Genomic DNA, 72,089 nt, shown 5'->3' with positions numbered 1-72,089 from the left:
ACCCCTTTTTAGAACATGCTTATTATGCATCTAGTGTAGTTTACTATCTGATTTTTTAATCAAAGATTCAAACTATTCAAGAGGGGATTTGTCCTTCCAAAGCCAAATGCAGCACATGGGTCTAAGTATTTTTATATCAGCTGGCATTAATCAAACAGACCAGAAAAAAAAGTCTGTACTGAGATCTGAAACTGAACAGCTACTGAACAGCTGTCTCCCATCTTCACTACTTCCTCATCCAGATAATCTGAAAAAATGTATAATGACAGTTTACTCATACTGTTGCTATTGGGGATTTTTGTTTTAAAAGTAGAAACAAATCGCTTACACAAGATATAATTTTCCCAGAATAATGAAGTAATTCCCACACTTCAACACTTTGTAATTCAGCTCCCAAATTTATCTGCATTTCACATTCAAAGTCCAAGGGGTCTTCCTATGTCTGCTAAGAGTGTATATTTAAGTCCCATGTTTCTGTAAATAGGTCTTGTGTGTACTTGACTTTTATTTGATAAATATACCACAGCTTAGCATCTTCTCCCAGTTGCTTAATAATTGTGTGGCTTACTTCTCATCATTTAACAGCCTTAGAGGGAGGAGTCAATAGCCTAGGGATGGACAGACAGCATAGTACAAAGTAGGAGACTTTGTACTATACTGGTTAATGAGATACCTCTCATTAACTCTCAGAAAGACTGCACTTGTATTGAATTGCTGTGGAGTAGCAAGAGGGGGCTGCAGCAGACAGTGCTATGTGGCTTCTAGAATGGCCCCCTGGAAATCACAGGTATGTGCAGTCCCTTCTGTCTCCTGTCCAGGTCTTCAACTGGAGATATTTTGGGAAAGACTCTCAGTTAGGCATGGGTTTCTCTCATAAGGATTTCCCAGCATTTACTTTGCCCTTCCCAATTCACACCTGGACATAATTTTCTTTTTCCATTTCTCTGGATTTTGCACCTGTAAAGCTGCTTATCCTGGGGTAAAACTTGGAAACTGCCATGGGACATGTAAACTCAACAATTTCATCCAAAATTCCCTCTTTCCCCTTTGTCATTTAGGATTGCTTTTCTTTCTTCCTCCTTTCCCCTATGTTGGATGTTCCCAGTTCCCTTTCAAGCACTTCCTGACATTTCTGGCTGCTGTTTTCCCATGTCTAGACAAAGAAGCTGGCATGTCTCTATGCAAAAAGTTCATGTCATTTTTTGATCATTCTTCTGTGAACACATTACAGCTGCAGTAAATTATAGAGGTTGAGGGAATGGTTGTGGGTGCAGTCCCACACCATGCAGTGAGTGATAACACTTGCTGAGTTGGTTGTCCAGCTCATGCACCAGCAGCATGTAGGCTTCTGTGTGGGTAGATACTTCTTTTGGAGGAAATCTATGATTCCAATTAATATCAGACCCAGAAAGGGTGATATGGACCAATCTCTGTGTATGTAGATGGGGTCCCAGGTGACATTTGGTACCAGTGGATGTAGGTGAACTGTGATCACCAGTTACTTTGCAGATAAACTTGACAGTGTCCTCTGGGAGTGACTGGGCTGTGTGATGGAGGCTGGCTCCGAGTAAAGGGCCCAGAACCTGAAGGGAGAGCACGGAGAATGCAGCAGTGATGAGGCTGCATTAAGAAATTCCCATTGCTGGCTTCAAGGATGCATCCTCACATAACAGGGAGCCCATCCATGAGGAAGAGAGTCTGACCTTTACTCCGTGCTTGTGCTGGTAAAGACAGAGTGCTGCACAATATAAGGAGGAAGAGAAATGCAAAAGCTTTTCTCCACCTTTTGGCTTATATTGCACACATTTCTCAGCCATCACCCAGGGTAATCAAGGTATTTGTGCACAAGTTATCTGCCAAGTGTAATTTGGACTTGAGACTTGGGTAATAGGACATTGTGGATATCAAAATGTACAAGTAGGCTGGGTGACAATGAAGTGTGATATAAACCCAAGAAGAAATATATTGTGACACCCTTAAGAATAGCTAAGAAATACCATATACTTACAAGGCCAGAGACAAGATTGGAAGATTTTAAAGAAGCCTGTAATTTTATCTTCTTCTGCTGTGGCTCTTCAGAAAAGGAAGTTCAGAGATACTGGAATCAGCATCTCTGGGTTGAACTGTGATGAGATAAAAAAACCCCCAGATATATACCTTGCCCCTTCAAAAAATCAAATTAATTGGTGAAGAGACAAGTGATTTTTTAATAATGTTAGTCTAATTTCCTGTTAAAAAATGAGGCACAGAGGCATGTTTTCGTGTGAAAACTTGATGATGCCATTCACAAGTGCTGCCTGTGCCTGGAAGACTCTAACCAGAATGCTATGCTGTTGTTTTGTCTGTTAGGCACATGCATCTTTCTCTGTTTTGCCTCTCTGTGCCAGGTTATTGCTATTTTTGAGCCCCCTCATGGCTCCTCTGGATAATAACAGAGAATTGACAAAGGGGCAATTTTTTGAGAGCTGGGAAGCACCCACAGATGTCTTACTGTGCAGATATGTGCTTTATTTTCCTGGCATCCAGCCAGCAAACCTTCCCAAACCCAAACTGGCTACATGTACCTTTGTATGAGCACATCCTCCTCCCTGTCCTCTGTCCTTTGCTTGTTGCACTGCCTGAGATTGAGTGCTCAGACATCTATGTATTTAGACAGCTAGCCTAGACATTTTCTAACTTAACATAGTTAATGCGCTTGCAGATTAGTCTGATATTGTGCGACGACGTAACAGTGGTAAGGCCTTCAGTGTACCAGGATGTGAGTAGGAGATTGTAAATAAAAATAGGAACAATGTCCTTATATCCTGGGAACAATACTTTGTGCCCAGGGTCTTCTCTTTCTCCACAATACCATTTCACTTCTTCCTATGCATACTTTCGCTCATCATGGGCAGCAAGAGAAGAGCTCCAGGTGCCTAATACTGATATCTTAAGTTTTAGCTTTCGTATTTTTCAGATTCTGATCTGCCTAGGTGTGTAGGTCTGAGCATCATATTAAGTGTTAGTAGGTTCTCTTCACAGGGTAGTTAGACAAAACAATTCTTTTCCAGCTTGAGAGCAAGGACAACTGTTACAAGCTTCAGGCCAAAAGGTATAAACAATGGGGAACTGAAGAAGAGGCAGACAAGGAGGATGGGACTTCATAACCTGAAGCTATAATTGGACAATTAACTCCAATATGCAAATAGACCAAAACTTAGAGAAGTGTGAGACCTTGTGACCGGTTGTCCATTTTGTGCCCATTTTGGATCCATCTTGGGTGTAGCCCTTCCCAGGCTCTTGTACTGACTAAGGTGTATCCTTTAAGGCCTTTCAATAAATACCTACTCCATTCCTTTAGCTCTGTCTAGTCTCTGTTCCAGGTTCAACCTCTCAAGGCATCAATACTCCTCCCATTTTTTCTTATAAAGCATAACACAATAAGCAACATGCCTTCACTCCACCCCAATAAATCTCCTGCACTACCCAGTGTCTGGGACATAATCAATGAACACATCAGTTGTGTTTTAGTGAGCAGTGATACAGTTTTGACAAATCAGGAGGTTTTTACAATTTTACAGTAAAACAATGATGGAGGATGGTCATACACACTATGCAGCTGTGGTCTCATCAGACCATGTATTGAATAGGGATATTTCTCCAGACATCTCCCTCCTCCTGAGAAAGGGCTTAATGATCTGACTCTTTCCTCCCTGCTGGCACAGGCATGTCCATGAACAACCTGGTGAAAGAGTGTGGCCGCAGCTCTCTTCACAGAGAGAAACAGGCACAACTTTCCCAGGATTTTTCCTGGGGAAGGCTGTGAGAAAGCTCAGAGAAAGAAGAAAAACAATTCTTATCTTAATCTCTGCACCTGTTGTTGTGCACATGTGGAATGTGTTATGGAGATTGTTTACCAAAAGGTGGTTTCCTAATTGGACACTGGTGGTTTTGACTGATTGACCTATTGCAACAAAGCTGTGTCGTGACTGTCTGTAAGGGTCACAGGTTTTTCTTTAGTATAGTATTAGTGTGGTATGTAGTATAGTATAGTATAGCTTAATAGAGCAATTTCTCAGCCTTCTGCAATCATGGAGTCAAGGCTTGTTATTCCCTACGTTGGAGACATCTTGCCACAATAAAAGAGCCTGGCTGGAGCCTGACCTCAATGCCCTCCCCCTCTCTGCCTACTCTGAGGTCAGTTGCAAAATCTTGGAGTTGTAGTGGTGGAGAAGGCTGCAGTGAGCTCAGCTGGGCTTGATACCCTCCCAGAAACTTCTCTGTGTTGAAGTGCCACACTTGGAAAAAAGAGTAATTCTGCACCCTCTCCCTAGTCTTCATCTGTTTGCTTATTGACTGGGAGCATAACTCCCCAGAGTTAGGGATGGTTTCACAGAGATTATTCTGAAGCACCAAACACAGCAGTGGGTCACTCACAGACAGATATAACCATGACAGCAAACACAATAACTGAATTAAGTCCCTACTAAATGTTCCTTTTATGACATGGGGGATTTTGTTTAAGATAGTTAGTTCTCTGTTTTGTTTGGAGGGCAGTGTGGTTCCTCCCTGAAGTACTACTAGTGAGATTCTATCTAGCAGCCTAATGAGAAAGGGGTCAGATTGAACATAAAGAAAACCCTATTTTCATTGAATGATACAATCAATATAAGAGCAAAGTTTGGACCTTTACAGGAGTAAAGCAAAATCTGATCTGATCAGTGCAGGCACTACTTAGTCACCTGGATGTAGGAAAAATATTATTACACCTTAAATCATATGAAAAGGTGTACCAAAAGCATATGCACATATCTCTACTCACATTCATAGTTACAGGAAAAGACATCCTGTGTTAACCTGGGCACATTAACAGCCATGAGCAATCATGACTATAGTATGACTGCCAGCTTCTCCATCAGCACTGAAAGCAAAGGTATTTAATTCTATCCTCTTCAAAGTGAGCTGCAGTCTTCAAGCATCCAAACTGGATGAAAGAAAATACTCAGTTTGGAAATCTGTCTTGTTAATAAACTATCACAGCATTTGCTAAGGTGTCACTCCCTGCATCTATCTCCAGAGTCATTGCATTTTGTGACCATTTGGTAACAGACTCAAAGCAACTGACCACAAAAATAAATCTATCAGTAGTTTCACAGGGTGTGAGGGTTTGCTCAAAAAGTCATTTTTAAAGAGTAATATCTTTGAATAGATGAAGAAAAGTTATGTAAAGCAGATGTTGTTTTCATCCGATCATTCATGATGAGGACATAATTACATTAAACTTCAAACTCATTACCCTGCCATTTCATTAGAGAGAGTTTTAAGTTTGTCAAAAAGTGGTATGAAGTTGCAAATCACTAACCCTGCTAAGCTCTTCTCAAAGTGTTTAACACTGGAAACCAAGTTACTTCATTAGTCTATTCTTTACTAAAGTGCTGATAGAACTTTCTGCCCACTGCCTACCAATATTTCTGGGGTTGATGCAGAGCAAAAGAGAGCTGCTGCCAGGCATGAGACAACCTTAAGGGAAGCCATCTGGAAATACGTTTCTAGAATTTAATCTTCTTACCAGTCTCAGCATCACTGCTTTTCTTAGCTTGGAGAGGCCAGGATGGCTGGGATAGCTGTCAGGACAGCAGCACTGAGGCTCCAGCGTGGAGGTTGTGAGCTAGGAGGAAATGGGGGTACATGGCCTGGAGCTCCCACAATGAGGTTGCTGATGATAGGATGATGATAGCCTTTGCTGAGCAGAAGACTTGCACAGGCATCCAGAGAGGCATCCCTTTGGGAACCAGCCCCTAAGGATATTTTTTGGGGGGGGTCTCTGCTGGCTTGTTTGCCCCCTCTTGATCTTTCCATCCTTTCGATAAAATGCATCCTTTGTATAAAGTGCCCTTGGGCACTTTACCATATTTTAAATATTCCTAGGACCTTCTGCAATGGCAGGGCATGTTACATAATCCTGAAAGATAACTTTTCTTGGTTGTTTTAAAATACTTTCCTGCAATTAATAATTTAGCTATTTACTTAACCACAGGTAGACTATAAAATTATTTAAAGCAGAAGTAGCATGTAAAATTGTTTTTCCTCTTAAACTAACATTGTCACTTTGAATTGAACCAGCTGAACAACTTATTATTTGGTGCAGATTTACCATGTTTGGTATACAATATATTTCAACATGTATGAAATTCAAGGATATGTTGCTCTGATGACTGGAGCTACAGCTTGATAAAGTAGTCTTCTGTCTTTGTTTGCCTGCAGATTGAAGAAGCCAGTTAGCATGAATGAAAGTGATTTTTTTTTTTTTTTTCTGGTATGGCACTGAATTTGCTGTTTGTGGCTGCAGACATTAACCAACTTCAGATAATGAAAGATATTAATGAAACAAACTCATAGTTGAAGATTGAGCCAAATGACAGTTATTTGACCAATGCAAATCCTAGCATCTACTACCCTCTGCTGGGTACAAAGGAGTAAAACTCTCAGAAGCCCTTTGTGAGCAGCTGTGCAATCCATTGGCATGGATGGATGCCAAGAATTCCTACTCTGAGATTTTTAAGCAAAACTATTTAACATCTGTCTTTTAGATTTGCATGAGTTCTTTTTAGGTGGACAATAGTGCCATATTCTTTCTCGGGCTAGGAGATACCTAAAGATCCTCAGCATTTGCACAGCCTCTCATGTGAAACATCTTACAGACTTAAAATGCAGGGTTCTGAATCCCTGCCAAAGACTATCAACAACCTCCACTTGTATCTCTATGACACCATGGGATTACAGAACCATGACAGGTCTGTCAGATTTTAGCCACTCAGAGAATTTGGCATGACCTTGTGTAGTGGAGGCTGGCTGGTACCCACCTAATCTGGTCTCACTCCCCTCCACAAACTGGACAGGGGAGAGAAAATGTAACAAAAAATATAACAAAATTTATTAAATTTATCTCATGGCTTGAGATAACGATGGGGAGGAATCACTCACTAAATAGGGCAATGGACAAAACAGACTCAACATAGAGATTTGGATTAAATTTATTACTAAATAAAATCAGACCAGGATAATGAGAAGTAAAATAAAACGTTAAAAACACCTTTCCCCTACCCTCCCTCCTTCCTTGCTCTACCTCCTTCCCCAGTAGGAAGTAGGGGCAGGAAGACAGAGAACAGGGGTTATGGTCAGTTCAGCCACTGCTCAGGGAGAGGAGTCCTTCCTGTGCTCTGCAGTGGGGTCCCTCCCACAGGAGACAGTTCTCTGAGAACTTCTCCAGCATGAATCCATGTCATGAGCAGCAACTTCCTGCGAACTGCTGTAATGTGAACCCATCCCACAGGCAACCGTCCTTGCCAAACTGCTGCAGCGTGGGTCACTCTTCCACAGGGCGCAGTTCTTGAAGGACAGGCTACTCCAGAGGGGGCTTCTCTCTCTGTGAGTCTCCCACAGGGTCACAGCCTCCTCTCAGACACCCAACTGCTCTGGCATGGGCTCCTCCATGGGCTGCACGTGGATCTCTCTATCCCCTTGGTCCTCCATGGGCTGCAGGGGCACAGCTGCTTCACCATGATCTGCACCACAGCATGCAGTAGAATCCCAGTTTTGGTGCCTGGAGCACCTCCTCCCCCTCCTTCTGCATTGACCTTGGTGTCTGCAGAGTTTTTCCTCTCCCATATTGTCAACCCACTCTTCTCTGGCCACAATTACAACTGTGTAATAACTTTTTTATTCTTTCTTCTTAAATCTGCTATTACAGAGGCATTACCACCATTTCCAACTGGCCCAGTCTTGACCAGCAGCACGTTCCTCTTTGGAGCCACCAGGAACTGGCTCTGCCAAACATGAAGGAAGCTTCCAGCAGTTTCTCACAGAAGCCTGTAGGCCCTGCTACCAAAAACCAGGCCATGTACACCTCTTCATTTGGCAATTATGTGTTAACTTGCACAATTAATTCTTCAAAATTACATGTTTTGTTTCTTTTTTCATCTGCAGACATACAGCCAAATTCTTCCTTCCATTGCAGGTCAGTATGTTTAATTTAAAAAGCTTTAATACAGAAATGTTGACTTTCTTATGAATTAAGTTCGGACATCTGGACTATCTTAACCTTCTCCTTTGCAGCATGTACCTTGGAAATATAATAATTTAAGTATATAACTACTTACCTTTCCAGTGCTTTGATGTTCTTGGTCCAATTATACCTTGTACCTCAAACAGTCTGTCTAGGTAAATATAAAGGCACTATTAGTGACTGGGGGTTTATCTGGTTCACACCAAAGCCTATGCTCTGATAGCACCAAAAGAAACCCCAGCCTCGCTTCTCCTCTGAAACCAGGCTGAGGACAAAGAGGATTTTGCATTTGTGGACTGTCTTCAGCAGATATGAGTACCATTGGCTCCTGAAGACTCAAGTTTTGGTGGCCAGACAGTACTTTGTGGTTATCTGCATTACTTTTAGTGCCTGTGGCTGGACAGAAACCCTGCATGCACACAGAGTGGCACTTCTACTACTGTCTGGGTGTTTTCTTTCATGAAGGTTTCCTTTAACTGCTATTAAGCAGTCTTCCTGTTGGTTACAGGAGAAACCATTCAGAAAGTGCTGCATTTTTCCCTGTGTGATGATTCTGTGCTGATTAAACAGGCCAGAGTGAAAAGAGGGAAAGATATAGTTGAGATGCTGGCAGAGACAAGATGCACAAAGCATCAGAGCTGAAATCACATGGATGAAGACTGTTGGGACAAAAGGGCTAAAAGTCAAAGAATGGTGAAGATGGTAGATTTGCTCAAGTGAACTTGCAGCTGGGAAAATATAGATCTTTCAAATCTGCTTTAAAAACTGACAGTAAAATATGATTTTGTACTTCAAACAGAAAACTGTGGTGGGTTTGAGGCTGCTGTGGTACTTATGCCTGCTACTTGCCTATGCTCTGCCTGTACAGAGCAGAGGCAACAACCTTGTAAACTATTCTTCAGCCAATGGTTGCTCCTTCCCAACGCCATCCATCTAAACTACCCATCACAGTGGCTTTCTTTTGATGTCTTTTTCTCTGTAGTGTTAGCAGGACACCACAAAATTTTTGTTAAGAATGAGCTTAATGAGACTTTATTTAACATCTGTCTGAAATTAGGGCATCAGTAATCAGAGTGTCCTGGAATTGAACACCATGATATTTATATATATTGAACACCCCTCAGCCTCCCCTGTGGCAGGGACAGATGCACCTAATGGAAGAAATGAAGCAAGACAGAGGAGAGAGGAGAGAAAGGACAGAAGTGTTGTTCAGCTTATGCGGTTTTCATTATTCAGGAAAGGTTGTCAACCAGATAGATGAGCTGCAAATACACAATTTATTTGTTCACTTACACAACATGTTCCATGTTCCTCTATCTTCAGTTACTTTGTCTTTCTTTTAAGACCACACCATGTGTAATCAGTTTGTGGGATCAGGAGACTGGATTCCTAAATCTTTAAAGGGTTTATTTTATGTAGAATTATAAATTACACCTGCTTAAAAAGGTTAGTAGTATATGCTCTCTTAGGCATAAATAAGCCTTTAGAGAAACCAAGAAACAATGAGTTTTACAATCACTCTGAAAGCACAAAATTCAGTAATTTGCAAAATGCAGCACTGTTTGTAAATAAAAAAAAAAAATCCAAGTAAAGGGAGAAATAATTTTGGTCTAATATAATTCCAGATGGAGTGTAACTCCAGTTCATGCCGTGTAACACCAGTGTATCATGTATGTAACAGCAGTACGTAGTGGAAAGTATTTCCCTTGCTTGTCCTAGAATAAAATTTTATAGATCACAGAGAAATACACTTACTGCACAGGACTCACCTAATGAGCTGCAAACTTAAGAGTGTATCATCCTTAAGAGATGGAATTTTGCAAACAATAATTTTCCTCATCCTTTCTGCAAGACATTTGTGGCTCTGGGTTGTGTGTGTGAGATGTGAAAACATACTCAATGTCAGAATGGTATGCCATATACACAGTAACCTGCAGCATTAAAATGACACATCATGATCAATACTACAGCTTTTGGAACATTACCAGTATATCTTGTTGCCAACAAATAATGACAGTACCATGAAAGCTCTTTGCTGTAGGCCAGAGACCTTTCCTATCTATGTACAATCTCAAGTGTACTTGAAAACCCTCTGTGAATCTGTCACATTGTGCTGTACCAAGGAGATTAGAAGAGTCAAGACCAAGAGTGTTTAACTTTGACGTCAATACTTCTAAAATCAAGAGGGCCCCTAATAATAGTAACTGCATCTGATGGACACCTGATAAAAGAATACATTTGGCTGATCACAGTAATGCTTTGGGCTGGTAATAATGACCTTAGGGTTAGGACTGTCACACATAATGATCTCACTTGATAGTAGGTCCCTTTCAAAGAGGTGGCGACATGGTGTCCACAGGCAAACTGAAGCTCCATTGTACAGTGCTGGGCTTTTCCAGTGATATGTAGAGCAGCCATTATTGAAATGCAAGTGTTGAGATGCAGTTAAGCAAGAAACTAGCCTGGAGGTTATCACGAGTATCACTGTAAACAAAGTGTAATAGGTTATTATGACCACCTCAAAATGGTGTGCTGAAGTCTGGAATTTATTGTAACAAGAAAACCAAAAGCAAGTTTTGTCGTTGGAGAGATTCTTGGCCCTAGATCAAACCTGTTGAAGGAATGAACAGAAAACCAGAGTGCTTTCCTGTAACCTTCTTAGACTCACTGGATATTTCAAATACAAAATGCCAGCTATCACAGCTGAGCCATCCAGCTTCTTCACAAAACACAGCTATCGCTGGACTTACCTTTGAAACCTACTGAGAGAGACCCTGAAAAACAGGAAAAAATTAACTCTCCTCTTCTTCAAGAGGCACAAGCCCCCTATTTCTTCAACTGAGATTTAGCAAATTAGGAATGGAGTAGAAACAGGTATTGTTTGCTTATGAGATAACAAACGTTTAATGAAAAAAACCTGAATTCCTCGGAAAATATAGATATTCCTAAATACTTGCAGCTTCCGTGCCTCGGCAAACACAATGGAGCAGATTTATAGAAAACTTACTTTCCACATGAAAAAAGTGGACAAGTGAAAAATGTCACTATAAGACACTTAACAACATGACGTGAACACATTGCTGTTCTCAAGGTAGAAAAGGGAAGTTTATTTTCTGACTCCAACATTTATAGATTTCCAAAGGTGACAGTGGATTGGAGAGTGAAAGTGCCACCTCTCCAATGACATTGGACAAACTAACAGTCCATCCAATTTCTCCTCTTTCATAAAAGAATGCAAAACAATAAGTTGTTTACAGAAAGTGCGTGAGAAAGTTTGCTACAAGAATGCAAACATCAGAAGGCTTAGAAAATCTTAAAAAAGCAAAGCAACAGAAAAATTAGTAAGAGACAGAAATCTTCAGCTGAGTGATGGTTAAATACAGAGAAGCTCCCTTTCTTACTGGACAGATATTAGCTGGTGATCAGTTGGGAACAGGAAGAGCAGCAGAGAGACATGCTGAGCTGGGGTTCAGACCTTTTGGAACTCTAGCCACAACTTAGGTTGAGAACAAGCATTTAGAGGTTGCACCTGTTATGCTATATTCCTTTGGAAAAAAATATATTAAATTAAGTTGAAATTATAAAATATAATGTACAAATTATATGAACTTCTTACAAAACTTCAAAAGCACCACAGAAGAAACAGCTTCTTTGGACCAAAGGTTTATTTTTAATGACACAGCACTGGAAAACATAAGTTACAGATGACTTTTTGATACAGGATATATATCTTACTTTAAAAGGTTCTGTGAAGGTATGCTGCATAAATACATATAGTGAAAATATATTGTGTTTATTGATTCTCAGAGATTAGTTCTGTTTCTTTTTGAAAATGTATTCAGCCAATTAAATAAAAAAGTATAGATTAGCATCATAACAACTCCCCCCTCCAGGTTATCTCATTGTAACTACTGCAGCTGGAAGAGGAAACCGAGCCATGCCTTCTCAAAGGTTAGCGGCTTTGAACATGATGTTATTCATCACTTAAGAATGAAAATATCATATTACAAACACAGATATTGTATCGTGTTTTGGCAATGGAATAGTTAATTTTGCTTTGAACAAAACTGTTTCCTGTAATGCCAGACAATGAAAAAGCAATGCATATACTGGATGATACTACACAGCCAAAGAGCTACAATGAAGTTGTGAAAATGCATATAGCCATATGCACTTATATATACACATATAAGCTCTTGTGTATATATATTATGCATGTCCAAAAATAACACTGAAAAACGTTGCAGTAGTTAACTATCTTTTTAACACACGGAACTTGTAATAGTTTGACCTTATAACTACAGGATAATTAATTAAATCTTCTGCAGTACAATGGAATACAATACACTTAGTGCAGAGAAGTTATGGTTTTGGTATTGAGGAAGCTAATTTCAGATTTCTTGGGAAAGGATCAAATACAGGATCACCATAGCTCTGACGAAGCACAAACAAACCTGTTGCCACATACCTGTGAACAAATAAGGACATTTCATTTTTGTCTGATTTTTTTTCCCCATGTACTGCTTCAGAAATTACACCTTAACTGTTTGCATTCATGCTCATTTGATATGTTTCAACTAGCTTTGTCTTGCATCAGTGTGTAAACCATTAACAGCTTAAACAACAAAAAGGTGGGCTCCTGTGTTTCAAAGAGGTTAAAAACCTACTGACTGAGCTTCATACTACATTTGTCTGCCTGGGAGAACTACTCCAGATGGCGTGTGAAGTTCTCTGGGAAAAGTCCTTTATAACTATTTGCATCTCTGTACTGTAGCCACTCGGATTCCTTAATGCCAGTCAACCAGCCAGCCTCCTGCAAAGAAAAAGACAGTCTCTTAAATTTCAGGTCTCCCATTCCTCACTATGAGCTTCAGACCTGAAGATGTTTCAGAATAACATGGCTAAAGGATTTGGTGTTTTGGTTAAAAATCTAACTCTAATTTTGCACAGACCATTTTCTCCGTTCTACCAGACTACTAATTTTGTGAGACCAAGTGACTGCAAGCGCATGATACAGCCTTCAGCCCATCTAAGTGGGGGAAGAATAGTTCTGAATCCTAATTTTTTTCTCTCATTCATGTATCAACACTCAGAAGAAGGAACAGTTCTTGCTGTCTCAGGAATTACTATCTCTAGAAAAAATGTAATTATTTTTCAAAAAGCTCCTGGAAACCTAAACCAGGACTTGACAAGCAAAATATCAACAAATCACCAGCTGTCCAAGCAAACAAAAGAGAGATTTCTTATTGGAAAGTACTGGATTCTCTCAAGTGTGATAAATTCTACCTAGAATAAAATAATTTGGTATTTTTAAAAATGACCGATCTACTCTCATCTCACTAAGAAACTCTGTACCTTTTTCCTTTAAAGAAAAGGAACTGAAGCAAAGCCATGGCAAACAGAACGTCTAATGCTGTCATATTATTATTGTACAGATAGTACGTATGCAGATAGAACAGCTTGAACAGATCATCACATACATCATCAAATCATGATTGTGGGGTGGCTGTGTGTGCTGGTGGGGGCTCTCTGCCTGCAAATAAGCATCATTACAGCAGATCCAGCTTATCTGTGACATTGACTGGGTAAGTTTAAGTGAGGCATGTGGAATATCTAAGAGACAGAGGAACTGCAGCTCTTTAGCACAGGCAGTATAGACTGTAGAAAGGAATACACAGTTTTACTGGACAATAACTTCAACACAAGTCTAACGGAAAAAGCCACTGGGTGGGACTGGTTTGCTTCAAATGGGTGTTGATGCTACCAGATGTATTGGAATTATGGCTTTAGACAGGTAATTTCTGAAGGAGAATAAAGAATAACAAAAATGAGCCTTTATAAAAATCAACAAAGTACCTGGCAAAAGACAAAAGTATTGAGCTTTATGGTGATGTTAAACATGAAGGGGAAATATGTAACGCACAATAAATATATGAAAAGAATGGCTTCAGAAACATGAATACATAAAGGTTTATTTTCTCCATCACTGCACACAATTTACTTCAATTAATGCTAATGGGAATTTCAGTGCACACCAGATTTACATTTCATGGATTCACCAAGCATTATCATGTATTTAATATCTAATATCCTAGCAAAAAACAGACTAAAGTCAGAGAGCATATTTTGCTATTCTTACAGTAGTATCCTATTCTGCAAATACTAACAGTGAAATCAATTGAACTGCCCATGAGGTAAGACAGCATAATCTGAGTAGGGATAATAGACTTCATTCCAATAGAAAGAGTTCTGTACCTGATGTAGTGTAAATATTTTGTTCTGAAATAAGTAAAAAAAACCCACTCACAAAAGCCAAGAATTCACATCTTGAATTAAAGAAAGCACAGCTGAGAGGACCGATAATTACCTAACTTCAAACACCATCAACCAGCAAAACAATTTCAAACACAGTTCTCAGGGCTCATATATGCTTAGAGCAATAGTATTTAGGCCTGTTTTAAGATATATTCTTCTTTCAGAGCAGTGCTCTTGGCTACCTGATCAGGCAGGATCCAGTCCCCCGCTTCTCAACCCCCAAATCAACTGGGAGACTTCTTACCAACACTACAGGCACTAACAGATGCCCATGGGGTGGCTGGTGCTAATAGTGTACAGTACAGTCTTCTCTTTTGAAGCAGCAGCCAAAATCAACATACATCACTGCAAATCAGTTTAACATATGAAATACAATTGTTTAAAAATTCACCTGAAATGCAATGTTAGAACTAAATTAGACGCCTTAAATTAAATTAAAGTATTGTTTAATTCAGATTCAGGCTTCCGAGGGGCAAAGTTATCTTTATCAGATGCACCTAACACAGAGCAGCATGTCTATACCTTTAGGCTATAGGACACCACAATTTGTGTGCATTCTCAGTGCTCTCTGTGGGTGAATTTCCATTATTTCTACAAATCACACATAAAAACTGAACATTTAGGGACCATGTAATAAATTCTACTGGAATGTTGACAAGATGATATAGAACAGAGTTTGTAGGTATCCTCTGTCTGAAATCTTTGTGTACCTGTATGTCAGTATAAAATACAATGTAGCACAGAAAAGCCCTAAAAATATGCAGAGGTCAGATCCTGCTAATAACATGTATCTGTGACTTCAGATATAGTCAACTGTGCCATTTAGTCTCAAATCAAACTACATACAAAGGCTTAAGTAAAATCTTTGTGTTTTCTTACAGTAACATAATTTTGAATACACATTCCCATTAAATATAACCTGTAACAAAAAAAGTTGAGGCAAAGAAAAATATCAGCAAAAGCAAGAACCACGTTTTCACCTGATCAGCTGTGGTCTCAGAAGGAATCACTAGCACAATATCTCCTCGCTTTAAATTAAGTTCATCACTGTTAGCTGCCTCAAAATCATGTAGAACTTCAGCCTAAAGAAAAAACACCACACATACAGATGTGATTGAAATGAAGACATTTTTTCAACAAAATTACCTGTTAAATTGAGACTGAAAAAAAAATTTGTCTTTATGCAAACATATGGCTATAGACAAGTACATTCAAATTATCATAGAATCATGGAATGCTAACAGGTTTAATGGACCTTAACGATCATCTAGTCCCAACCTCCCCTGCCATGGGCAGAGATACTTTCCCCTACACCAGGTTGTTCAAGGCCTTATCCAACCTGGCTTTGAACACTGCCAGGGCTGGGGCATCCACAACCTTCCTGGGCAGTCTGTTCCATGGTCTCACCACCCTCCCAGTAAAAATTTCTTCCTAATATCTAATCCAAATTTTCCCTCTTTCAATTTGTACCCATTCCTCCTTGTCCTACAAGGAACTACAGTTTCCTAATGAAAAGTCCCTCTCCAACTTCCCTATAGGTCCCCTTCAGATACTAGAAGGTTGCCATGAGGAATGCATGCAACCTTCTCTTCTCCAGGCTGAACAGCACAAATTTTCCCAGCCTGTGTTCAAGGTGGCTCTGTTCCAGTCCTCTTATTAACCTTGCTCCTCCGCTGGATTTGTTCCAACAATTCCATGTCCTTCTTATGCTGGGGACACCAGAACTGTATGCAGCACTCCAGGTGGGATCACACAATAACAGAACCACCTCCTTTGATCTGGCATAAGTTGATAATAAAAGCATTGATTCATGTCAGTTTTTTATGCATTTCCTCAGAAGCAGTGACAACCTAAGGATAGTTTCCATTCCTGAGACTATCAGAAGAAACTTAAGATCCTTCCCCAAGATTACAAGATCTCAAGGACAGATGATAATGCAACATTCCACAAGCCCTGCTTCTTGGACAAGGCCTGCCACTGTCATTTTCCCATGTAAGGAACTTCCTTCCATTTCCCATTATCATTACAAGATCTGCGAGAGGGGTGGCAGGATTTTACAAATAAAATTGAGAAATATTTTCAGGAGCTTTATATTCTCTCATTCTCTTGTTGTGGCCATTGTTGTATTACTCTTCTTGTGAATATCTATAAAAATTTGAGTCAGATATATAGTACTATTGCAATAGATGATCAAAGAGGTGAGTAATGGGAACCCTACCTGATGATTGCCTTGGAAGGAACTCCCACTTACCAGCAGATGGGTATGCCAAAAATATCTGCCTTTCAAAGGGGTAAGCATTCAAACATTGGCAGGATCAGCATGTCATTGTAAACAGACCATTTTAAGTAAATGGTTTTATCTCCTCAAAAGATAGCTAGTCTAATTTTCTCAGCGCACAGACAGCTTCACAATAACTCTGCAATTATGAAAGACAATGGCATTGGGAACCAGACTTAAAGCATATGTTCTGCTTCTTCTTCTCTATGTCTGACCCTAGGGAGTGGGATGAAAAGCAAAAGATTAACTATGTCAGCATGTTTGAGTTGCATGATAGTGTTTACCTTTACCCTACTGTTATCCACAAAGTTTGCAGAAAATATTGAGCAATGAGAATAGACCAAAAAGAATGGCATACTTAGAGAGTGCTATGGGACTAATTAGTCTGAACTATGCAAATTATAGTAGGAAGCATGTAAAGTTCATCCATCCTCAAGGAGCTTTTCTGCTGCTCAGTGATTCTAAATGAAAAGTATTTTCAAAGAACCTTGTGAACCAGGAAACCCTGGGGGTTTTGCCAGCCAAGGAAAGAACTTCTCTTATGCCTCATTATTTTTTTCTGTTTGATTACCCTAATAGTTTATATTATTACTAAAGTTACTGAATGACATTTTGGCTTCATTACTATTATTTGTAGCCATGGGTTTCAAGAGAATCAGTACTTCCACTACAGATTTTCAGGTCAGAAAAAAAGCAATTTTTTTAATGATCATAGAATCATAGAATGTTTTGGTTTTGCAAGGGACATTAGAGATCAAATATATTGTTAGCATATCAGATATAGAATTAGCATATATCAACAATATTCCTGATTAAGGAAAGACCTATGTAGCAGTGCAGTTTTATTCCATATATTAATTTTCAGCAGTCATTTGGTGAGATTCAAGTGTTCTTGTACTTCAATGAATCTTACAGCTACATTAGGATAATGCCAGCAACAAGCATACAGAAAATGTATCTTCTCAGACTTTATTTATGAAGCAACAACACAATATTACACTTGTAGTTGCATGTATTGTGTGTGCATGTGGCTGATAAACTAAGTATCCTTTGCTCTCAACAAATCATGGCGCTACCTGTGCAGACAAGACACATCCACAGGAAGCTAGGGATATCTAAAAGAAGAATAGAGAAGCAGACCTTATAGAGAAAACCAGGTGGCATTGCTGAAGCTGCATCTTCTGCTGGAACAGGCTGATCCTGAGAAAGTACAACCTGGATTTCTTCAGCAGGTTTCTGATCATTTCCAGATTGGGAAGTTTCACTGAGAGAAGTGTCAGTGACCTGAGCACCCATCTCTGTTGTGGCATCTTTGGACTCATTCATGATGACTTCGTGTTCTCCCTCCCCCTCGTTGTTTGATGCTGGATCTATTACTACAGAAGGGATGCTGCTGACCTTCTCCTGGGGGGAAAAAACCAAAAAACAACCCCCCCACAGAAAAGAAATACAAAACTATTTAATACTTTATTTCAAGCAGGAAAACACAATTGTTTGTTTATTGCATAAGGCATATATGGGCATGAGAATTTCTTTTTTTCTGTACCATGAATTCTTAAGACAGAAAACAGTATTTGTGCAAGAATGTCAAGGAATAATCCCCTACCTGTTATCACTGCTCTCCTTAGTCTTCCTAAACCTAAATACACATTATTGCACTAAATGATAAAAATATGTAAATACACATTATTGCACTAAATAATAAAAAAATCTTTATAGGTAGCTTGGGCTTCATTTTCAGCATTCCTGGAAATTATTAGACCTGTTTCCTTCACTCCACTCTTTAATTTCAGCAGGTTTGAGTGAAGCCAGTAGTTCCAGTAGTCACTGTACTGTTTTTATTTGGAAATTGAAGTCAGCAGGATAATAGTGATAGAGGGTGATGAAAGAAGGAAATATGACCTATTTCTTTGACTGAAGGGATCTCTCCTGATTTAAAACAATGTAACTGGGAACAGAGAAAGCAAAAAATCTAAGTAGTATCTGACCAATCATGAATCCCAGTAAAAAAACATTTAACAAAACTTCTTGTAGCTTCCAACCTGAAAAAAAACCATGTTCATAGATCCTCTTCCAAACCATCTTATCCTGGAGCACAGATGAAATAGAATATGCAATGAAATCAGGTGGTAACTGGCTGCCCAGCTACAGGGTCTGCTCTAGCAGGTGTTTGCCAGCTCCTTAGAGGTTGCAGAGGAAAAGGCAGCAGGCCAGATATGGATACCTGGCTTGATCACCATGACTTACAGGAAACAAAGTAATGCTCTTGATAGGACATGATGCCAGGATATGAGAAAAATCCAATTGTTTCTCTATCTATTTCTCCAGAAAGCCCAGCCATTTTATGTGATAAATGTTATCTCTACAGAGGAGCACAGAGAGACAAGAAGTGGGGGACAGTCCAAACAGTATGCCAAGAGAGGGCCATCAAGTCCCATCTCCACCAGCCTAGGGGAGTACAGAGACACAAAGGCAGGCACAACCCAAAGTAAGGACTTAGAAGAAAGGATACCCTGTGTGAGACCTTCCTAGAGCCATCCCAGGAGAACATCATTCTCGCTACTGGTTGAACCTGGGGGCACAGAGCTGCAGAAGCCTTGCCTCTCTCGGGCTGCTTAATCTGTCCTGATTCCCCTAACACACTCTCCTGTGCACTGACATGAGTTACCTGAGACATATCAGCCTCTTTTTCTTCTCCCTGAGGTTTGTCACCTTCAGCAACATCCTCCTGCTCAGTGGTGGCAGCTCCTGCTGCCACCGCTGCACTGTCTTCTGACGCCGCAGTCCTCTCACCAAAAGGTACCACCTAAAAACAACAGACGGGGGGACCTTTCAGGATATTACGAGTTACAGATACTTGCTGGAGAGAACATGGGCCAGCCTCTGCTCTGTGACCTCCCTGTGTGATGCTGACCTATGGTCTTGAGTTCACTGGTGAACTCAAGGTTTACGGAGAAGAGCAGTGCTGGGGACAAGCTTGTTCAGAAAAAACTGATTAAAAGGTGGGAGAGAGACATTTATGAAACCTCACCAGGCAACATTTAGCAGAGTCCTCAGGTGTTATGAGTGGAGTAACTGTCAAAGCTGTTTTCCTTCCCTTGTCTTCCAGTGGTATTGTGGAATAAATTTACCACTGATTTCTGCAGAGGAGGAGGAGCTTGCAAACTGTCTAGGGCCCACAGGACCCTGCTAATGGAATCTGTTCTTGGGAAGAGCCGTCAAGCCTTCTCTAGCTAGTCACCTACCTCAACACAGATCTTGCCTGGCATCAAAAATCTTGTAATCTTAGTTACACATTCCCTTCTAACAGAGAGACTTACAAACCAGGTCATGTCAGGAGAAGTAAATATATTCTCTGTCTGGGTAAGTATCAGAAAAAAATTAACCACAGAGATCTATAGTTATGTCAGCATAAAAAGATACATAAAAGCCTATTCAGTCTGGCTGTGACTGAATAATTTCTGATCAGTCTGTGTTGAGAAGTTAATGCATGATTTATTCCAACTCATGAAAAGTGCATAGAAAAGTACCTGCCTACTACTATATCAATGTTTAATCCTTCATCCAGCAGAAACTTTTACTTGTTGTTGTGTGTAACTCAAAAATTATTGCATTCCCTATCTATCTGCTCCCCAAATTGTTACTGTCTCTTAAGACCCTGCAGCTGGAAAAACTGGGGCAGGACGCTATCTGGGGCATTGTTACTGTCCGCTCTAGCAGGCAGGTTGTCTCCTTCTTGCTGTGTGGTTTTTCCTTTGCTAGCTGCTTGGTCTTTGCTTAAGCAGAGGCTTCTCCCTTTTTGGGTTCTCTTTTTGTATTTTGTCTTCTTCCTTGTCTTGGAGAGACTGAAGTTGGAGGCTTTAAGCTGCCTCGGGATGAATTCCACAGGGGCCTATCTGCAGTCAAGGAATCACACAAACAGTAGTGGAGCAGCCCTGGCTCCGGCCCAGGCTGTTATCAGCTGTGAGTGGCCCCGGCCCAACTGCTTTGCCTGGACCTGCCTGCCCTGCTGTCTCCTGCTGTGAGGAGGGTACTGACCCCAGAGGGGCTGTCGGGTCTTCATTCACCACTGGAATTGCTCCCTGAGCTCCTGCCTTCCTGGGAGGGACTGGACGCCATCTTGTCCCTTTGTCTTTCCCAAGCAGTCGCCCATCAGGCGCTATCTCAGCTATCATAAGATTTAGCTATTTTGTATCTAGCAGTTATTTATTTTTAGCTTTTGCCTGTTGCTGTTTCATTTATTAGTAAACTGTTATTTTTCACTTGTAACTATCTACTCATACTCGTTCCTTAGTGGTGGAAAGGGACTGGTTGAACCTATAAAAGGAGGTAACTCATTCCCCAGTGCTCTCCTTTTAAACTGTCATAAACCAATTGTAATTCATGCATTCCCCTAACACTTGCATTGCCATATACTGCTTACAGTAGCATATTGGGTATATACTTACAATGGATTAATCTTAAGGTTTGGACTGCTGAAGGTAAATGACAAAACTCATTGTTTTAAACTAATTAACTTCAAGACAGAATTTTTACCTTACAGCAGATGGCTTAAGGATAAAGAAAAAACACTGAAGGAAAACTCGAGGTACTAATGTCAAGCCACAGTTAGCAGTAATTTCTCTGACCTCCAGTGAATAGTTTGATGCTATTTATTTCCTCAGTTTGATTTTTCCCCTGTGGATGAAGCTAACTTCACTACCTGAACTCAGCAACTGTTCAAGGGCACTGTTCAGGCATTGTTTTTTAGCAACATTAAATATTCACCACTGCTCCTATTTGCTGCTATTAATTGATGTGATAAATAAATCCTCCTGGAATCCATGAAAACAGAAAATATTGTATGGATGTACAGGAATCACTGGAAAACTTTAAATTGAACCTGCTGCTGCTGAAGCATGCTCTACTGTAAGAGGAAATAACATCAACAGTGAAGGTCAGATGTTGACTTTTTCTCCTGTAAGACATGCAAGTCTGTCACTCATATAGTATTACCAATTTTAGCAGTCTTGATCCAAGAAGATACACAAATAAATGATGAATGTTAAAATCCTGGAAGAGGCTAGTAGGAAAGAGTGGGAATAGAGTGTACCTCAGACTGCTTTGACATCATGCATTTCTAAAGCATGATGCTGAAACTGGTCTTGCTGTCTATTCTGATTAAGATCAACAACTTCTTTTCTGCTTATTGGATTTCTATAGACCATTTTATTTTACTAAGGAGGAGAATACTAATTTACTGAATCGGCTCACAAATGAGCCCCACAGTGAAAGAGTGACACTCTCACAGAATGCAGTCATGAGTCACTAAATGTATACCACAGTTCACAATCACAATAATTTTTCTTGTGTCTTAGAGTACAAAACCATTAAAAGCTAGATGATTTTAAAAAGCTTTTATAAAAAGGTATATGAGGTAGCACAGAATGAACCTCACTACCAGCCTCAAATATCTGATTAGTACAGAAGTGAAAAAAAACGGGCAGGAGGTTGAATTCATAACAAGCTGTGTTGAACCACATTCTTGCAGATACAGCTACTTATATTACCTTATTTCACACTGAAAACCAATCCTACAAATCTCTTTGGCAGTCTAACAGTACTCCAAATTAGCTATCTCTAGCTGTCCAATTTTTAAATTATTGACATTTGGACAGCTGTCCCATTACACCAAGCACACAGGGGTGACTAGTGCACCACAACACAGGGGCAAAAGAAAGGATCATCCAGTGTAATGAGGGGTGTGATAGAACCACTCAACTGTTTTAATTGCACAGATGTGAATTTTTCTTTAGTCAGGATGCAGCTTATCTACACAGTTGTACTCTCATTAACATTACTGTCAGCTCAACACAATGCCACAGATTCAGCAGTAGCAATAATGAGCCCAGGAAGAGGACAAGGGGTACCAAGCCTGTTGCTGGGGTCTGCCAGAGGAGCTCCCTCAGATACACTCGTCTTCCAGAGGTGAAGTTCTTGCTCCATGGCTGGATTTAGAACAGGAATGGGTAATTTTTATAACAGTCGGTTATAATCACAGCTAAGCTATCTAATGTCAAGAGAGACCAATCATCAAGCTTTAGGGAATTCATCAGTTGCAAAGTCTTGGAAAATTCTGAAGTAGTACTGAATAATTTGTTATGCAAATTACAGAGTATCGAAAGGACCACGCTCCATTAACAGTCAAATACTGGCTTAGCAAATAACTTAATCTCTTATGGCAGCTCTTCTGCATACAGTAATACTGTTTTAAACAGCTGTTTTAAAAAGAACACAGGCAAAATCACTCTCAGATAAGAGAGTGAAGTAGTACTAGAATAAAGGGGGAAGATTTCAAAGACTTAACCTTGCTGCTAGCCCAAATGTGAGGCATTTCTTGCATACTTCTTCTTGAACCAGACTTGGTGGGAGTGACAAGGCAATGTCTGAGGAAGAACACAACACTCTCTTGCACTGACTCCACACCAAGCTGGGCTTGATCTACCATTCCCACTCTGCACTTTCTCCCAATGTAATTCCACTGGCTTCCATGTGGATGTGGCAGTGCTGGTGAGGAATACAGCACCAGTGAGTCCCAAATACACTTCCAAGTGACACTGGTATGCCCTATAGCCACAGACATATCCTTGGCTCAATCAGACCTAATGCAGTTTTACAGCAGGACAATGAACCTAAACCTGGACAGCTGAACTTAGCATGTTCTGAAACCAGTTAATTACCTTTTTGTACATATCATGGTAACAAAATGAGTAACTACAAAAAAGAGCAGGTCGCTAGCACCTTGAGATACAAATCCTGAGTGATTAATAACTAGGAGTTATTTCCCAGTCCCTATTTCTATTCCTGACTTTAATATGCAGCCAATCCTCTTGTGCTGCCCTCTGTGCACGTTTGAACACAATGTAGTTTCACTGTAGTATACAAGGATTCAGAGTAAGTACTTTTATCACCCCTAAAGAAATATAAGCAATATGCAATCATTCAAGTCCACATATGCACAGCCTAAAGTATGAGCTTTTAATTTGCTTTGTAATTTGATTTTAACTGTATCTAATAATGCCAGACTATGCTTTAGCAAACCAACTCATAACATGATTATTTCCAAGTATCTGTTTTAGCTCAGGGCATATTGTGCTAGGAAAAATTAATGATTAATCATAGGGTTTTTTTAATAAGGAAATTCACAGAAAGGCTAGGCAAACAAATATACAGAAATTTGTAGAAGCTACTGGGAATCTATACAGCATATTTCCAAATGTCAATAGAAACAGGATTATCTTTAGCCATGGAGCTGCTTTGTTTGTTCCCCTGAAATATTTATCACTCTATATTGCTGCAACAGGCAGCTTCTAAGATAAATCCTGCATTGAATGAGAGGTGGGTGATATGTTAGAATATATGCCATGGGTGTAGCTATATCTGTGCAGTGTTAGACTTAGATACCACAGCTAGGTATCAATTGCATGGTATTGGCCTGCCTATTGATGACAGGCAAATGACAAATTTTTTGTCATGGTTGAAAATATTAAAGCACAACCATACTCGAGTCTATTCATATGTACCTCGCTTTCCTTCTCAGCAACTCCAGTTGTCTCCTTATCTCCTGCCTCGACATTCTCCTGTATAAAAAGGAAATATGATCATCACCTTACACATGCTGAAGCAATAGCTGCAGAGAAATTGGTATTAATCAATCTAATAGAAGCATGACATGTATGGGATGCAATGAAATGAATGGCTAAATGAGCTAGTATATACTATCGAGCAGAAAGGTACTGCCCCATATGATCTGAAATAGAAGTATTTGTGTGCTAAAACAAACCCTTTACATATGTTATCATCATCCCACTGTTAAGGACAACTTGAGTTTTACTACTAAACACACTACTAAACAGCACCAGCTTTGAAGAATTGTTTAGTAAGGAACCTTGGAGTTTCCACCAAACTCAAATTTCTCCCTCCAGGGACTCAAACTGTTTCCATTATCACCTACTGCTGCTCCTGTAATTCACCAGGGCCTCTGTGTAAACTTCATAAATTACTACTTCCACTCATGTTGGACTGCAGCTCATTTAAAGGTGCTGTTCAAAAGAAGTGGATCACAAAGTTTGGGGGTTTTTTTGTTTTATTTTGTTAGGGTTTTTTGGGTCTTTTTTTGTTGTTGTTGGTTTTTTTTGTTTGGTTGTTTTTTTTTTTTTTTCCAGACTAGCCTTACTTTGGGTCCATATTCAGTGGTACATGCAGCAGATGCCCGACATAAAAAAATTAGACATCAGTGGTTTTCCAAATCTGACACCCATTTAGGAGTTCAAACGATTGAATGCACTGACCAGTAACAAGCTCCTCCCAAATAGTACTTGTTACTTGTTACCAGCAAAAGGTCCTTTTCTACAAAAGGTCAACAGTCAAAACCACTAAAATTCAGCTTTGGTGTGGAATAGTTGGCAGGGCTTTTTTAGCTGTTCAGGTTTGACTCTCTGCAGACACGGCTATTTCTAAAGACACTCTGCTAAGCAAAACCAAGTCAAAGCCCCATTATGGAAATCAATTTTGCTAATAAATTCTGACACAGCTAGGTCAGATTTTTCTGCACAGCTGTAAGGGTGAAGAGAAGTTATGCAAGCATACTTGGGGGCATGGTATATTGGAGAGTCTGCTTTGGCAGTCAGAAGCCAGGAAACCTCACATACTCAGGTTCCAGCTACTTGCCTTCACACACAACTGTCAGGCCAAAATTCCTTGAAGTTTCAGCTGAAATGGTTGTATATTTCTTTTTTTAAAAAAGAATGGTGAGTTACATGCAAACTTCATATCACTCCTTTTTCTACTCTAACCTAGCATTGCTTGCAGTCAGTCATAAGCCCCAAACATGCCCAGATGCCAGGACAGGGTAGCTGCTGACAGTAGTGCTGGCAAAGAAACCTCTTACAGCCTTATCCCTGTTAAAATTGCAGTGTTATATAACCTTTTTAAAATTATTAATTCCTTTTTTTCTTAAGTTGCCAAGCCTACGCTATATGGTCTTCAATTTTATAGTAAGTTTGAGGAGGCTGTAGAGGGTCTTAAATAGAAAAAAACAAATATCAGCAGCAAAATATAAATATTTCACACTCTAGTAATGTATGAATGCACAGAGCCACCCAGAGAAATATTTTTTTTCCTAGGGTAGAGCAAACTGTTGCCCATAAAAGTATTATGTCCCACTGCAAGTCAATACACAGATGACTTCCCTAATTGTACTATTAAAAAGTGCTAAATTTCTGCCAGCAGCTGTATTTACAATTTGCCTTCAGAAATTAGTATAATCTTGCACTTCAAAGTCAGGAACGTGTTGGCCTTTTTTATTTTCTTAGTAATTCCCTGGCAATATTCTCTGGTAAGAATCCCATCAGCCCAGCTTTGGGTTTCTTTGCAGAATGATTTAATATATGCATATGCATGTTTTTAAACAGTAACTATTTTCTTATTAACTAAAACCACAAATTTGGTTGGAAAGGTGAAAGTAAGGAGAGCTTCTTTTATCTCCCGAAGATTGAACTTTCCTGAAGCTAATTTGACTATTGTGTACTAGTCAATTTAGTAGCATTTTGCTTTTCTGATTAGCTGGAAGTTGGGATTTTGTGGATAATGGAGTTTGAGAAGAGAGGCACAATAAACTGTATCACTTTTAGGGCATGAAACCCTAGTATAAAGGATGACTGGAATAACATTAGGAAACTAAAACCCTGGTTCCAGAGAGAAAAATCTGCTTCTGGAGACTTCAACTATTCTACATCAGTTCTCCCCTGTAAAAGAGAGCCAAATATTTTTAATGGCCTTATGTTCCCACTTTTTAACCTGCACTTAGCTTCACGCTCAGAATCCAGGCACAGCTGACTGCTCTTCTGTATCTAACCATTGTATTGCTCTCCCAAACTGCACATTCCACCATTTGGGCACCACCAATGGTACCTAAAGTGGGATTGAACTTTAATTAGATATGCTTGGTTGCAGGCTGTTTCCAGGCCTCTGCTGTACTCACTCTGTCAACAAAAAGCTTAATGTATGCTTATGTACACTGAAAAGCACAGCATTTAGCTGAGCATCTGACTGCTTAAGTGGGAGAACATTATAGTCCAGGCAGGCATCAGACCTGAAGCACTGAGAAGTTTTTCCAAACTATTAAGTGCAGTGGAAGTAGAAAAGATGATCTTCAAGCACTATGTCTCACATGCAGGAAAAGAAAAAGGGAAATGGCAACATTTCATAAGCATTCACTTTATTATGATGTCCTCATGACATCTTTGCTTGAATGTGAAAAAATGATGTGGTGAGAGGGGCAGTATTATTTGAAAGAGAAAGAAGCCAGTGCTTAAGGCAATATATCCTTCAGACTATCCTTTGGATTTATAGCTGCCTTTGGGGATGCTTTAGAAACAGAAAAACAACTCTTTCTGTGTGGAGAATTCCATGCATAAGCTGTTTACCATGATTACCTTTTCTTCTGTTGGCACACATGGTCATTCTGTCCCTTTAATTATCATTTCATCACCTCCCCAGAAAGGATCAAATGTTGAGGGCTACTAATAAAAATGTTATTTGTTTTATGGCACTGGAGATCTGAAGGACCAAGACAAAGATATGCAGAGATCCTAGGCAACAATTTTGATGAGCTCTTCTAATGAAGTTTTGCCAATCTTGATCAGGCAGACTATGAAACAGCAAGTAACTGAATCCAAAATGTCCAGACAGGCAAGTAGTACCCTATCCCCTGGACCATTCTATCCATAATTTAAATTAACACCCTACCAGAAAATTTACTGTGAAGTTCCTATAATGAAGGATCTATGACATAAATTTTTTGGGTTAACCGGATGTGACTGCAAACTTACCACAGAAAAACTCAACTGAGGACTGGCTGTCACTCAAAACTGGAAGCAATTAAACTCAATAAAAGATTCCTAATTAACATTTTACAATTCTACTTTTAAAGAAAACTGTCACTCATAAAGCAAATGAATGTAGAAGTGCTGCTGGGAAATGACATGTTTTCATCTTTTGCAATTCAGTGTACTTTTCCTTATCTTTGAACATATTTGTCATTAATCCTAATCTTCAAAACCCTTCTTTGCAAAGAAAAGGTTCTTGGAAAACCCCCTCTAAAATAAAAGCCTTTCAGAAACGAATGCAGTCACTCCATTTCAGGCATTTTTAAAACCAACACTTTGGGTTTTTTTCCCAAATTAATAATGACAACATGATTTTGAATTAGCAACAAAACACCAAGAACAAACCTAATCAAAACTGTTTAACTTCTATTTAATGCCTATGCTCCTCCTCTTGGATTGCTCTTAAATTGTCTGTCTCTTGCGTTGTTTATCTCTACCTCTCTTCCAATAGCTCTGCACACCTGTGATTCAGCCAGAGCAGCTGACAACAGACCATAGACCCAGAACTCCTCAGGAGCAAAATGGATGAACTGAAAAGGTCATGCCAGCCAGCAAGCAAATGCACGATACTGCAGACAGAGACTGTTTAATTAGTGCTTAAGATGTGCAACAGGCTTCAGAGTATTGCTTTGTCTTAGTGCAGGACAAAAATGTTTCCTTTTGCAAAAATGAGGAACTTCTTTTACATTTTTTTTTTTCAAAATAAAATCACTTTTCTGGCTTCATTAATATCTGTTCTTCCACATTATTCCCTGCCATGCACTCATGGGAAGAGAAGAGCTCCAGATCAATGACCAATTTTCCACTCCTTCTCTCTCCACCTTCCCTCCCACTTTCTTTATTCCAAACCATCACATTTACATGAGGCATTTTTATCAACAGTCTGACAAAACAATGTGCCTTAGATAAGTAATTTCATTTTCTGCCTTCCTATAGAGTTAACACTATGAACTGAAAACACATAGAAGGGGAGAGGCTGGTCTACACAAACCATGAAGCTTTCTTCATCTAGTTATGTTAGTAGAAGGGGATGATCCTGAAATAACTTCCTCCAGTGTGAACCATGGAACCAAGCAAAAGTGAATTAAAATATGAAACAAATACTCAAAATTCATGCAAGTGCAATCAGAACTAAACCTAAATGTAGTTCTGGGAAAGACACTGTGACTGCTTCCCTCCATAGGTCCAATGCTGCTAGGCATCCCCAGAGAATGGGTAAGGTTGGACAGAGCCAGGTATTATCTGCCCTTTCCCCCAAAGTCCTGCAGAACAGCCCATCTAGTCCTGCCCAACTTTCCTCACGCAATAAATTATTTTTTCTTTGTTAGGAAGAGCTCAGCAGCTTGATATCTGATAATTAGACATCTATCCGTGTTCTCTGCTGCCACATTTATAGGTGCATGTACAGATACTTCCACTTTCTTCAGCTAATTTGCATCTACATTAGCTTAATATTGATATCCATATGGCAGTGTATCAAACGCTTACTGAAAACCATGTAATTTTATGGTTATTTGGGTATCATCATCCCTGCTTAGCAGCAGAAGACACACAGGGTCTCCCCAAGTCCAAGTGCAGCTTAGCAAGCTTAAACCTTCTCATCTAAGAACATGTGTAACACCAAACTATGCTTGATAGACAAAGAACAGAGTTATGTATCTTCCACCAGCTTCTGTGGCAGAGAAACTGACACACAAAACAACCCCTTTTTTCCATCCAGTTTTTCAGTAGTAATCTTCATATTCTACCAGCAACTCAGCAGAGCCTCTGAACATGTTACTGTCTTCAGGAAAGCATGACAGATGTCAGACTACAAAAACAGATGCAGTTTTCCTCCAGGGTTTCTTAGCCTGTGAGTATCATCCACCACCAAGACGTTCTGACACTAGCCCGTGTAGGAGAGGAACTTCAGTTGGATAAAAAGAAGATGCACTGAGATACCTGTATAAAAAGGGATGCTAGTCAGCAGAAAAACTCCATGCCTACTGTCTCAGACCACCTCTTAATTTACTTCATTTTAGTGATATTGGATGCCTTGCTTTGTTCCTCATGCAGAGCTGTAATTTCTTCTTCATCTCCTGAATTCTGACCTGTAAAAAGTCTCCCAGCTGGTGTTCAGTGTCCTCTCTTTGGCACACAATTGGCTTCTAAAACTGTGAGACTTGTAGACCTACTACAATAACTTTTTAATGGAATTTTCCTGCTCTAGTAAGGACCATACAAGATGTATATTAGCCTAGTGCTTGAAATGAAATGAGAAAATTGCTAATAACATCATTTAAAAATGGCATCAATTCTTTCCCATTCTGAAGTTCATCTGGCATCAAACAACTTGTGAAACCACAACCACTCAGCCAAATTTGAATCTAAGATGCCCACTGTAAGACGAATGACATTTTAGGGCTGAAAGGGGCACAAGCTGGAGAGGCATGCTGTGACACAGTAGGCAGCAGAGAAACCAGCCATGGAGGATGACAGTAGAAAGGATGACTGAAATGCAGCAAGCACATTCACCACAAAAAAAAAGGGCTCCGATGAGGCCTGGGAGGTGGCATAGAGGACCGATCACTCACCACAGCCTGCTCTGCCGGCTCAGCAGGGATGGCCTCCTTTTCCACAACAGCAGCAGCAGCAGGGGTTTCCTCAACCTTAGGTTCCCCAGGTGGAGTTTCTTCAGCCTCAGTCTTTTGTTATTGATTTTTAAGTAGATAGTGGAAAAATTGTTGAGGAGCATATGATGTTGGGGAGGAAGAGGGAGAAAGGGAACTGTGCCTGGCACAGTGTTGCTTCAGGCTCAGTCTTGCCAGGCTTTGTCCCCAGTAAAAGACAGCATGTAAAGGGCATTTTCATCACCAATATTATCTATGTAAAATGAGCCAGTCCTACATGCCTCCCTCACAAGGAAAGCTTCCTGAGTTACAGTGAGAGGTAATGGAAGTGGGGGGAAAGCACCAAGTTTGCTCAAAAATGCTCCAGAAACTGCTGGCAAGGCCAGAAATTGAAAATGGCACCCATGTGTACCAACCCTGGTACACAATGGTACAAACAATGAGTGATTGAATAATAGCAATGAATTCTAGCAACCACCTCTGTTTTCTTATTAAAATGCATTCTCTCTTGAGCACTTAATCACCTACAAGGCACTCATTTATCAACCCCTCATTGGGATTTCCACCCTTTTAAATTCTGGCCTCCGCTTGTTTTCCAACAAGAGGATCTATGAAATATCACCAGCCCTGTAACTTGTTCAGTCTTGTGGCAAAATAGCTCACGGCAGAAGAGTGATCTCCAATAGAGACATTACTCTGCAAATACATGCACCTAACAAGGGGAGAACTCCAAGCTATGCTCAGCATATTTGATATATAAGATGGCTGACTCAACCAGATTATCATAACCCCAATAGATAAATTTTCTGTGAACAAATTGCTCAGCATAATATAAAGCTCAAAAGCAATTGCTTTGCAGTTGATAACAGGTTGCTGGCTAGAATCTGGTATCTTCTGTGAAGAAGAGACAGCTTCTATGAAATTCTTTAACATCTTAAAGATCTTCTCCTCCTGGTATTTTTCAGGAAAAAAACCAAACATAGCCTTTCAATTCTTTGCATATATTCCTTAAGCAGGCTGATTTTTAATGAGGGACGACATCTCTGTAATGACTTACAGAGAAGTCTGCCTATGCAAGACCTTCAGGATCTGGCACAGCATTAAGGAGCATTCGCTCCTATATTATACAATACTGGGCGAAAATTTCTCTGTGTACTGCATTAATGACAGCTCTAGAGAATTCCATAAGAAGAAATAGGACTGAAATGAGAAACATAAAGTAGATTTATCCCAGGTAATGTGTTTCCTGGCATTTAATGCTAGAAGATTCTTTCAGATTTAAAATCACAAGTAACATAAAGCAGACTACATTGATGTGCTTCAAGTCACTTGTTGAAGAGCATACTTCAGATGACTTACATTACAGCTATGAGTAAAAATACTCTCACAATATTAACCATAACGAGCACAAACACCACATTAAATAACATTAAATATCACCCTGCTGCTATTAAGTAACTACAGCACTCAGTCAGCAATGCTGTTATTCTCTTGCTTTTTCCAGGCTACGCAAAGACTGTAAGAGGAGTTAAGAAACTGCTGGTATGATCACTTCCAAGAAGATTGTTCACTCCTTAGAATTAGACTGTGCCCACCATTAATATGGTGGTGAGTTGATAAAATTACAGCAGTTTTGGAGATATGTAACAGCTATCACGTACTATCAGGTCTTTGCTGTACACTGGACCATAGTACTCATTCTAGTAATTTCTTAAATGCAATAAATGAACAAACTGTTTGACTACACCTTTATAAAATAAACATACCTTACAATGTTCTGGTTTTCTTTTCTTTTGCTCTGTGTTATCCTTGTGAAAGATTGTTTCAGTGAGTATGGATTTACAACTACAATGATTTCACCAGCTCTTCCATATGGAAGACTTGCATAAGGTGGTGTAATTTAAAGGATAGAAGACAACAACAACAAAAAAGTGAAAATATCTTTGCAAAAACTAGAAATTGTACCCTTTTTGACAAGACAATTTAAAAGGAACTAAAAGCCACAACTTACCAAAGGTTCTTCCACATTCTCATTTGATTGCACTGTAAATGCAGATATATCCTAGACATAGAAATGAAAAACATATGAACATAGAAATGAAAAAATAAAACAGAAATGAAAAAATAATGTAAAAATATTTGAGACAGCATATTTGCAGATGTCCATCAAATACCTGATTTTTTAATGGTTTATTCAGGTAAAATCACTAATCTACATTTACATAGAATAAGATGGCAAATAAACGGAACTAAAATTATATTTATATTTATTTATATTATCTGAGTACTATTAATTTTAAAAACATTATTTTTTCAGTTATATATTCAATGTTTCTAAACCAACATTTTTCACCTCACTAAAGACAGCGAATACTTGTGATTCACACCCTTCATTAAATACACATGATTCACAAGGACTTCATTTAAGGTGCAATGCACTTCTAAGTTGTGGAACTCTGAATCCTTTTTGTAGATTACACATTGCTGTGCCTGCAGAGTATGCCATCTGTAAGGTACTTTTCTCTTGATCATGGGCTTTTACTTGAATAATAACTATAGTAATTACAAATACAAAATTTTACCTGTACTAAGTAGAAAAATGGAGGTGTTTCCCAACATCTTGCTCACTCAGAACCAATTAATTTGCAAAAAATTGCTGGGCCAATTATTTTCCTACCACAGAGGAGAGAGAAAATACGTATTTTCTCCAGATAAACATTTTGCCTTAATCATCAGATCCTTGTACTTTGCCCTTCCATCTGGATCCATTACTACACCAAATGTCCTGGAACAGAATGGTTAATCATAGGATTTCTCCTATCATGTCCTACCATCCTCCTATCATAGGGATTCTCCTAATCATCTCATTTCCATCCTTGTATAAGCTGAGACTTTTTGGGTACTATTAAAATTTGGTGTAGAGGGTGTGCTGTGGTTGAGTCAGTCTCTAAGAGAATGATGGAAAATAATGAGGCCCTAGGTACTCCCCATGAAATCTGGGATCTTAATACAGCCCTGGAATCTGAAAGCATAAGCACTGTGTGTTTATGTGTTGTATCTCTGTGATGCATACCACAGACTCACCATCACCACTACAGCAGATAAACAACTTACGTTAAATTTTGAGAGCAAAATGTATCTTAAGTTAAAATGAAGAAAAAAATTAAAACTTACTACATATTTACACACAGAGTTACTGAAAATAGGTGAAACTGAAAATGTGATTTACAGGATTTTGGGATTGTGAGAAAAATAATCCACAAAAGAGCACAATAAAAGAGCTAGATTAGCAATTTTAGGAGAAAATAGCTGTCCCACTAAGGTAGTCAGGTTTTTTGCTTTAGACTTAGTCAGGCCAATAGTCCTATCAGAAGGCTATCAGAATCTTTCTAGCAACATCTAAGAATTTCTGACAACACACAAGGTCTGGATTTGAGACACTATGATGTTTCAATGCAGCTTGTCTGTAGAACAGATTTCCTGAATTTATATAGCCAGTTCTAGTGCCTTCCTAATAGCACAGAAAAAAAATTATCTCAAAACCTGTTTATTTCTTACCTGTGCAAATCCATTAAATGCTATGGTGGATGCCTAAGTAGAAGTGAAGATCAGAACAAATTATCATTTGTTTACTAAATCTGATCATGAGTTTTTATTGAGTTAATGATTTATTGAGTATAATGAGTTATATTTATTTGCAAAATAAAAATGTAAGGCCAAACATAAAAAAAAATAAAACAAAAAAGAAAAAATAGAGAAAAAAATAAAATTAAGGGTAAGGCAGCAAGAAATTTTTATAACAGTGGTATTTGATAACAGACATCACAGGCTTAAAGAAAATGAGAAAAAGAAGAGTACCTTAAATATTTTTAAAAAACAATAATTTAAAAAAAAGGCCAGGTGCATTTAAAGATCTACAGATAAAACACAAAAGCTGCCAGACAAAATGTGTCTTCACAGTTCAATGCTTCATTCACCATTTTGAAATGAGTTTTTGTCAGCCTGCTTGAAGGGCTGAAGGGCACCACACCATGAAGAGTTGCATGGCAATTTTTCAAAAAAAGAATAGCATGGACTTAGGAAGGGCAGTAGGAAACACACAAATTGAATGTTTTAAAACAACAAGCATATGCATGGCCTAAGGAACTCTTTGTCTAGACTATGCTACACACTGGGGTAGGTACCTCTTCTTTATCAGTCTCAATTTCCTGGTACAACAATCCATATCTCCGGTTAGCAATTTCATCTTCAGATAAGTCTGAATTGTTGGTATCATTGTCTTTAGGACTAGTTGAACTCTCGGTGCTAGCATTTCTGGAATTTCCCATTTGAAACAGAGACAAGGGTCTAGCTATCTCCTTGCTCGGTCCAGGATTGCTCTTGCTTGCCTGCTCCCCAAGCAAACCTTGCTTTACTAGTGTCTCCTGAATTATGTGGCCTGTGCTTGCACCTACTTCCCCCCAGCTGTTATCAGTAGCTCCTAGGTCTTCTGTAGACCATTTATTACTAATGCCTAACCAAACATTTTCCATATTACCTTCCTCTGAGTTTTGGTCCTTGGGGAAAAAGGACCAATTATCCAGTCCATTGGCTTGGCTATCTGACAGACTAGAAAAACCCCAGGAATCATTAGTAACTGTTGGATCCCAGTTTGCCAGCCAGGGCTCTGTTTCCAAGGCTTCAGGGACACCACTGCTGATCACTTCAGTGACTGCTGTTGCTGTCCTACTTGTCACTTGGTCATCTGCATTATCTAGGCAAGGATTATCACAGCTTGCGCTAGCAGCATCAGCTGCCTTGGGCAGCAATGCCCACTGTTTTTCAGCAGCAGCTTGATCTTTAGTACCAGTACTACCATTTGGGAGGTGACTGATGCTGTTATCTTCAGTTCCTTTACCAGACTCTTCAGCACTGAATAATTCAGCATCACATACATCACTTCCAGTATCTGGAGGGTACTTGCCTGTGTGGTCTAGGTCAACATGTGCCCTCATGTTTATAGGCTTCATGGATGTACTCTGTCCAGTACCACTGTCAGTTTGTTCTAAGGCCTCCTCTAGTGTATTTCCATGGTCCTCATCCCAGATACCAAGGACTCTCTCAGGTTCAGAGCCAGTGTTTTCTATAGTCTTACAATTGTATGCCCCTATTTTGTCCCCACTTTCCAGCCCTGTCTTCAATGATGGCATTTCTCTAACCATCTCCTCAATGACATTGGCCTGTTTGAATTCTTCTTCTGTAGAGTCTTCTAGGTTAGCATGACTAGCTCTCCCAGTATCCCTATAATTATCTTGAAACTCATGTAAATTTTCTACCTCTGTGCTGACCAAAATTTCAAGATCTGATTTTGTTAAACTGTTATGAAATTCTGCCTCACTGTTTCCTTTAATTTCACAACCTTGCTCTTCCAGTTCCTCTGTACCTTCTACCTCCTTGTAGTTAGCTCCAGTCTCTACCTTTTCACTTGGCTTGACACCTGCCCACTCTTCTTCCTCACGCTCTTCCTCTGCCTTTTGCATATCACAGGGGAGTGGTTCATCCAACAAGCTATCAGTTCCCAGGATGGGTGCCTCAAAACTGGTTACATTCTCTAAAGGCTGATTGGTCACCACATCTTTCCACACGATACTTTTGGCATCCAACTGGTCCTCCAGTGAAGTCCTCTGGTTTTCACTTACAGAAGCTGGCCCTGGTGCAGCATCCTCCTGCTCACCTACTGCAGGCCAAACATTAACAGGCAGAGCACCCGTGGATTTGCTTGAGGTCTGCTCTGCCCTGGGGAAAAGCAAAGAACTGCCTGCAGTAATTTCCTGGCTGACACTGGGTGTGCTAACATCTAGGCCCCAGTTGAGTGAACCTAGATCAGTTTGAGATCTGTTAGTATCTTCTGATGACCCACTGTTTGGGGTTTCCTCCATGATCAGGTTACACAGGGAAAGACTTTTTGACGAATCAGGCTTTAAGCAGGCAGAAAAGCAAAGAAAAAACACAACATGAAAAAGATAAAGGCGGACTTGATGAGAAAACACAACATTTATATTTTACAAGAGCAATTTTAACCTAAATGAAGTGACTACATTAAGCAATTTTAGGAAAAGCTATGTGATTTGCAATCTGAAGGCAATAAATTATAATGCAAAAGAGCAGCACTGATACAAAAAACCAGAAAACTATGTATTACACCACAGTGATTAAAGAAGTCTCTAGAGTGGTTGTGACTTTGGGGGGTGGTTTGCTTACCGGCTGCACCAATTCGCTGCTTGTCTGTATAGAACGAAGTCATACACATAAAACACAGAAAAGAAGAACATAATTTATTTTGATACAGTAGCAGTTCTTTAATTAGCAGTTCTCTAACCAGCTGCAGTTACCAAATCAGAGTGGGGAAGGAGTGGTGGGTCCTTTTCCACTACTCCACCCAAGACTACTTCCAGGCCTGTGAATTTCAAACATCTGAATTACATTATAAAAAAGTTCTTAATGTATGTTGAATATCGATCACCTCTTGCTTTCCCTTGTGAGTCACTGACATTTTTATTTCAGATGTTTAGCTATGAAGTACACTGGCATTTTTAAAAAATAGAGCAAAGATAAAAAAATGATAATACAGAATAAATACATAACATTAAAAAGCTATAAATAAAACTGTGCAAAAAGAAGACATTAATAAAGCTATCTAATCTAAGTTTAGAGCAATACATTCTCAACATTACTGGATTATTTCATGTGGTCCAGATATTTGCAGCCTTGAAATTTTGGCTAGCCTACATACATGACTGTTTTTATCGAGCTTTATTTAACCACACTCAATATAAGGACATATGCATTTAATGTACATCACATATGGAATGTGAAAAAAACTGTGCTGTGAATCTGAATACATGACAAGCATTCACAGATTTCTGTGCTGGCTGAAGCTACAAAAGGTCAAACATGAACATACCAGCCTCCATGTCAAGTCAACTCAGCTAACTCCATTACATAGAGTCAAAAGAAAGCTCACAAAAATGGGTTGTTTTCTTCCGGCAGATCATTAATGTGATTTGACACCAAGAGGAAGAAGGAAGGATTCATGCAGTTTCCTATAGCAGCAGTTTCTTTTGTGAGTACCTCCTGTTCACTGTATTGCCCACAAAGACAAGCTAAATTCTGTCTTAACTCCTAGTTTTGAGAAAATGGTTGTCTGTTGGGTTAATGGACACCTTCAGGTATTTCAAACAACTGACTTATATCCACAATTACCTTCTAATAGCTGTATTTTGGGCATATTAAAAGCAACACACTTAACTGTAGTGATTGTGAATCTTTTAGCCTAGATTTCTGACATCATTTAGGTTTTGTAGGCTAAGCAACAGAGATTATTTTTTATTGTTGTTAGTTTTAAAAGATACTCAGTGGCTTCATATACTTGAAAGAGTTTTTTCATGATCTGTGAATTCTTTATCTTGGCTTTTGGTAAAAGATTTGTAAATCTGAATTTAAGTTACAAAATTAGAGACACAGAAACACTATTATGTATGTCAGGCTTACCGTCCATAGATCCCATGGCAATGTCTGGAAAAAGTAGTGAAAAAAAGAGCTGGTCAGAAAAATACCATTCCTGTACTGTATGTCCAACATGCTACATAACAATCCTTGTTAAATGAGAAGACAGAACTTATTTATAAGCATGCTTATATTACATACTTATATATTAGCACATGTCCAAGTGTGTGTGTGTCTGTATGTATCTACATAACACTTCTGGTTACAAAAGATGGGAAGTATGCAATGCATTGTGGTATTTCCCACTTCAAAGTAGTTGTTGCTTTTCAGGAAACTCACATTGCTGTGTGCATGAGTAATGGCCAGGTCTGGAACTGGGGACTGAGTGACTTTCAATAGGTATATGAGCCTTTGCAAGGTGTCAGCTTTAAAGACCTTACAAAGTTGTGGTTTTCTAGCCAGTTAAAAATGACACAGCTATCCACTGAGAATAAGTGGGCTTCCTCACAACACTGACACTAGAAAGGGAAATGGCAATACTATTTGTGAAAGGAAATAAGAAAGTTTACCAATATTTTCTTTTTCTTGTCCAGTCTGTTAATTAATGCTAGTGACCTCTCAACAGAAGAGCTAAATAGACAAATGAAAGAAAAGCAGCAGACTTCATGCCAAATATTTATAGCCCACCACATGAGACAGAACCCTCCTGGTTTGTATCAAAAGAGAAGAGAACCAGACACGTATATAAAGGTCCCTTCTAATGAAGCCATAGAAACAGAAAAGCAATTGAAGGAATTGAACAAGACCAGGGCTCACCTACTGTGGTTGGATCACCCTGGCAGAGCAGAGGTAACTAACTAACTAATTAAATAAATAACAAATAAGCCATGCCAGGCCTTCCAAGGCATCATCCACAGATGGCCACTCCTGTCTTCACACTTCTACCTCAGCTGTTTGCTGAATGGAAAATATCCATGACTGAAGCAAAAACTATACACATATGGAAATACCATTTAAAGCTCTCTTTTTAATCTTCCTGCAAGCACAGGGCTCTGCAGCCAGAGGTTTCATTCTCTCTATACAACATAAGAATGACCCTGTCAACTCCAGTGAGAACAAGACCCAGACTTCAGGCTGTCTTCCCTTCTAAAATCATAGTGCTCTGACACATCCACAGCTCTTGTAGATGTGGGCCATTCTTTCTCATATGCCTTTGTTCTGCAGAAAGGTGAAAGGAGTGAGTAAAGGTGCCCAGTGAATTCTTCTTATGCCCCTAGATAGTAACTTTTTAAACACAAACTTTCTACACAAAATTATACTCTGTATTTCATAATATAGTTGAATATAAAATAAGTGTTTTTCATGAAAGTAATAAACTTTTCTACAATCTGTACAATATGATGTCAGAACAAATACGTTCTGTCATAAAATCTTCTGTTTAATGATCCCACTGCTCTAATCAGCATTATTATAAAACAAGCTGAAAGAGTAATTAGTGAAGTCACACTTAGTCTTATCTGTCACTGAATCTGTCTTTTCTGTCAGCTGAATGCTATGGAATGTAATTTGCCTTCCCCTTCCTTTTCTCTGTTTAGAGAGAGAAAAAACATAACAAGTAAAATGCACAAAACTTCTGCTAGAATGGAACACTTCTCGTAGCAAATCTCAATGAGAAAATTCAGCTAATGTTCAGAGCGTTGACAGTGCATCCTTTTTCTGACAGCACACACCTTGTCAGAGATCACTCCAGATCTCATTACATAACTAGGGCTTCACACTAAGAAATTAATTAACTGAGGTAGAGATCATCAGAGAATCAGGACATCTCAGCCTTAAAGCTTTTTGTCTTCTCACTCCTTTCCCAGTCCTGCATTTCTGAACAGCTGATAAGTCTTCTCATGGCTCACAGAACAAGCCAGATTAATGATAGGTCTTGCTAACAGGGTATTAACATTACTTCTTTGTGTACAAAACAGGGATACAGACACGCTGGCCATGAGATCTTCCGTACCCTGCTACCTGCCCTCTGGGTAGTGAGGATGAATTCTAGATTTTAAAATAGCATGTCCTGTAGGATAAGCCAATGAATATCAGCAACTTAATATATTAGCTTTTTAAAAAATTTTTTTTAGTTTTTACTTTTTTTTTTCATGTTGCTGCAAAAAAAACACCATTACAAATATTACTATTGAATGTAGACTTTCAATAACACAACATTCTACAAGAAAACACCCTATTCCATAATCTAATTTTCCCTGAGGTTAGGTCTAAAGTAGATTAATAGCAAAACTACTCAGATCATACCACTGCTTAATACAGAAACTCCATCACAGTAAAGCAACTGCATGCTGACTCCATGAGACTTAGGTCCTCTAAGGCACCTTTCCAGATATGAAGAATCAAAGTCAGGTCAGAAAAGTTGTCAGAAAAATAAGCACTGGAGAATAATAATGTTTACACTAAGAGTTATTCTAATGATGGATGCTAAAGTCAAGGCCAAGGTATCAGCAACCATTCTCAGCAGCAGACATCTCATTTTACCCCCTAACAATTTCCTCTTCTTCCAGTACATCATCAAGTACATGATTATTGATGGGGAAGACAGAAGGCTGACTTGTGCTTCTCAGGAAGACAAAGTTTTTCAGATATTTCTTATTAATATATGAGGCAAACCTTTTCTATCAAACACAGTATATTGCATTCATATGCTTTGACTATGTCAAGGCAAAGAGATACCTGAGACATGGGTGAATGACTAACTCCTGTTGACACAGCTTCTGGCTTGAAGGGGTCGAAGTCCAAATCCAGTAACGATTCCTCTTTCTTAGCTTCAGGTACTTCATTCTTTTGGAAGAGAAATATAACTTCTGAAAAATTTATCTTTTAAATGCTGCCCTGGGCAGTAAAATATCAAAATGATCAAGAAAAGAAACAAAACACTCCACAGATTTACTAGCTGTGGCACACACCAGAAGAGGAGGAAGCTCTGAAGATTTTCCTGGGCTTTAGTGTAAGTTTTATGAGATTCACTCTTATTCACTCTTATGATGGAACTAGATGATCTTTAGGTTCCTTTCCACCAAAACCATTTTATGATTCTACAATATGCTCATCAGATTACATGGTAGAGTGTTTTTGGTTTGCAATTAATAAATTAGCCAAGGCCTCTGAGGTCACTATAAAGATATATACACATATACATGTTCAATGGGTCTTTTCTGCTATAAATTAACCTGAAAAAACTATTAGTGTGTTTCAACATAAAATTCTAATTAGTGGGAAACTATAGCTGAGATTTAATTATCATTAATTGTTAATATTCTAGGCAAGCATCTTGGTCTTGCTAGCAAGGCTAGTACTGCCTACTGCTAGTTGTTCAGTTAAACAGTGAGAGAGCTTGTACGAATGGGCAAGTCTACTGCCATATGGCATGTATAAACCCAGCACAACTAGGAGATAACAATAATAATAATGATGATGACAATAAGAGTGAAATAAATGAGCAAAGACTTTCTGTTATTAAAACATTTAAGAGTATAAACATTCCAAATTACTGTTACTATGGTAAACAGATGTTCAAAGTTAGGTAATTAATGGCTTCCATTATGCTACAAAACACCATAACTCTCTGTGTCACCTGCAAACATGGTCAAAAGAGCTCCTCAGCTCTCATGTTAGGAATGATAGAGTGACCTAGAACTCTTCAGTCTGTATGATGTGCTAGAGGTGATGTGAGAAGGGGTGATGTCTACCAGTGTGAGAGGCACAGGGCTACTCCCTGATTCTTCAGGGAGGCAGGAAAAAAGCCGGCAGCACAGTTGATGGAGGCAAATGTAAAATAAAGAAGTGGTGCTGCTCCATGCGACACAGGGTCCAGCTGGGGACCTTCTTGGCTTCAGGTAGTGTGAATGTGAAAAATGTACACATGCTGAAAGAGTGAATAAATTTGTGGCAAAGTAGTCTGCTGAGGCTTACTAAATTGGTAGGAATCATGTTGAGGAAGCAGCAAAAGAATGGAGGCTAAGAGAATCTAGTAGAAGAGGGTGTCAGGAGTACCACCATTGTTTGCCTTGATTTATCTTCTTTCTTTGGCCTTCTGGCATCACTGGTGATGACAGATAACTGGTCTGATACAATGAAGCCAGTGTCTCACACTTTAAAAAGTCAAACCCACCACTCCTACCAGTAACCAACACTATGCTCATTTATTTAGATTTTATCACATATGCTCTTGAGGCACTAATACTCATATAGTCATACAACTTGATGAAACAACAGCATTTACTGGCATATAATCAGAATTGGATGGAGACATAAAAGATGTCTCCTTTCACCAAGGTTTGAGGATGAAGTTGCTACCTTTGAGGACTGAATCAAATTAACAGGAGTATTACTTAAGGCCATAGACCAGATAAAGTATTGGAAGTCACAGGGCACTGATCACTGATACCAAAAGTTACCCATGCCCCTCAGACCAAAATGAAGAGAACCCTCATCTTAACTTTAGAGACAAAGCCCCAAATAAACATACACGGTACCTAAGAGACCACATTGCCAGGAGATGCAGGAGAAACAGGAACCTCAGGATATCCCTCAATAAGGGACAAAGCTATGACAGGAAGGTCTGCCAAATATCCTGTATTTATTCCACCACAGCATTATGAAGCATGATTAAATTAAACATTTGAAAGAGGCAGCTGTGGCAGAAGCAAGGTTGTACCTCTCAGAGGCATGTACAAGGAATGAAGAAGACACCAGAAACCTTCAAGGACTACCAGAACTGTTACCCTCTCTCTGCACACAGTCTCTACAAGCCTTAAAATAGCCTTAGCAGTTATGGACCATTCACTTTAGAGCTGTCAGGCACACTCAGACACATTATGAATCTGTAGGGGGCACATAAAGGCCTATAATGTCCAAGTTAGTAAATGGACAGTAGGGAGAAAGATGATGTGAAGAATAGGAGAAATAAAGCAAGGAACACACATTTCTGAATGATCCTTTCATCTGGTCACCCAGATATTTCATGTTCTCATCTCCTTCTTTTACTAGGCAGTAATTAAGTCCATTTTTGACAAGGAAAATAACCTGGATGTGTAAGACACTGTTGAATCAGTGCACAAATATTCAACAGCATCAAGCAGAGCTGCCTTTCACCATCTTGGACTAATGCAGTGAATGCATCAGTACTGCTTAGTAAAGAAGGAGGAACAACAACAATTACAGGATATTTGTGTTTCAAGAAACAAAAGTTTGGCCTGTTTGTAATCTTTTCCAAAACATTGCACTAAAGCAGCAAAGCTCTACTCATCAGTATGTTGGTTTTGTACCTCTGCAGGAGCAGTGTCAGGGACACCAGTGGTGGTCCCTTGGGAAGTCCTGTACCATTGGCAGGCTCTGCAGGCCTAATAGCTTTCTCCATATTGCTCAAGAAGGGATCTGGTAGTATAGGAGGAGCCCTACACATCAAGAGGAATAAGTCCTCTTGATGTTTAGGGCTCCTCCTATACTGTGGATTTCATGCTATATATTTTCCTTAACTGGTTCACATACATAAGGATAGAAAATCTATACATCACATTATTTGGGTATGTCCACATATACTCAGAGATCTCATATATAGTGAAGATGCTTTAGTGATGCAGGTGAGTTTTGCGGAGGCAAAAGTGCAGATGATTGATGAGAAGGTGGCCAGGGAATAGCTTAGGATACTCCCTAGTCATTGACTATGAAGGAGGGAAGGACATAAATCACTCACTAAAGGGAGATCTATTTTCCTGGAGAGATGAGGAAAAGATTTCAGTTCTCAGAAGCATGCCCGCTTTTATGCCCGCTTTTATGCCATTCCATTTTTTTGTCAATCTCTCACAGAAAGTTTAAAGGATTCTGGAAATGTGATTTACACTAATTTAAAGCCTTGTTCTGCTGTCATCTCTTAATGGAAAAGCAAACTAGTTTCATTTCTGCTTCCCTGGATGGCCTGACATATGCATGTTAGTTAGATACAGTATTTAATGCAAGGGGCCATATCTAGCACAGGTTACACCAACTCTTACCAGTGATTTCAAGGCTCATGCTCCTATGATAATTAATTCCTATGAAATCAGGGTACAGTGATGCAAAAGACCTGCCATCTCCCTTCAGAAAGAGTACCAGCAGCTGCATTCTGGGAGTAGCCTTTAATTCTTTAATTCCATGGAGACTTAACTATAAATAAGTCCTTTCCAAATAGATCTCTATATAGAGCAATGCCTGTTTCTCCCTACCACAAGAAAATAAAACATCACATGTTCAAATTGTACAAAATACATTGTTCATTGCTGTGCCTTTGTTCTCTTGTGCTGTCAAATGAGTTAGAAGAAACCAATGATTCAAATGAAAACAGACATTCCTAAACATTCTGCATAAGCTTCAGATCTACATACTTCTCTCCAATCTATCAGATGCAGGATGAGATTTCAGAGTTGCAGTTACCATGAAAGAAAGAGTTCACTATTGAAAAAAATGGTAATCACTCTAACTATGTAAAAGCCGAATAGGTGAATACAAAATTTATGGACTTATTTTGCACAATTCCGGCTTTTCTGTTTATTATATGCAACCTAAAAAATATCATAATAATACGATAAAATGAATTTTGAACCCCTCTCTGCTGTGCAGCTAATGTTTCTATGAGCAAAGCCAAGTGAATGAATCATCTAGCTGAAGCAGTCTTTTATCTGTAAAAACCAGGAAGTTTCATTTTTTAAAAATCACTCAACAGAAAGACGGAATACTTTTAATGAAGTATTTATGTAAAGTTCCACTTGAGATGCTTAGCATAAAAAAAAGCATCTTAGATCAACTCTCAGCTAGTAATGCAACCTGGATGCATTTAAATCTCAAACATGACTGTATCACAGTATTTTCAGTCAGACCTCTCAGGAAATTGCTCTTTTTTTCAATATGTTGGCAGTGTTAGCCCTTTTGAGTGATTATGTGTGACCTATTCCAAGGCAAAACACCGTATGTGTAACTCTTATGATAACAGAAAGTGGTAATTGTGCCTCTGCCTTGTACTTTCGCCACCCTCGTCCTCCTTCCCCATGAAGATCAGCCCCCAGGGCATTATCTTGGAGCACTTAGGGTGATTACATGGGTGGACCTCTACACAAATCATTGAAGCTTACCTGTGATGGGGTTGTCACATTGATTTCTGGGACAAAGTTGTCATCAAATAAGTTAATGATGTTCTCCTGTTGCAACTCCTTTGTGGGTGTGAGTTTAGGCAGCGGTGGCACCGGTGGACCTTTCCTCAGCTAGGCAGACAGCAAAAATGTCACAGACTAGTTCAGGGATAAATGAAAATCTTTAAGCTAGACCTAAACAAATTGTCTTAGGTTTTTACTTTGGCTGTTTCATCCTAAATAAGCCGTGGGAATAAGCCATGTATTGAATGGAACTGTTTAGATGTTCACAACCAAGTACTGAAATAAACATTATGGGAAGAGCAAAACAACCCTATGTTTCAAAGTCATTAAAACTCAAGGTTTCAGATCTGATATTAAAGGATTTCTTGGTTATTTTTTCTTCTGCTGCGACAGGCACACAGCACAAGACAGCTCTTCTATGCAGGCCATAGCTGGAAGGGTGATACTGCACAGAAACAATGCCTCTGCAGCTGTTTGGCTTCTTGAGTTCATTTGTGTTTAGCTCTGGGATTTTGTCACTGCCCACCTGTTGCTAGCCTTAGAGTGTACTTAATGCTAAGACCATATCATCTCTGGGACCTATAGCACTTCAAAGGTGCCTAGTTCACTACATTCCTCCTGCTCTCCAGAGATTCATGTAACTATGACAATCTAATTGCTTGGAATAATACCAAATAGTATTGGATATTTAAATCTATCAAAAACCCAAGAAAATAAATCCTCAAAAAAAAAAATCCTCAGGTGGTATAGTGATATAACACCATTGGCACCAGTGAGGCTGAGTCCTATCAGGTGAATTCTCAGGCAGTGAGTTGTCACATTTTGGGAAACCAGAGAAAAAAAACATGCTCACTAGACACAAAATTAATTTTCTTCTGATGTGCAGACAGCATAGAAACAGCAATCAGCACAGAAGCTATCCCAATTCCAAATCAACACATCATATACAACTCATGCTACAGATGGAACTGAAGAAACCAATTCTTATTTTACCAATACTAGTGAGAACAGAAGTTACTCCATGGATTACAACAGTGTCAAACTTCCCAATCAGTGTTTAAAACAACCAATAAGACTTCAACTATCAGTAATTAGTAGAGCAGTATTTCAGCTAGCTTTATTTTTCATTGTTTTAGAGATTGGCCAGATGAGTGATACTCACTGGCTAATTTTTCCCAAGGTAAACACAAATTTGAAGATGAATGAAGAGCAGAAATATATAATGTACAAAAATTCACAAGGAGGTTTTAGAAATAGGGAAATAGGCTTTTCAAACTGTCATTTCTGGTATATGGGACGTTAGAGACAACACAACTTTTTAAGAAGTGTTATGCGTTGTCATTGCAAATCCTACCAATTCACCAAGAACCTAACATTTTCTTCATTCTCCTAATAAAAAAAAAATAATTTCTATTCATGTTGTGACACAGGGATGAACAACTGATTAACAGAACAGATTGCAACAGAACCAGTAGCATCCCTGCCACTACTCAGTCTAGACCACAGCCTAGATGAAAAATCCACCACGTACATCATCTCAGCTATCTTTCACTGCACAACAGGTCAGGTCCCTCTGCCAGGTATCTCCTTACCTGTGTAGGCGACTTCGGTCGGGCTGGTGCTGGAGATGCTGGTGCCAGCATATGATTGGGACTAGCAGTAGGGCTAGGTAGGGGAGAGACCTCCTCTGGTGGTGACGGTGTTTTTGCAAAGCGGAGTGGACCTGAATCACTAGACAGAAGCAAAGGGATGACAAGAACATACATATCTTGCTGACTTACTACCTTGAAAATCAGATGCAACAGTTGAACTGCATCCCTGATGTAATGTCAGTGACCACAAAAGAGAGTGCACACTGGAGATGAATGAAGCCATTATATAGTGACTAAAATTGCAATTAAAGACAATTAAAATTCAGTGTCAAAGGAAGTTTTAATTTTGAATGATCTTGATTTTTGGAACATTTGTTTACCTGATCATTATAATTTAAAGAAAACAAGACTACCCGCATTTTTTCAGATTCTGTACTTGAAATACCACTTCACTTATAAATTTATAACCATTATAAAATGTGAAATGGATTTACTGTCTTCATTTCACATGCTTCTACGAACAGAACACTTTGAAGATAAAAAAACCCACAGGAAGGCATAACAATGAATACTGCAAATAATATTAAAAGCTCAGCAACTTTTTGTTTTTATTGAAAGGTTTCAATAAACCAAAACACAGCCAAGATTATTATAAAGATATCACTATTCAGAAGTACAAATTGCAAAAATTATAAACAAGCAACAGTCTAGTGACTTGAACAGAGCTCTGGTGATACTAAGAAAAGATCTAATGAAGTCGTAGAAAGCATCTGCACTTCCCATGAAAGGACCTGGTGCAAACACTGAGAAAATATTCAGCTACCTGGATATGCTGAAAGCTTACAGTGAGGGAGGCTATGAACTACAGTGCTCAACAACCACAGTACTCAGTAGAAGCGACTCTTACACGTCCTCAGGGAGAGCAGAAGCAATACCTGATTGAGACCACAGCATAAGCATGATCCTAATGCTAACACAAGAAAAACTGCTCTTTGGAAGGACAAACTTAGCTCACACTCACCACCTCTTTCTGTGGAAATATTAAAAGAGAAAAAATAAGCAGTCATAAGAAATTTATGTTCCAGGGTACAATATTTGCCTTCAGGACAGAGTACTGAGTAGCACACAAGTTCTTAAGATGTTTCTTTTTATGCAGTTCTTTAAAAGAAAGATTATATATTGTACTTGTCTAGTATCAACTTCTCATGCACCTAAATTGGAAAGCTGTTTTATCTCGTGAAGACCCACTTAGGAGTCTTTTAGAGTATGGTAACTAATAAGGGAAGTCAAAATCTATACAGATTTTCACACAAGGCTCTGCAAACATGACAAGCAAAAGACAGTAACAAAGTAACTGAAAAAATGGATTTTTAGAAAGCTTTTTTAAAGTAAGTTCACACTACATTAAATGACATCTAGTAATTTGCAGCAAAAATAATTTTGTTGCATAATTCTTTTTCTCCCAATGATGGAATGAATAATTCAGTGGGAACAAGCATGATGCATATTGGACATGGTCTCAAAAACACAGGTTGATAAAATACTTGCTGTTTACAAAATGCGCTTGAAATCTTCCAACACTACATTATTTCACATCGCATAGAAGTGTTTTACAATGCCTTTATGGGGAGCATGGTCCAGATTTTGAGTCCATCCTAAATGGGCCAAAGTTAACAGCTCCAAAGGCAATATGTAATATACAAGCATGGATTATCATTGAAATAACCTAAAAAACAAATTCTAGTGATGTTCTTATGAAGTAGTTCTGAATTGTGCATTACATCAGAAGTTTCAGATATCATTCTTTGTTCTTCCAAAGTGAGATTAAAACAAAGGGAGGAATATCTTCCATATTTTTGAGGCAGGTGTTATGTTGTTTGGTTTGTCTTAATTGTTGCTAATCTACCTCTATCTTGGGGGCAAATTAGAAGTAGCTATGTGATGAACCAATTTAATTTTTATTTATGCCTCAACTTTATCTGGCTTTTGTGTTATAAACCGATTTTCTGACATTGGGTGGAAAATTTCTACATAGGCTGAGCACCAAGATGTGCAGAAGGTGGCTAGCACACATGAAGGGGTAGAGACCGCTGACATTACAGTCCCTAAACAGGCAACCCCTTTAAAGAATGGAGACTTAGGCTGACAATCAGAGCAGGCAAGTCTTCCACCACTGGGCTGCAAGAGACTCCCTCCACAGGCGGGGAAACCCCTGCTACCCAGCGCAAGCTCCCCTGACTAGCCAATGGTTGTCCCACAAGGAGCGGACCATGGGAGGAGCCTGAGCACATAAAAGCATTTCACGGCGGTACAGCTACCCCGCTGTCTCAGTTTCTGAGCCGCGGGGCTCGTCTAGATGTTTGCCTCGGTCGGCCCCTGCTCCGTGCTTCTTCCTTGACTCTCTGCCCTGTCCTCATCTGTTCCATCTACTCTTCTAAGCTTCGCCGCTTCCCCGCAGCAGCCGGCCCATCGCCCCTCCACGCAGGAGCATCCTGGCTGCCGCCATGGGAGCCGCGCTCTCGCCAGAGCTGTGCAGCCTCGCCCCGGCAGGGAGCGCAGGCTCCACCTGCCGGGGGATGCCGCCGGTGCAGCCTGGGCTTGGGGTGGTGACGTTCTGACCATGGCCTCCTTTGTCTCTCCGTCTTTCTTTTCCCTGCTCTGCTTAACTTTCTGTCCCTCTCCAGTAGGGACACACATCCTTTTTTAGCAATAAATAGTTCTGAGATATAATGTTTGCCACGTTTGTGCTTGATTTTGTCCAAGAAATCCATTAAAAAGGATTCCCTGCGGTTTCCTTTAGAGTGGGATGTGAAAAGCTATATAACCTTGTTCAGATTGCTTCTGACTAGCTGGGACTAAATGGAAATTCAAGCTTTATACATTAACTCTAAATATCATTGTGTCTTTATAAGTCTCACTGTTTTACACTTCAGCCTTTTCGCCCATCAGTATTAGAAATAAAATTATGGCACAAAGGCTACATTTGTTGAAAGTACAGAAAGTACATTTCTGTTGCCAGTACAGAAATCCTGTACTGGCACTCGCTGACCTTTAGAAAGCACCATCTGATTTTAAACTCCTTTTGATTTTGTGCTTTAAAACAAGATTTTGCTTGACATTCTCTTTATTTCAGCTTTTTTTGCTTTTATGATGTACCCTCAGTTCTTTACTTTTCCCCGCAAGTAGAAGAGATAAAAGCTAACGTTCAAAATTTGGGATTCTCACCTAATAATAGGAGCTAAAACCGTATCTCAATATTTCAAGGCTTTAAACAAGTCATGCGAGTTAGCAACATAGCTGTAACCTAAGTATGTAAGAATAAATGAGCTATACACTTAGTTGGTGCAAATTGATGTAACAGTCTACAATGAACATTGCTAAATTGAAACAGCCTTCTTTTTTTTTTTTTGTTTTTTGGGGTTATTTTTGTTTGTTTGTTTTTGTTTTTGAAAAAACTTTCTAGAAAAATAGTCAGTGAAGAAGGAAGCTTTGCATATTTACTCCTGTTGAGAAGAACTTCATCCCAGATACCTTCATTTACCATCCTGAACAAATAATGCCTGTTAGCATGTGTAGGTGTTACACACAGTGTAGGTGATTGCTACATATGCTGAAACCCACAAAGCCTACAGCAATGCAATTCATTAAAAAGGCAATAAATTCACCTTGGTGCCCCTTGAATGGTGAAGGCCTTGTCTGCATGCTGATCCCCCAGCTTTGTCATCACTTCATATAGTTTGTGACATAACTGTGAAAACAAAACAGTTGCCAGAGTTTATGTGAACAACTATAGTAATGATTAAAAAGGCATTATTAAAATTATAAATATGGTTTGATAAATGATAACTTGGTAACTTTATGTTACAGTATAAAACCTTCCTAAAATTCTCAGTGCCATGCATAGCAAAAGCCTAAACAGAAGCTCATCAAAATCCATAGAATCAAAGATAATAGCAGTTCTTAAAAACCTTGAGTTGTTTTTTAGAGAACATGTTCATAAGTAAGACTGACTGCTGTGTGAGCTCTGATGAAGGAGGTCATCTGAAGTTTTAAGCAACATGGGCAGCCAATAAGATCCTGAAAAATCTAATCCAAATTTTCACAGAGCTTCAGTAAACTGAGTTTTAAAAAAAATTTTGGTTCCAATTTGAAAGTTGCTATAGATTATATGCTACTATTTAGCCAGGTACATTCAAAAGATCCTCAGTGAAACTGCTTGATTTGCCTAACAGTCACAGATAAAATATTGCATTGCTGACAGTGCATATAGCTGACTTGAAGGGAATGTTTGACATGGGTTTTTTTCTACTGATTAAAGCAAAGAAGTGCTTAGCAATTGGGCACAGCAGAAATACTGATCAAAATAGAAAGTGAATTTAGTGCTACAACTGGTAATGCACTGCAATCCAAAATTGTAGGGGCTGCTTCTTCCTTAAGGAGAGAACAAATATGGCAAGTAGAAATTAATATTATGATTGTAGCAAAAATCTGGATCTATGGCAAATTCTCATGTGTGCCTCTGCTAGATTTTTACTATAAGGTATGTTCTAGCTGTCATGCATAGCATAATCCATTATACATGAGATAGTCAGTTTTACTCACTAAAGCTATTTCCTTGTGAAACTTGGCTTCAAGGCTGGATACATTTTTGAAGGTGTTCACATAGAAGCCAATTCGTCTACAAAGGATGGCACAAAGAAAGGAAAAAGAGAATAAAAGGTATGTGTGGGAGGGGCACAAAGGCAGATTAATTAACTGTTTTCTGGACTACAAACAACATTCTTGACTATTACTCTCAGCAAAGCAAATGATGAAATGTCAAAATTTCAGACTAATTTTTTAATGATTATTTCCATTAGTGTTAAGATATGTATTTCACACCATCCAGTCAACCAAGCTAAGACTACTTCACATCAAATGTCTTTGGCTTTTTTTAAAGAAGAGTGGAAAAGGATGGTCTCAACTACAGCACAAGCACAGGGAAGGCAAGATGCTCTGGGCTTCCATCTCCTGCCAGACAGCACACAACCATTTCTTGAAAGGAGAAAGGTACCATTCCAGCACTGTGAACCCCTGTGCCCAAATCTTATCACAGCATCAAGGTGATGCAGTTACATCTTGGGTCACCTTGAGTGTATACAGCTCAGTACAGCCCAGGCATCCCAAACTCAGCTCTGAAACACATGCACATGTGTATAAAAGAAAAGAATTTAATACAGACTAGACATTTCTGTGCATGTAGTCAAGAATCTGCTTACTTGGGGTGAATTATTACATACTTCTCCATTTCAAAAGTAGAAGCTGTTTTCTTAGGTTTTATTATTTTTCCTATTTAAAACTTCCATGTATAATTTCTCCCAACTTTGATTAACAACAATTGCCTTTGGAATAAGAATAAGCCTGCAAAATGTCAACTCAATAGAATATTTTCTTCCTGAAAAATTTTAATAAATAAAATAAAGGACACTGAAAGCAATTGCTTACTAAATTATGCGTATTGCTCAAATTAAATTCTACCTTTCCCCGAGACTAGCTACTGTGTCTTTATACAAAATTTACTGAAGTAAAAGGGCCCTCACTCTAAGTCATTTATATGCAGTTTTACTTTTGGTAGGCCCATAAAACAAATATCCGTAAGTGCTAAGAAGGTTTACACTGAAATAGGCAGAAACACAGCAGGGAAATCCTCTGTTGGTCTGAAATTTAACAGGATTTAATTTGGAAGGCAGAGAAGACAAAGGATACTTCATATTTTCACTCCAGTGAAATGTGTCAATTGTTAAAGAACATAACAAATAACACAGTAATGAGATGCTTATTTTTCTACTGCTTTTGTTCTCCCATTCATATTGTCTGCATTTTCTGTATAAACACAATTAGTGATTAAACATCTTGACTGAATGACCTATGCCATCAAGTCATTTAACATCACAACCATTTAACACCAGTGCAAAACTATAATATGTGTCTTCTGGTGTAGTTATAATAAAAAATGATCTATAAGTAGACCCAAATCACCACAGACTACTCTGTGCCCTAACATAATTATTTACTCAGTAAATGGAACCTTTTAGCATTTCAGAATGAAGATATGCTAGTGAATCTTAAGTGCCAACATACATTGAAAAAAATAAGCATAAATACACTTACATTACATATATTCTTGGAGCACTTGTATACATTTTTCCTTTTATTATTTCAGAAAGGCAATGGGTGGAATCTTCAAGAACCCAGCAATTCATTTTCTGTCAGCTCATTAAAAGTACCTGATTCCCTTTTCTTACTCCCCATTTAAGGCCTTGCATACAGTATCTCTCTAGGCTTACCGTGACCACAGAGACGGCAACTCTTCTTGCAAGTCAGTGTTAAACTCTTCAAACACTTTCTGTGCTTTTTGAAATTCTTCTTCTGCCTAAACCAAAATGAAACAGATGACTTCTAAAATCACTCTGACATAACAGAACCAAAATGATTTTTGTGTTTTTTTTCTTGGTGGGTCTTTTACAATTTTTATTAACAAAGGATGTTACTCAGTCTTACACCATGGAGGCCAGTACAGGATTTGCTGTCCCCTCAGTCTCATCAAGAGAGCAAGTTAGGTCCCAAACAGGACTCCTTAGTGAAAGAGGCTGAGCCTGACTATCACATGAACCAAAGTACTCAATACACATTTTTGCTTAGAGATATCATTATTTCTAAGGGAGTAAAATGAAGAGAAATTTTGTGCTCTCTCTCTGTACAGAAAAAAATACCACCCAGTCTCCCCAGGTCTTCTTCCAGCATGTTTCTGTTTGTGTTACCTTGGTGATTCTACCCTCATCTTTTCTTTTTGAGCTCTGCAGGGCTTCTAGATGATGCCTTGCACTGTCGTAGTCCACTAGCTTTCTGCTTCGTTTTGCAATGCGAGTCTGTACAGGGGTAGAAATGAAATATGAGGAGCAAAAAAGCCATTTTACTTATGTTGTTAATTTAGTTTTTGACATATTTTTATTCTCCCTTCTCTGTTGTTCATATCTGAATTATTATATCATATAGGAGGAACAGGGAAATGGTCAAAATGGCAAACTAATCACATTATTTTAAAAAAGGAATCAATTTACAAATAGTTTGAAAAGGGTTTTCGTGGGTATAGGGCTTACAGGCCTTAGAATTGAGGTACCAGTGTTACATAAGACTTGTCACATTCTCTAAAATCAGTGAACCTGTTAAACTCATGGTAACACTATCTTTTTCCCTTATATATAGTGTGCAAATTCAGCAATTAATGCATTTTTTTCTAGAGTTTGAAAAATGCTAATATATACTTCTCTGTATAGTTGTTTTGACATCTATCTAAAATACTGGAGTTCAAGATATAGATACAGATATAGATATTAGATATAGATATACTTTGATATAGACTTTACAAAGCTATGTAATCCACATGCTGAGAGGGCATAATCACAGCTTGATTTAAAAATGAGTTTAGGACTGTGTATCACTAATGTTGGTATTCTTTGATTATTTTTTCTTTAGTCCTTGATGTAAATTACAAAGGAGATTACTGTGTGTTACCTGCTCAGTTATAAACCCTCACAGAAAAAATCCAGTTATGCCCATACAGTCATATTCAAATATAAATGTATCTCCTCTCACCTATAGTGCTTCTTTATCCTCACACATTTCATTTATCAGTCATTTCTCTGGACTGTATACTAGATGGGCATGTGGCAGAGGCTAGAATCTGTATAACATTCTCTTGTGATGTGTATTACAAAATCTTTTTATAACTAATTAAAAGACAGGAACCATGGCTTAGATAAAAGAAAGATACTCACGGGTGCATCCATCTAGCCAATAACAGAAAGCCTGCTTTCCTTGTAATTTGTCTGGCATTTTAACAGATGAAGAGCTTAATGTGTCCTTACTGAAATTGGTTAGAATTATCTCATACCAAAGAAACAGCAGTGGAAAAAAGCATAAAAATTGCCTCTACAAAGGCTAATTTACTTCCATGTACTACTGCATGAAAAATATTTTTGTTCACTTGGAAAATCAGTCCTGCCTAATGTCAGGAATTTACTTACAATATCTTGTACATTACAGGAGAGCATGACTTCCACCTCCCACCCTTTTAAATTTTTTTTCTTTGTAATCTAATTTTCAATTTATTTTGCAACTCAACAGAACTTTAAAACTTGTCCTTTGTAGAAAATCATTACTTTACTTTGATATCAGGAAATTGTCCTAGATATGTATCCAGCGTTAACAATGACCCATCCACCAGTTTTTGATGGAAGTCTTCCCAAAGTTCATCACATTTCTGAAAAGGTAGAAAGGAGAAAAATGTACTTAGTAGTTTAATGCCACTCTAAACTTAGGAGAAATACAAATGTAATTGGCAAAGATTCATCTTTCTGAAGTTTTAAAATGTTCTTTATGGAAATAAATCATAGCATAAACGTAAGGTGAATGAAAAGGAATACCTTGATATTGCAAATTTAATTCACAACAAATTAAGATTAAACTTAATAATTAGTTTGTGTTTTCATTTATTTCAAATACTAAGTGCTATGTGAAAATAAGGATGTCATGGATTCAAGGTGCTTCTTGGGGTTTCAGGTCCCTGAGGGTCATTAACACAGAATCTGTACATGGCGTAGCTCTTGTGTCTAACTATATTCCCTGATGGTGAGCCTTGCTTACAGAGAAAGGAAGTACGACAAAAAATAGAAGAGAAAATAAAGGGAAGGATCTTTCCATCTCATTCTTTTTGTGCTATTAAGGTACATTTAATAGAATGGCTGATGCAGACAAGAATTCTACTTTGTGCTGCTGGAGAACTGGAATGACACATTGGAAACATCTCAACATCAAACATCTCAACATCGGCTGGCAAAATAAACAAAATCTGCAACCCTGCCACCCTCCTCTGCCCTGAACACACAGTGCTTTTCCCCAGTCCCCTTTGGAGCTCTGGGCTAGTCACCAGGAGAAACCCCCTGTAGCTTTCTGATTTTCATGATCATATTAACACAGCTCATGTGACAAGGACGCAGTGGGTAAGATTCCTTAGTAGAAGCAAATCCTGTTGCATAGACATCGTGCTTGAGGTCCTGGATTCTCCACTGAACAAATCATTAGCACATGTTAAACATCCTGATTCGCCCTTTCTTTGCACATTTCAAAAATCACTTAACATCCTTCCCTTTGATGGGAGGGAGGTTAATGGTTGTAAGTAAGCACTGCTCTGCAGGGCTGTTATCCTCACAGACAAGTCTGGAAAACTGTCACATTATGTCACAGTACAAGCTGGCTTGTGCTGGGAAATTAATTCGGCTATAAATAAGAAACTCAGCCAGTTCCATAAACCGGCCCTGGGTTGACAAACAGGAACCTCAATCGATTACATTCCATCCTAAGCTGCAGACATCTCACTAGTCTGGGAGCTGGGCGGTATCAAAGATCAGACCAATGAGCCATCCAGACTGGGTTTTTCAAACCCCCTTTATAAAGAGGGGTTTATATAATAAACTCTCTCTATTGCCACTTGGACAGTTGAGTGTGTGTTGTCCCTGTCTCCGACCACTGACCCATGAAACACATGGCCATCCTGCACAATAGAAAACTATTCCAAAGTGTTTGTTTTATCATAACCTACTATTTGGTGGATTATAAATGCTGTGTAATGCCAGCTTTAAGTTCATTCCTTTCCTACTCTAACAGAGTCCCTAATGAGTGATTAGAATCTATTAAACATGTTTAAAAGAAATGCCTAATTTATTAACACAGCATTTAATCACAGTGGTCTACAAAGCATCACAGCATTAGACCATAGCATGCCAGTCTTGTTTGTTTGCCTTTGTATCTTGCTGATACATATTTTGAACAAATTAAAATAAAGGAGATTCTGAAAGCTAATGAACTCAAACAAAATTGCTGAAGGATTCTTTAAGCCATCATCTTTCCTACCATACAGAATAAGGTCTTTTAAGTGGATCCCTTTTGGAATGACAATTTATAACCTGGATACGTAATTATTTTTTACTGAGCTCACAGAATTACAGAATCACAGAATCAAATGGGTTGGAAAAGATCTTTGAGATCATCAAGTCTAACCTATGACCTAACACCACCTTATCAACAACCTTATAACATGGCTCTAAGTGCCACATCCAGTCTTTTCTTAAACACCTCCAGAGATGGTAACACCACCACTTCCCTGGGCAGGTGATTCCAATGCCAAATCACTCCTTCTGTGCAAAAATTCTTCTTAATGTCCAGCCTAAACTTCCCCTGACATAGTTTAAGGCTGTGTCCTCTTGTCCTGTTGCTGGTTTCCTGGGAGAAAAGACTGACCCCCACTTGGCTACAACCTCCTTTCAGGCAGTTGTAGAGAGTGAAAAGATCTTCCCTGAGCCTCCTTTTTTCCAGGCTAAACAACCCAAGCTCCCTCAGCTGGCCCTCATAGGACTTTTGTTCCAGACCTTTCACCAGCCTTGTCGCCCTTCTCTGGACATGCTCCAGCATCTCAACATCCTTCCTAAATTGAGGGGCCCAGACGTGGACACAGTACTCAAGTCGTGTCCTCACCAGTGCTGAGCATGGGGAAAAGAATCATTCCCTGCTCCTGCTGGCCACACTATTGCTGATACAGGCCAGGATTCCATTGGCTTTCTTGGCCATGGTGGGCACACTGCTGGCTCATGTTCAGGCTGCTGCCAATCAGTACCCCCAGGTCCCTTCTGCCTGGCCTCTGTCCAGTTTCTACTCAGCCTGTAGTGCTGCAGGGGGTTGTTGTGGCCAAAGTGCAGGACCGGACACTTGGTCTTGTTAAACCTCATATCGCTGGATTCAGCCCATCGATCCAGGCCATCCAGGGTGCTCCTGCAGAGCTCTCCTGCCCTCCAGCAGACTGACACTGGCACCCAACTTGGTGTCATCTGCAAAACTGCTAATAGTAGACTCGATCCCCTCATCCAGATCATCAATAAAGATATTAAACAGGACTGGGCCCATACACAGATCTCTGGGGGCCACCACTAGTGACTGGCCATCAACTGGATATAGCACTATTCACCACCACTCTCTAGGCCTGGCCATCCAGGCAGTTCTTAACCCTGCAAAGACTGCACCTGTCCAAGCCATGGGCTATCAGCTTTTCCAGGATTATTCCATGGAGACAGTGTTGAAGGCTTTGCTCAGTCCAGGTAGACAACATTGACAGCCTTCCCCACATCCACCAGGTGGGTCGCCTGGTCATAAAAGGAGATCATGTTGGTTAGGCAGGACCTGCCTCTCCTAAATTCATCTGTCTGGGTCTGATCCCCAGGTGATCCCTGCAGGTCCTGTGTAATCGCACTCAAGATGACCTGTTCCATAACTGTGCCAGGCATCGATGTCAGGTTGAGAGATCTGTAGTTTCCTGGATCCTCCTTTCAGGAGGGGTATTACATTGGCTGGCTTCCAGTCATCTGGGACCTCCCGAAAAACCAAGACTGATGATAAATGTTGACAAGCAGCTTAGTGAGCTCTTCTGCTAGCTCCCTCATCACTCAGGATGGATCCCATCTGGTCCCACAGGCTTGCGAACATCAAAGTGGCTCAGCAGGTCACTAACTGCTTCCAATTACAGGGGATCTATTCTGCTCCCTGTCCCAGTCTGTTAGCTTTAGAGGCCATCTGCCCTGAGGATGACCTGTCTTATTGTTGACAATTGAGGCAAAGAAGGTGTTAAGTACCTCAGCCTTTTCCTCATCTTTGGTAACTATATTCCCCACCATGTTGATAAAGAATAGAAGTTTTTCTTGGTCCTTCTTTTGATATTAATATATTTATAAAACCACTCTTTATTATCCTTGACAGAAGTGGCCAGGTTAAGTTCTAACTGAGTTTTTGCCACTCTAATTGATGCATAAATCTACCTTTGTGAATATGTTCCAGAACAATTCAGGAGATTTTGTAATATTGCATATAAAACAATATAAAAAACCTAAATCAATCAAACAAAAAATATGTATCTTAAATCAGGCACTTTGGAAGTTGTGTGCTTTTAAAATCAAAACCTTTTGCAGCAGGGAAGTGTAGGAGAAGGCATCCATAGAGAAGAAAAGCAATCTGTACACTGCTCTGTATTCAGGTTTACTGTTAACTGTATTATCAAGGAGACCTTGCAAACTGAATGCCAGGTCATTAAAAGCTTCACTGACAACCATTTGCACTTTCTTGTCACCACCATCACATTTGCTGACAGATTTCCCCCAGAACTGAGGCTCTTTATGCAGGCAATTCAGAGCACCTCAAATTCCTGCTATGTTGTCTAGAAAAGCCTATTCTTCTCTAATCACTGGAGTAAGGTAAAAAGTAAAAATAAAGTGTCCTGCACTCTAATTTGCCTTTAAATTCCATGTTCTTCTCAGAGAAAGGTGAGTGTCTCATAAGATGTCCTGTGCAGTACCACTGGCTCGACAATTGTTACACAGCACAAAAGGATAAGCAGCTTTGATAATTTTTAACATTCCATTGAGCTGAGAATCCTGACTATAAAATTGCATGTAAGATACCTTTGTACAAACTTGTCAGTCAGATGCTGTCAGGACCAATTCTGCTCACACTGAGTTATCTCAGTGGTAGCTTTTATCAGCTAGTTCATACAACAGACACTGCAGTGCTGCATCTGGCCAGCAGGAGCTGCATTTCACAAGATCCATAATTTATATGCTGAGAAAACAGGATTTAACATGACATGAAGGATTAAGGTCAGTTTTGGATGCACACTTCTCCTCAACAGCTCAGATTAATCCATTTGCATCCAAAATACTTTTTCCCTCTTTCCATATATCTTACCTCTCCAATCATTTTCACATCTTCACGTCCATACCAGTCTGGCTCATACACTTCATGGAGAGACTCTGTAAGCTTCTTTGAGGCATCTTGCATTCCTGCAGTTAGACAAAAAGAGAAATATGTAAATGCAAGAAGATGCAAGATATTTAGCAACTACAAGAAGTAGTTGCTAAATATCTTTATTTTCAGCCACGTGTACCCACTATGCTATTTCCTCTGGCAAATTTAGAAAAGAAATATCTGAACTTGGGTAGAGCACTGTAGTGGATGTGGTTTTATGAAGAGTTTTGTAATGTCACCCACTAGCTTTAGAAGTTTGTGGAGCCCAGTGCCTATTTATGTTTGCAACAGGGTGGTGCTTGCAGAGGATTGTGTGAAGCCAAACTGACAGTCACTATTGGAGCTTTTGCTTTGGCTCTTGACTTGACAGGTGAAACAAGGACAGTGACTATTGATGTTTATCACTCTGGTTTAAATGTAAAATAGCTTCAATGACATTATGAGAATCTATCTTCAGTGAGATCAGTTTGACCCCTATGAATAAACACCCGCAGTGAAGGCACTGGGATTTGCATTTTGATACAGCATGAATCCATTAGATTCAGAATATGGTTCTGAATCCAGAGAAACCAAACTCATCTCACCTAACATTCTGAGAGTTCAGAATAAGTAATTTTAAAATGACAACTTTTATTTCAACTTCATTGGAAAATCTCAATACTTGAATTTATTTCTTAGCATTAACATTTTTCTTAAAAAAGCACCTTTTTTCTAGTCAAAATCTGTTTGCTCTCTTGAAAATATCTCTAAGCATGATGTTCAGATTTAACTGCTCAGTGAATGAATTTAGGAATAACATCAATATTTTTGTTTTCTGCACAAAGAAACATTCACAAGTGGAAAAGGAAAACTAATTTGAAACTTGAATGTGTAGAAGATCTTGATCTAGTCAGTTGGTATTCCATCATGCACTCACAAAACACATGCTGTTAATATGAGAGTAAAATAAATACAGGGATGCACACTTATATGAAAGTAGTAATCTATGGAATTGATAGGATAGAAAAAAGCTGAAAGTACATGCTTGTTCTCAGTCCTTGAGTACAAAATAGAGAATGGCATGGGGGAGAACAAGTACAAAGGAAATACTGGTGTTTAGAGGGTACAAGCTTTCACCCTTAAATCAAAAGGTAATGAGCCAAAACAGAATAGCTGATCTCTTCAGGAATTGTCTTGGGGGTGGTTTTTAATGACAGAGCTCATTGTAGACTATTAGGAGAGCACAAGAATTAAAATGTATTTCTTCCTTTTCTCCTTCATGGTTAATTCTTAGGATGATGTATCTCCAGCTAAGAAAGTGTTCTCCTGAATAAAAAGGATTTTTTTTTTTATTTTTGCCTTAGAAGTTACCAGATTACAATGAAATACAGATGATCTTCACATATATTTTCAGGCAGGACTCATTTAAAATCTTTAATGTCGCTGCAAATTAATCAACTCAAGAGATAAGGCAAAACCACTAGAGTATCTCTTTGCTTCTCTCCAGTCAGGGTGAATGTACAAACCAGGAAGGTTTGTTCATCCCTGCTTACACCTGATCTTTTCTGATACCTGAACTTCTGCCCTTAAGCACTCTGAGTGGTAAAACTGCGGCAGAGGTTCCTGCGGCAAGCAGGCTAGCATAGCTGCTAGATAATCCCTCCTGCAACTTGCATTCAGCTCAGTTACAGACCATGTTGACACCTTTTCCTAGACTTTCTTTCTTAAGTACTACAGTACTCAGGCATATATCTGCTTAAGAGAAAAAACACACCTAATGTGCCATGCTTGAGTTATATCAAAACTGCACCAACTTTTACACTTTTTTTCTGTTCTGAGAATTGGATAAGCCTTCATTCCACCACATTCCTGTAAAAAACATCAGTCAAATCCAGCTGCAGTGTCAGGCAAGTGGGCAATTAAGTATTTGGTTTTTTCAGTCAGGGGCTTCAATTTGAAATTTCCAGGCTAATATCATCCATCCTTCTGACTGCATCTATACCAGGTTTACTGCAATACAACAAAGGGGTGAAAAGGTAAATACCAGTCCAGTGAATTCCCATTATTTTTCATACCTCTGGACATAAACTTACAGTGTCCAATGATTTTTTGTTTGACAGGTTTTCACACAGAGTTATTCCTTACACATGGATACCTTTTATGCATTATTCAGCACAAAATTTAAGGGGATTAGTGTCTTACTCATAGACTGCAGGCTCTCTCTCTTGGCTGCTTTTAACTGCTATCACTATAGAAAGATAATTTGTTAAAAGCAAGTCATTGAAGTACTAAGTAATATGAAAAGTACTAAGAAATGTGAAAAGAATTTTTACTGCTGCTGAACAGTTAGAAATTTGTATTTAGTATCAATTGTTCCATTCAGTAGTATTTGTTGCTAATTGGGTCCTGTCTTTAATAGCTAAAAGTGCCAAAATATTTTAATCACTTAGGAAAAATGTTGCTGAATAATCCAGTTACTGAAGATTGAGCTTCTCAGATTAAATGATCCTTATTTCTGTTGGAAGGAGTCCCTGTCCCTGGAGCCTCCAAAAAATTCTAGAGGCCTCCTTGTGATAGGGATTCTGGGGGTGACAGTGCAGAGATATTCCCATTAAGCACACCAGAGAAAGGGGAGGGTAGGCGACTCTTTACCAATACAGTTCCAATGTACTCAAGCTCCCATGGAGAATGAGAAAGACCTGGAACAGTATGTTGGCTATGAAACTCAGATACTTGGGGTCTCCTCACTCCCCTGCAGGGTAATGAGTGATGGAGATGAATCCATCATCTAGCCTGAATGATGGAGAATTTTCCATTTTCCTGATGGGGTGAGATATCTTGGTCTGGCTCTTAATATTACTTATGTGGTTCTTCAGGGAAATGACCTGCCCTGCCATAAGGGTTGTATTTGTTATTGCTAGTAATCCATTAGTTTCCACTGGAACAAGTCAATAATTTCATTATTCATGAATAAATTTTGCAGAAAGATGATTAATAGTTTTATGGCTTTTAAGAAATTACATGACTGATTTTAAGATTTCTATGTCTGAAGGGTATGTGCAGTTCTGTCAGCCACAGACTGACAACTAGGCAACAGAACTGCTTACAGACCTGAAAAATTTCCCCTCCCCTTCCTGTACACCAGTTACTCTTTATCACTACATTAAGCCACAGGAAGTGTATTTCAGGCAAATTTCAGGTGCTTTCTTTCCCTCATGCAGGACTACTTTTTACGTCTGTCACCTTTCCACTTGCATGAAGATCCAGGTTTCTTCTTCCCCATCTGCACTGGTACTTGAAAAGAGCTTGGGGTAGAGAATGGGTGACTGATTTAGGGTTTCTATAACAATTGGCCCATAAAACCATTCAAGTCCCTTACAGCTCTCAAAAGCTTAAAAATAAATAATGAAGTATAAAACCCAGATACATACTGCCAAGGAGATTGGAAGACACACAAACTGAGGCATGAGATGACTAAAGTTATGGGGAATAGCACACAGTCTCATCAGTACAAACACCACTGAAACACAGCAGGCATTAAACTATCATGCAGGTGAAATAAAATGGCACATAAAAGCCATTCACAAGTTCAACAGCTTTATGGCATGGTTCCTCTGAGTCCTTCAATAGCCAACAAGAAAAATCAAGGTCCAGCTAAGACTAAGAAGCATCAGTGATCAAGAGAAGGAGTCTGAATACAGCAAAAATTATTTTAAGAATGTGTGATACTAAACCTCAAATTGTGAAGTATATATTAAAATGAAGGGACAGAGGGTCATAATAAGATTTAATTTACTCTTCCTCACTTGTATCCCCATCTGTAGTATTGTGTCTACATCTGGAGTCCGCAAGAAGGATGTTAGAGCAGGTCCAGAGAAGGCCACAAAGATGTTCAGAGAAACAGAGAACCTCTCCTACAAAGACAGACTGAGACAGCTGTGATTGTTCAGCCTGGAGATAAGGCTCTGTAGAGACCTCCTTTTGTCTTGACAGTACTTAATGGGAGCTTATTGAAAAAGAGGAAGAACAACTTTTACACAGGTAGACAGTGGTAGGACAAAGGGGAATTAATGGTTTGAAACTAGAAGAGGAGAGGTATAGATTAGATGTTAGGAGGAAATTTTTTACTCAGAGGGTAGTGAAACACTGGAACAGGTAGCCCAAAGAAGCAGATGCCCCATCCTTGGAAGTGTTCAAGGTCAGGTTGAATGGGATTCTGAATAACCTTGTCTATTGAGTGGCATCCCTGACTATGGCAGGGAGATTTCAACTAGATTATCTCTAAAGTCCCTTCCAACCCAAACCATTCTATGATTCTATGAAGTCATACCTGGATTTGTACTTCCTGCTTCCAATATCAAGTCATTCAGAAGTCATGCACCAAAATAAAACTTATTACTGAAGTTAAAATCCCAAAACCCTTTAAAATGAGCTGCTTCTCATACATCCAAGAGTATTAGGATGTCAAGTACGTTATTTTCCAAAAATTCCAATATATGCAGTTATATGATTGACCTTTTTTCCTGCAAAATGAGCCCCCAATGACAGCATGACTCCAAGTCTCTGACATCTTTGGTGCAAAAATCCCACTCAAGTGCCTAAATATGAGGGTTACCATGTTTTTGTGCATAGGTACCTCAAAAATCTTTTAATGATGGCAGTCATTCAAAGAATTGCAACAAAGACACTGTAGCAGGTGCTTCAGTCATCCAAAATCTGGCCTTTGGCACTACTGACCTAGTCATCTTTGAGGAAGCCTGAGCCAGAGCTTTGTATTGTGCTCTACTGTCTCAGGTTGTGTGCTCACTCCACAGCAGCAATGTGTGCCAATATGTGTGCCAAGGACGCCCACTGCTGGCTTGTTATCTTTGACATTTTTAAGGCTCTCATGAGTGCTTTTGACTGGATCTTTTTTAAGACATGTAGATAATAAGGTGCTAGCAAGCACTTTTCATTCTGAGTAAGAAAGTCAGTCCAAATTACTTAAAGGCAGCAACAAGAAAACTGTGCTTAACAGAAAAGCATAGCTAAACAGACAGAACTAAAACAATGGAAAATTTTACACTAAGATAAACACAAAACTTGGTGAAAAAAGTAGTCCATTAGAGAGTAGAAGTGCAAAAGGACCATGAGTGTGGAGTACTAGGAAAAGAAGAAAAGGATGGAGAAAGAAGATGAAACAGAGAGGAGGGTTATCACCAATACAGAAATCAAGGCAGCATGTAAACAATCAGTTTACATGACAGATCAGACATCTAGCAAACAAACAGCATTATCCTACTGCTTCTGAATAACCACCATACAATGTGTGTGGGGAAGAGTGAAAACTGTGAGAGAAAAATTAGCATTCAGTGTGTTCCCTGCAAAATACCAATGCTACAATTTCCTCTAAGAACAAAAGACATTAGAGCAAATTTGCCTGGTATGGAATTTTCCTTGGGCAGCCCATCCAGAAAACAATAGATGGTCAAAGACAGTAAGCTACTGCTTTGTTTCCCATTTTATAACTTGCATCAAAAAGAGCTTTCTTACCTGCCTGTGAACAGCTGATGATGTTACTATGACAGTGAGTTTCAGGGATGTTAATACTCATTTGCAAAATTTTCCCTACTGGACTGGAGCCACGTTAAAAATACACACACATATATATTTATCATATATTTATATTTATATTTGTCTCAAGAAGCCACTGTCTCTCAATCTGCCACCAACTCTTATTCCTTTCCCTTTAGCTTCCAACTCCTCCAAAGAGCAGTGGCACGAGAAAGAGAACAATTTGCATACAGTGCTCTGTTGAGTGTGCTGGATTTACAAATGTCTAGTAGGATTTAAATTACTGTTTTCTTGTCTCTGATATCAAAGCACTGGTTAGTGACTTCTGTTACTTAGATTTTCAATGCAGTATAAAGTAACATCACATTTGACTTTTAAACTTAAAAAAAATGGATTAAACAGTCAGAAATAGAAGAGAAATTGCATTATCACAGGGAGTGTCATTTTGGAGGAAGCTCATAATCCAACTAGTAATGATCTGGAAATGTTACATTTGTGGAGATCAAGCGATCCCTTGCCTTGCATGATGTACTTCATATTTGCATTTGCAAAGATGAGTTACAAGGTGTGTAGACTTTGTGGGTGCTAGAAATGCATACAACATAAGAATCTGGTCAGTGGAGGATGCACACAAAGGACAGTCGAGGATGCAAGACTGTATGTACGTAAGTTGACTTTGAAGGTGCAGAATCTCTAACATCAGGTTAAAGAGAACCTTGTATTTGTCTTTGTATACTTTAAACAAGCTTATTTGTCTCAATTTTTAAAAAAAAAGTTTGCTTTATGAAGGCAAGATATAAAACTTAAAAATCACCTTTAATGGCTGCTAAATATCCTCTCAGTTCTCTCTGGAGTCTGGAACCCTCTGCCTGAAAAAGAAGAAAAAAAAAAGCATGGAAGTGAAAATACATCAGTTATGTTTATGCCTTGAAACATGCATGCAGTACGTCTAACAACTAAAAGCAATTTCAGGACCTATCTAATTAATAGTGTCACATGTTGCAAGCATGCACAGCTTCATATAAAAAGAGGGCCTGGCAAAGAAGGCTTGCACAGTGTACTCTCTAGGCTAGAATTTCTGGGTTTATTTTAGCAATCATCTGTACAGGGAAGAACTCTACCCAAAGAAAGACAGGCAAATTTTAGAGCTAAGGTATAGTTCATGGGCCTATGGCCTAATCTGATACACAAAGAAGTATCATCAAAACCGGTGAACTTCCACTGGAAACCATTCAAATGAGGCCAGTCTAGATCCGAAGAGAGTTCTACCCTTACACAAGTTGTTTACTATATTTGCAAAAAATTTCCCAAGTATTCTAAAATTTTAACATTTTGAAAGCAAATAAGTAATAAAATATAATAACATTAGTTACATTTTTTTGCTTGCATAGTGCATCTTGAAGTCTACTGTGAAATCTTGACTCTTTCTTTGGCAAATACATCAAAATTATCTTTCTTTCTCCTATACCAACAACCTTGTCAGAATAGAGAAAACAATGGATTTTGTTATTTTATCTCTGACTGTACCACAAGTTGGACTTCACAGTTCTTAGGATTTGCAAAGAAACCTGCAATAACCTGCAATAAATTTGCAAATAACCTTTACTTATTGCTAAAAAGATGCTGTCCAGGACACCTTCAATAGCCTGAAATTTTTTGAAAGAGCCACATTTGCCAGTTTCCAATATTTTTCAAATAATTTTTTTAAGCAGTTGGAAACTACAGGAGTATCAGCTTGCAGTCATCTTTTCTCACATACAGCTACACCATATGGAAAAATCAGAGACAAAATACCACTGACAGCTTCAAAATACGACTGACTGCTTTGGAGAGTCATATTTTCCATGTGAAAAACAGAATCTAAAGGGTGCATGTGAATAATGTGAATATTTTAGAAGGCAGAAGGTATAAGATATTATAACTGAACTCAAAGGATGTCTTCTATCAGTAAAGGATTTGCCATCAGCAACTTCAATGCTCAGAGAATTCAGACACAGAGGATCATAAGAAATTCAGTTTGATAGGGGCTATCTGATGCTTAAAATACATCAAAGCTGCAGCCATGTTAAGTCAAAATTGTGGTTCTGAAAAAATATTTGTCTCACCAGTACATAGAATACAATGCCGGTCACACCCACCAAACTCACTTCTCTCAGCTTCTTGAAGGGAACTGAAGGCCTTTAGAATGGGATCATCAACAGCCCCACCCCCATCTCTCAAACTGTAGTGTACTATAAGAAGAGAGCAACTGTTTAATCTCCTGGAAATATTAAAGAATTTGGAAGGTAAAAATGCCTGTGTGGGCCTAGAAAGCAGACTGAATTCACTTTATGAATTCAAAAAACAAAAGCTTCCTTTTACTCTAATTTGATCTGAAACAAGTCACGTACAGCTCTCAAATCCATTAATCAACTAAAACCTGAGCACAGGAATACCACCAAGGGTATACCACCAGACCACCAGGGTGCTATCTGAAAAGCTGCTGGGTAACAGCAGGTATGAGCAGCCAGCCCGCTAACCATTCCCTGGTTTGGGACCATATTTGATGCTCCAAGGAAAGGCAACCTCTTCCCCTGCTTTGGAATCAAAGCTGCCTATCAAAACAAGGGCCAGACAAGTGCACGGTGAGTATCAGTGGATTTAACCTCAGATTTAATTACTTGCAGAACAACAGAAAGTTCTGAAGTAGTAGCTCGATGTTGTGTCCTTTGAGAAAATATTATGTATACATTTTAATACTTCTGTATTTAAATACTTTTAATACTTTTGTATTTTATTTATTACACTTTAATACTTTTAGCAGAAGATACTACCCTAAAGTGTCATTGCAACACATTATTTCATGCTACATAACAGAGCAGAAGCTAACTTCATTCTGTGCCCAAGGAGTAGGCACGGAGAATCAGAAGTTGTCTGTTTTCCATGGACCAAGGCATTAATGCTTCTACAGAGGAAAGGAGAGTGTACCCAGGAGCAAATTTCTTGATCTCATGTCTGAAGAGGAGGATCAGCAAATACTTGACAGAAAAACTAGATGGGAGTTGCCCTTTCATGCATGCCAGTTTCCTCCTGGGAGGACCCTTGTGCTGTGAGAAGTCACATGAAGTCACAGAAGTTATCTTTTAATTTCATACCTTCTTTGGCCTGAGCTAGTGTGGTAAAAATGGAAGGTATAGAAACTTGGTTCTTCATCATAGTCCAGCTGAATAGGTGACTACGTAGTAGCAATTTTTAGTTATTAAAAAATCTCTGGTGTTCCAGAAGCAACAAACCACAGTTGGAAGGGTGTGAGCCTCCTTAGCTGATTTCATGTCCAGTTTTATTCATACACATGATGTTTTGTCACTAGGACTAAGCAGCACACCACAAATGTCAGGGAAACACATTGCTCAAACATTCTGTTTATAACTATACTGCTGTGCAGCTTTACAACTGCTACCCTAAACCACTATTAGATCTGTTATGCTTGGTTAGCATTGTGAGTCATCAGGAACTGCTGTTCAGGGAAATGTGTAAGAAAAAGTCAAAGCAGTAAAACAATGTAAATATTTTGCCATATGTGCTGTTATGAGTTCTTACACTTCACTAAAAATAATAATTTTAATATGGATCTCCCTCAGTCTAAGTTATTAACAGGCCACAAACACCTGAAATATCTAAACATGATAGAGTCATATGACTTTTCCCTCATTATCAATTGTTGTGTGATGTGACACTGAAAAATCCATGAGCAAGGGCCGGCTCCTACTGAATCTGAGAGATATTCTCTCAGTTTCAATGGCAACAAAATTAGACCTTTCTAGAAATACCAGAAAAAAAATTAGCATCAAAAGCCCTCAGCCCTGTGAATTCTGAAAAATGTGTATCTGGTCTACACATTTTCTATAGTAAATTCATTATTAGTGAAGACAGATATACTTTTGTCATCTAACAGACTAATGAAAATTCATAAGAAGAAAATACCGCATTGCTGACTATGCACTAGTTTTCTTTTAAATTTGTAGCATTTAAGCATATCTTAGCACTGGAAGTAAAAAAAAGAGCCACAGAACTGTTGGCTGTGAGACTGACAAAACCTAAAAAAAGTTAATGATGAAAACTAAAACGTCATAGTTTCTGTCTAACTCTTGCTTCCTGTGGATTAGAAAATCTGTTGCTTCCTGTGGATTAGAAAATCTGTTGCATCCACTCAGAAATTAAAGATCATCTTGCCTCCACAAAAGTTGTAATTGGATGTCCTATTTGCTAGGAATCATGAATTTACAGCTTTCCAGTCAGAACAGAAGAGTTTGATTTTTCTATCATGTCACATACAGGATGTAAACACAATACATCTTTCCAGGAAATGTTAGCATATGAATGACATACAAAACCCAAATGTATCAGTCCAATTTAGTGAGAGGCAAGAGCATTAAAAATATTGAAACTGAAGCACAGGGTAATTAATAACATATATAATAATAATAACAACATCAACAATTTAAAATGACAATTATTAATGCAGCTCTAATTAATACCAGAATTTCATCATTCCATTGCTAAGACATCAGAGAAATAGCTGAAAAGAAAACATTTTTTGTATCACCTGGAAGATATTCTTTATTGTAATGTGCTGTTACTTGTCACAGTGTTGAGCAGTGCTGTCTCTTGTTCATAAACACTAGGTACAATTTACTGCTAGGTTTTTTACAGAACTATGTAGTATGAATAACTTTTAAATTAAGAGAAGCTTAACATAATAAAAGGCTACTTGGACAAATCTGTAATTCAATATAAAATCTGTCTTCTTTCCAAAGTACTCTATTTTATCAATGTCATGGTTTAAAAGACAGGTGTCTGCTGTGGAAGGCGGGAACCTCTCTTGCAATGGAGAATATGACCCCCTTCCCTCCGAATTATTATAATTTTGAAATTAAGGGGCTTTCAGGCAAAGATATAAGAAAAGGAATAATGTTTTTTTACTAGTTTGCATATGGATAACAAGGCAACAGTGGGAGTGACAACAAACAGAACCACAAACCCAGTAACAGCCTTCACTCGCCGGCAGGCGCTTTCCCCTTTGGTGTAGTTGCGGTCACAGCCAGCAGGGGAGCTGTTGGCTCCTGGCCAGGCAGGGCAGGTGAGATGATTCCCCTGCAGCTGCAGGGCGCGCTGTGCACAAGTTTCGGCCGCGTCTCCCCACACGGTAATGGTGGATGCAGCCAACAGAAAGGGATGGAGAGGGGGCTTCTTTACAAACTCATGGGGGGCAGCCAGTCCCGGTACCCCCTCTGGATAGCAAAAGGAGCTGTAGCAGGGACTTCGGAAGCAGCAAGCTGGAACAGCAGGGATGAGCAAGATCCCGGAGTGAGAAATTAAATGTATGAAATGTATCAGAACCTCCGCAGCTGTAGCTGGAGCTGCAGGGCGTCCTGCCAGGCAAGGGGCTGTGGGGCCACAGCAGAAGAAGCAGGGCAGGGCTGGGCTCCAGTGGCGGCAGTGAACTCCGCCCCACTCCAGTAAGCAGCAACTCCACAGTCCTCCTCCAAAGCCAAGGCTAAGACAGCTAGGAGCTGCGCCCAGCTCCGTTTTTCCCCGCCTAATTCTTGCGGTATCTCTGTCCCTCCAAGAGAAACCTCCCGGCCAACAGAGTAGCCAGCTGCACCCTTCCTGTGGCAACTTCTTTTGTCTCTCTTAAGTATCAGTCGTGATGGTTTCTTAATGAGAGATGGGACAAAAATTCATGAGAGAAAGAAACAAAAGGAAAAATCCTAAACCCTAACAATCAGGTTCCTTATATTCCCTATAACTGTCTTCCAAATCCTGGCATATTTTTCTTAAAGAAATAGATTTTCTTTTTTTCTTTTTAAGCTCTAAGAGATTTGGGTTTGATTTGGGTTTTGCAATATTTATCTACTGCATCACTTGAAAAAATTGGGTTTGCAACCTTCTCTGGAAACACTGAGGTTTTAGGCATAACACTATCTTCCAGGAGAGCACCAAATTTGTGGCCCAGCCACTAAGAAGGCTCAAAAATAAGAATTTTGTTGTTCTAGTTATTAAGTGGCATGTCGAATTGAAGTAAACTGCATCAAATGAAACAGGCTTCTCAGATGATTTACACTAATCCAAAAAACCCCATCAGCTCTAAAGGCAAGAACCAGGGAGGTCTGCCTTGTGTTAGTAGCAATGTCCAGTAGGCAGGTGAGAAAGCTCTGTGCCTTCAGATACGCTAAACCAACCCTTTTACTGAACCATCAGTTTCTGTTTCATATGAGGACTGAACAGAAGAATATGTGGCACTCACCTTAAGTGAAATTCCAGCCTTCCCTCACAACTAAACCCTAACCATTCTACCTTCACAGTTACTACCTTCACATCATCCTTTAAGTATATCATGGCCTCAAAGTAGGGCCCAAAATTGTCGGGGTCCGCTGTTATGTGTCTCTGCCCCGACACGGGGAAAGGTGGTTCTGGGCGGCCGCGATTGCGAAGGATGAGTCTGGACTCTTAGATTTTCGGTCTTCAGTTCTGTTTATTATCTCTTATCTACAAAGTTTTTCTCTCTGCTTAGCCGAGGTTCGCTCAGCAGGACAGTCAAGTGCACTCTTCCCCCGCCCACAGGCGGCTGTGTCTTTTATAGTAAAAATTACGTGTGATATATTTACCTTTATTTCCCAATACTATTCACTCTTATGGACAAGTGCACCTTCACTATGAACCAATTCCCAAGTGCCAACATCACCACACAAAATGGAAGACATGAAGAAGAAAGAAGAACACAGGACCACGCTCTGAATCCTCCATCTTGCTTTCATGACTCCCCTGTACCTATTTTTCTAAAATTTATATTTCCTTCCATAAATGTACCATTCACACCCAAGAAGCTCTCATTTCCTCATTCACAGGTTCTTCTCTTTTTGATGGATCGAAATCCAACCACCAAACCCTTTTGGCAGCATTCCAGGGTTTCCGAGCCCCCCAGGGGCTCCCCTGGTGTCTCTGCACATCCACAGTGATGTGCTGAGATCCCACACAAAATAACGGTTTTAATTAAAAATTGGGGTCTGCAGAGGAAGCAAGAATCTACAAGTCCATGGCTAAAAGTAATGTATACACATTTCATGTCAAGCTAGACTTTCTGAACATCTATTTGTGCCTCTCTTTATGCCTGTACCTGCATACCTGGAACTACATTTGTAAATAATGTACATAAGCTATGTATTAATGGATCAGGTAGAAAACTGTCCAG

General features: G+C 39.1%; 1 protein-coding gene across 1 annotated transcript; it reads right to left on the bottom strand.

The window, feature by feature from the left end:
* Positions 1 to 12,749: 12,749 nt before the first annotated feature.
* AMPH (amphiphysin) lies at positions 12,750 to 59,359 on the bottom strand. The gene is made up of 20 exons (XM_041408207.1): positions 59,267 to 59,359; positions 54,648 to 54,743; positions 53,242 to 53,349; positions 52,768 to 52,853; positions 51,044 to 51,119; positions 50,107 to 50,189; positions 46,442 to 46,580; positions 44,829 to 44,957; positions 40,396 to 40,503; positions 37,705 to 37,728; positions 36,415 to 36,438; positions 33,733 to 33,765; positions 32,186 to 32,236; positions 30,139 to 30,249; positions 26,508 to 26,516; positions 24,200 to 24,256; positions 19,306 to 19,443; positions 17,778 to 18,041; positions 15,340 to 15,441; positions 12,750 to 12,857 (listed from the first exon to the last, which is right to left on the bottom strand). Exons 1-20 carry the CDS (start codon positions 59,357 to 59,359, stop codon positions 12,750 to 12,752), a joined length of 1,839 nt encoding a protein of 612 aa, XP_041264141.1.
* Positions 59,360 to 72,089: the final 12,730 nt, after the last annotated feature.

This window comes from Onychostruthus taczanowskii, unplaced genomic scaffold, assembly GCF_017590055.1.
Source record: "Onychostruthus taczanowskii isolate IOZ18803 unplaced genomic scaffold, ASM1759005v1 scaffold291, whole genome shotgun sequence".
Lineage (NCBI taxonomy): Eukaryota > Metazoa > Chordata > Aves > Passeriformes > Passeridae > Onychostruthus > Onychostruthus taczanowskii.
The sequence above is the reverse complement of the archived record's forward strand: the minus strand, read 5'-3'. Positions and strand labels throughout refer to the sequence as shown.

Coding starts and splice junctions, on each gene's coding strand:
- AMPH (XM_041408207.1), bottom strand. CDS start 59,359: ATGCAAGATGCCTCAAAGAAGCTTACAGAGTCTCTCCATGAAGTGTAT. Junction 52,854..53,241: donor ATGAGGGTAGAATCACCAAG/GTAACACAAACA, acceptor ATTTTGGTTTAG/GCAGAAGAAGAATTTCAAAA. Junction 50,190..51,043: donor TTCACAAGGAAATAGCTTTA/GTGAGTAAAACT, acceptor TTGTTTTCACAG/TTATGTCACAAACTATATGA.